At 39.0% G+C, this 60,948-nt stretch overlaps 12 protein-coding genes and 1 long non-coding RNA gene across 26 annotated transcripts in view; 6 read left to right on the top strand and 7 right to left on the bottom strand.

The window, feature by feature from the left end:
* Positions 1–4,074: 4,074 nt before the first annotated feature.
* LOC135943306 (zinc finger protein 706-like) lies at positions 4,075–5,773 on the bottom strand. Its single transcript, XM_065489776.1, has 3 exons — positions 5,613–5,773; positions 4,886–5,036; positions 4,075–4,579 (listed from the first exon to the last, which is right to left on the bottom strand). The coding sequence occupies exons 2-3, from the start codon at positions 5,027–5,029 to the stop codon at positions 4,490–4,492; spliced, it is 234 nt and encodes a 77-aa protein (XP_065345848.1). The 5' UTR covers positions 5,030–5,036; positions 5,613–5,773; the 3' UTR covers positions 4,075–4,489.
* LOC135943284 (glyoxalase domain-containing protein 4) lies at positions 5,167–8,115 on the top strand. Of its 3 annotated transcripts, none has more exons than XM_065489747.1 (8): positions 5,167–5,321; positions 6,309–6,419; positions 6,478–6,527; positions 6,586–6,692; positions 6,755–6,913; positions 6,969–7,124; positions 7,180–7,355; positions 7,867–8,115. In XM_065489747.1, exons 1-8 carry the CDS (start codon positions 5,181–5,183, stop codon positions 7,972–7,974), a joined length of 1,008 nt encoding a protein of 335 aa, XP_065345819.1. In that variant the 5' UTR covers positions 5,167–5,180; the 3' UTR covers positions 7,975–8,115. The 3 variants fall into 3 exon arrangements, with proteins under 3 accessions (XP_065345819.1, XP_065345828.1, XP_065345837.1); XM_065489756.1 differs by lacking the exon at positions 5,167–5,321 and adding an exon at positions 5,967–6,087; XM_065489765.1 differs by lacking the exon at positions 5,167–5,321 and adding an exon at positions 5,983–6,054.
* Positions 8,116–8,141: 26 nt separating this feature from the next.
* LOC135943274 (nuclear cap-binding protein subunit 3-like) lies at positions 8,142–12,047 on the bottom strand. Its single transcript, XM_065489738.1, has 7 exons — positions 11,784–12,047; positions 11,330–11,511; positions 10,907–11,276; positions 10,150–10,336; positions 9,937–10,089; positions 8,698–9,207; positions 8,142–8,504 (listed from the first exon to the last, which is right to left on the bottom strand). The coding sequence occupies exons 1-7, from the start codon at positions 12,012–12,014 to the stop codon at positions 8,206–8,208; spliced, it is 1,932 nt and encodes a 643-aa protein (XP_065345810.1). The 5' UTR covers positions 12,015–12,047; the 3' UTR covers positions 8,142–8,205.
* Positions 12,048–12,447: 400 nt separating this feature from the next.
* On the bottom strand, positions 12,448–17,736 carry Nup107 (nuclear pore complex protein Nup107). 2 transcript variants are annotated; one of them, XM_065476009.1, is made up of 8 exons: positions 17,595–17,736; positions 16,838–17,204; positions 16,387–16,778; positions 15,458–16,114; positions 14,381–14,700; positions 13,805–14,085; positions 13,575–13,751; positions 12,448–12,841 (listed from the first exon to the last, which is right to left on the bottom strand). In XM_065476009.1, the coding sequence occupies exons 2-8, from the start codon at positions 17,201–17,203 to the stop codon at positions 12,491–12,493; spliced, it is 2,544 nt and encodes an 847-aa protein (XP_065332081.1). In that variant the 5' UTR covers position 17,204; positions 17,595–17,736; the 3' UTR covers positions 12,448–12,490. The 2 variants fall into 2 exon arrangements, with proteins under 2 accessions (XP_065332081.1, XP_065332080.1); XM_065476008.1 differs by lacking the exon at positions 17,595–17,736 and adding an exon at positions 17,277–17,305.
* Positions 17,690–23,960, top strand: LOC135934342 (gastrulation defective protein 1 homolog). Of its 4 annotated transcripts, none has more exons than XM_065476012.1 (12): positions 17,690–17,797; positions 18,075–18,407; positions 18,478–18,692; positions 18,748–18,944; positions 18,998–19,228; positions 21,821–21,998; positions 22,053–22,237; positions 22,308–22,446; positions 22,501–22,647; positions 23,383–23,533; positions 23,593–23,761; positions 23,817–23,960. In XM_065476012.1, exons 2-12 carry the CDS (start codon positions 18,098–18,100, stop codon positions 23,899–23,901), a joined length of 2,007 nt encoding a protein of 668 aa, XP_065332084.1. In that variant the 5' UTR covers positions 17,690–17,797; positions 18,075–18,097; the 3' UTR covers positions 23,902–23,960. The 4 variants fall into 4 exon arrangements, with proteins under 4 accessions (XP_065332084.1, XP_065332085.1, XP_065332082.1 ...); XM_065476013.1 differs by having other exon boundaries at positions 17,769–17,797; positions 18,078–18,407; XM_065476010.1 differs by lacking the exon at positions 17,690–17,797 and adding an exon at positions 17,804–17,886.
* Positions 20,041–21,686, bottom strand: LOC135934347 (uncharacterized). Its single transcript, XR_010574108.1, has 2 exons — positions 20,611–21,686; positions 20,041–20,187 (listed from the first exon to the last, which is right to left on the bottom strand). It is a non-coding gene; the product is annotated as an uncharacterized LOC135934347 (long non-coding RNA).
* Positions 23,961–24,429: 469 nt separating the features above from the next.
* LOC135934345 (divergent protein kinase domain 2A) lies at positions 24,430–26,971 on the top strand. Its single transcript, XM_065476016.1, has 4 exons — positions 24,430–24,590; positions 24,952–25,569; positions 25,824–26,124; positions 26,370–26,971. The coding sequence occupies exons 2-4, from the start codon at positions 24,964–24,966 to the stop codon at positions 26,666–26,668; spliced, it is 1,206 nt and encodes a 401-aa protein (XP_065332088.1). The 5' UTR covers positions 24,430–24,590; positions 24,952–24,963; the 3' UTR covers positions 26,669–26,971.
* Positions 26,972–27,687: 716 nt separating this feature from the next.
* On the top strand, positions 27,688–29,419 carry Arr1 (arrestin 1). The gene is made up of 7 exons (XM_065476017.1): positions 27,688–27,831; positions 27,951–28,138; positions 28,187–28,365; positions 28,415–28,708; positions 28,768–28,911; positions 28,974–29,100; positions 29,157–29,419. Exons 1-7 carry the CDS (start codon positions 27,723–27,725, stop codon positions 29,250–29,252), a joined length of 1,137 nt encoding a protein of 378 aa, XP_065332089.1. The 5' UTR covers positions 27,688–27,722; the 3' UTR covers positions 29,253–29,419.
* Positions 29,420–29,558: 139 nt separating this feature from the next.
* On the bottom strand, positions 29,559–34,669 carry dock (SH2/SH3 adaptor protein dock). Of its 2 annotated transcripts, XM_065476015.1 has the most exons (7): positions 34,509–34,669; positions 34,013–34,066; positions 33,693–33,897; positions 33,287–33,542; positions 32,525–32,779; positions 32,067–32,324; positions 29,559–31,639 (listed from the first exon to the last, which is right to left on the bottom strand). In XM_065476015.1, exons 3-7 carry the CDS (start codon positions 33,881–33,883, stop codon positions 31,415–31,417), a joined length of 1,185 nt encoding a protein of 394 aa, XP_065332087.1. In that variant the 5' UTR covers positions 33,884–33,897; positions 34,013–34,066; positions 34,509–34,669; the 3' UTR covers positions 29,559–31,414. The 2 variants fall into 2 exon arrangements, with proteins under 2 accessions (XP_065332087.1, XP_065332086.1); XM_065476014.1 differs by lacking the exon at positions 34,013–34,066 and having other exon boundaries at positions 34,509–34,666.
* Positions 34,670–35,358: 689 nt separating this feature from the next.
* On the bottom strand, positions 35,359–38,891 carry eIF3f1 (eukaryotic translation initiation factor 3 subunit f1). The gene is made up of 6 exons (XM_065497579.1): positions 38,755–38,891; positions 36,890–36,960; positions 36,585–36,802; positions 35,853–35,944; positions 35,549–35,802; positions 35,359–35,489 (listed from the first exon to the last, which is right to left on the bottom strand). Exons 1-6 carry the CDS (start codon positions 38,861–38,863, stop codon positions 35,403–35,405), a joined length of 831 nt encoding a protein of 276 aa, XP_065353651.1. The 5' UTR covers positions 38,864–38,891; the 3' UTR covers positions 35,359–35,402.
* A 621-nt stretch (positions 38,892–39,512) lies between these two features.
* LOC135934161 (nuclear factor related to kappa-B-binding protein) lies at positions 39,513–49,894 on the top strand. 2 transcript variants are annotated; one of them, XM_065475721.1, is made up of 18 exons: positions 39,513–39,659; positions 40,078–40,348; positions 40,400–40,835; positions 41,498–41,703; positions 41,754–41,906; positions 42,289–42,815; positions 43,076–43,302; positions 43,884–44,155; positions 44,210–44,384; positions 44,908–45,138; positions 45,194–45,662; positions 46,598–46,769; positions 46,822–47,041; positions 47,332–47,622; positions 47,690–47,811; positions 48,465–48,590; positions 48,643–48,871; positions 49,370–49,894. In XM_065475721.1, exons 2-18 carry the CDS (start codon positions 40,079–40,081, stop codon positions 49,480–49,482), a joined length of 4,239 nt encoding a protein of 1,412 aa, XP_065331793.1. In that variant the 5' UTR covers positions 39,513–39,659; position 40,078; the 3' UTR covers positions 49,483–49,894. The 2 variants fall into 2 exon arrangements, with proteins under 2 accessions (XP_065331793.1, XP_065331786.1); XM_065475714.1 differs by having other exon boundaries at positions 43,881–44,155.
* A 35-nt stretch (positions 49,895–49,929) lies between these two features.
* On the bottom strand, positions 49,930–56,724 carry LOC135934178 (zinc finger FYVE domain-containing protein 1-like). Its single transcript, XM_065475730.1, has 7 exons — positions 56,488–56,724; positions 55,385–55,828; positions 54,290–54,444; positions 52,993–53,409; positions 51,967–52,326; positions 51,242–51,468; positions 49,930–50,273 (listed from the first exon to the last, which is right to left on the bottom strand). The coding sequence occupies exons 1-7, from the start codon at positions 56,722–56,724 to the stop codon at positions 50,050–50,052; spliced, it is 2,064 nt and encodes a 687-aa protein (XP_065331802.1). The 3' UTR covers positions 49,930–50,049.
* A 1,900-nt stretch (positions 56,725–58,624) lies between these two features.
* Positions 58,625–60,948, top strand: part of Cep164 (centrosomal protein 164) — an 8,238-nt gene continuing 5,914 nt past the window's right edge. For 3 of the 6 annotated variants that reach the window (XM_065483493.1, XM_065483502.1, XM_065483458.1), the window contains exons 1-8: positions 58,625–58,776; positions 59,082–59,187; positions 59,246–59,357; positions 59,408–59,654; positions 59,706–59,922; positions 59,973–60,146; positions 60,614–60,702; positions 60,755–60,948. The exon at positions 60,755–60,948 is cut by the window's right edge and continues 1,009 nt beyond it. In XM_065483493.1, the coding sequence (XP_065339565.1) occupies positions 59,115–59,187; positions 59,246–59,357; positions 59,408–59,654; positions 59,706–59,922; positions 59,973–60,146; positions 60,614–60,702; positions 60,755–60,948 (1,106 nt within the window). In that variant the 5' untranslated portion in view covers positions 58,625–58,776; positions 59,082–59,114. The other 3 variants (XM_065483484.1, XM_065483475.1, XM_065483468.1) reach the window with 3 other exon arrangements.

The following is a 60,948-nucleotide window of genomic DNA, read 5'->3' as shown; positions in this document are numbered from 1 at the left end:
GTACTCCCAGCAAGCAAACAAACAGGCATGGAAGGCTAACAAATTGAAAAATTGTAAAATTGTGAACTGAAACTTTATGTTAAGCCACCAATATGAAATTGTGATTGCCTCTCTGTGTTTATTATTTTCGATATAAATCCGTTGTACACTTTTGTTGTGAATAAATCATTTATTCAATCTAATGATACGTTATGTCATACTCTTATCGGAAAATGTTTTTAATAGCTCTACGCGGCGGGAAAAGACTCAACACAACCGATATCTATTTATAAAAGTTTCTACACGTAATATACATGTACCAGATTTGCCTGATATAGAAAAGAAAATTGTGAATAAATTAAGATTGGCTTCGCAGTTCTTGCGTAATTAAAATGTTGCACCGAGCGCGCGTATTAACAAAATCGGTCTTTAGACAAAGTTGATTATTTCCTGAGTGGCTGTGCGCTCGACCGCATACGCACTTTTTGCTTTGTGTCTCGCGAGTTTAATTTATGCGTGATTAATCAAGCGCAGCTCACATTTACAACTTTTACTTCTTGTTCTCCGAGCTTTGGAACACATTCCTCCGCGCGGTGAAGAAATTTCCTTCGCGGATTTTTCTGCTGCTGCACACGCCGGCCTCGACAATGACTTTTTCAAACGAGTGTACCACGTAAAAACTGTCGGGGAGGAAAAGGAGAATAATTTATGGAGGCGATTTTCTCGACACATATTTTGCAACTCTAGCGTATCATTTTTGCTTTATACCATCGCAGCTAATTGTGGAAATTGTCATCGCACGTGATTTATAGAAAAATGTGCGTTTCAGGCATGCGGGATGGGATGACTTTTCTAATTGCAATTCCGTGATTATAGTCACAGCCTTAATTTGTTGCTTTCTGTACGAACAATGTTTTCCTCGTCAGTTTCGCTCTGGTACACTGAATATGTTTATCGAATAAGAGGGAAGTAAATTCTTCCTGTGCGTTTGTGTATGCACTGCATATTTGGAAAAAAAATATGTTGTTGGAATCAATTTGCGAGCAATGTGATGGAATTTTGTAATTAAAAAAGAGATAGAAAAGTGCTTTAAAAAATGTTACAGAAATTATAAGAACGGGAATATTTCTTTTTGCTAATTAATTACAGTTAAACCTTTTCTTCCAGATTTTTGTTTCATCAGAGAGCGGAATTTATAACTAAGAATTTAATCAGATTAAAATTGTAGAGCTATAAGAAGCAAAGCTTTAATCAGCGCAATCCGTATCGAATGCAGTGCAATTTTCGAGATAACCGATAAACGGAAAATGAACAAAACGTGTAAGCTGATCGATTGTAGGTCAGATTAAATATTAGGCCAGTGCGAGGAAATTCGCACTCATGGCGTGAGAAATTTCAATGATCGCAGTAGATTATATACAGGCCGACTTGTTTGCACAGAGCATGGTTCTTTGGCCGTGTACAATTCGCGATTAATCCGCGTTGACTCAAATGCTCCGCAAGGACCCCAATGAAAGAGTAAAAATGTGGGAAACGGGTCCAAGGGCGTTAAAATTGCTTTTCAACAAAATACTAATTGGCTTTTGCACACTTACAGTACTTTTTCAAAATGTTTGTCAAAGATAAAATTCACGTTTTATAATATACACCTGTTATAAGTTAATTTTATAGTTATTAATTTTGAAATTCTAGATACATTCACATGTTTCAATTTAAATTGTTAAATTTTAGGAGGAATAGATCCGCATATTTTCAAGAGGCTGTACAATTTGAAAAAATACATTTTATCATAGACAAATTTAGAAAAATGTAAAAAAAATATATAATTTACTCGGGAACTCAAATTTATTTTTTTTGATAACTTCCTATCATCATTTCATAGCTTCCTGAAGTGAGGCATGCGCAGCAGTATAACGTATAACATAAAATACTTTTCCGTAAGCACAAAGCAAAGATCCACGCCCGGCGCGCGTGCATTATTAATATTCTACTCCATATGCGCGGAGAAGAAATCCGTGATGCTGAGTTTTTGGCAAGGCCGAGGTCAGAGCAAATTTTGGTCCGGTCAGAAGATCTATTTGATGGTCCAGCGCGTGAAATAATTTTTTTGTTCTCTCCGCCACGCCCGACCTGAAAAATAATGGCGTGGCGTCGAGTGGCAATAAACAAAAATATTTTTCCCACATAAAATAAAGCTAAGCTTGCGAAATAGAATTTATATATGCGCTTGCGATCTAGATCATTCTCTTTTGCTGTCAAATGGGTGGCATGAGCGTAAAAGTAAAGCTGAAAGAAAAAGTGACTTAACTGTTGCCTGCGCATGACAAAAAATAGTTTATATGTTATTTAAAATATTTTTACTCTTTGTTAATGATACAATATTACGTAATTGTCATAACTGTTTAAATAATTAGTAATTTGTATCAAACATGTGTGGCACATTAAATCAAAAGGTTTTAAAGTTTTGTCCACCAAGTAGTTCAATTTATTTTATTTTGAATTTTATCAAGGTTCTAAACTAATACAAATCATCGCAGAATTAAGCACAGGCTATATGTTTCATTGTTATATGACGTTGATAACCGCGCACAGAGAAATGGAGTTGGTCACGTAATTATTTTAATTGGGCGGACAAAGGTGAAGTTTTTACAACAAAAGGGTTGCAAGAGGAATCAATCAGTCATAACGGGAGCAAGGCCAATCACGACTCAGCCTCCGCCACTAGATCAATTATTATTATTATGGCTCCGTCCTATTCGACTTGATGCCATAAAATCGTGCAATTTTACGGATCTTTTGTTTCCTTCTAACTTTTTGTTGCTGAAGTAAAATACAACTACGTGATTGATGAAATTATTTACTCTAAAATCGATTGTTCATCATCCTTAAATTCGGATGATAGTTATTTATTTCAAGTAAATAATTATTTTTATAATTTTAGTTTTGTTTTAGACACATAATTTTGACTAATATTAAAGCCCTATTTCATTTTTTTTAATGAATTCCTGCGTAGAACGATTATTCATGAAGTGCTCAAGCAAAATGATAATATTGCCCGTTTTTAAGAAAATTAACTGGCTAGATAGGCAACATCCTGACACAAATGTCGAGCGAGATGCATAATTTTAATAGCTTGCTTGTTGAAGATATTTCCAACTGCTTTATAGGGACAAATTACTGGCGTTTCAATAAATGACTTCGGTGCAAGGAGGCAAAAAGATGTCCACATTGGGCCCAAGCTCCTCTGCAGCCAATCGGGCCCCATGTTATCCACTCGGCGGTGTTATTAGGACACGGTGAGCTCATAGCCCACGGTATGACTGTGCTGTAAGTAGAGGTTCTAAAACAAAGATTGATCCTCTTTTAATAAAAAATTTAATTCTCCTTGTAACAATTTTTAAATTTTATTTTATTTTAAAATTAGGTAAATAACACAAGGGGTAGGTTTTATATTTAGCCTCTATGAGAGCTAGATCAAAGATCTCAACAGATTCAGAAAGGTTGTGAAATTTGAAATTTCAACAGTATTCTAGAAACAAATTCCTTGCCCCTATCTCCCTGAATAGCCGTTTTAAAGATTGACGAGAATTTACTAGCAAGTTATGCGATATGCGGTCAGAAAAAAATTTAAAAGCCAAAATAAAGCTTAAAATTTTATGAAACTTATATCTAGAGTAAAAATTAAAACTATTAATATTTAAAAGACGCGATTTTCCAAGAACTCTTTTCCGTTGGAAGACTGGAAAAAAGCCCAAATATTTGCAAATATTCGAAATTCGTATATCATTCGATTTGTCTCGCTGAGCAATTGTTTCCTAAAATATTTTAGATTTCCTTTACTGCCTCTAAATATCCTAAATCCTATTTGAAAATTAAATTAGACTACAGCTGTTTTCCATGCCAAGTTGAGGGAGGAAACCATTAATTTTAGGTAGTAAAATGCATTAATTGAAAAAAATTCAAGCATGATTGAACTCTTTAGGAAAACATTTCTGACAAAGGAGGATTTATAAATGATGAATGTATGGGTTAATTTAAATAAAATAATCTGATTTTCTGGTAACCAGACCACTCTGAATAAAATACATTTTCATATAAAAATAAAGAAAATGAATTGAACATTCCTTTATTTATTGGATGGTTCCCGTCGCTTCAAAACAAAAATAAAATTAAAAGTACACGACAAAAACGGTCGAAAATCACCACGTTGTGCAAGTCCAAATTCACATTCTGGCAGGAACGTGCGTTGCAGGAGAAACATTCAAAACGGCAAAATATTAACGGTTGCAAATAGATCAATCTCGACCAAATAATCAACACTGGCTTCTCGGACAAAGTTTGAGCACATATCTTAATAATAGTTGGTCAATACTGCGGGGGAAACGATGGCTAGCGGCAAAAATTTCTCTTCTTATTGGCAATGAATCGGTCTTAGTTAGGCTCCTGCACCCAGCTCCTTTTTCTCCTCCTGCTCCGCCCCTCGGCGATGAACACACAATCGAACGTGATTCTAGACATCCTTCAGCTCAGCGGGCAAATCGTTTTTAGGGTGTTTGTTCTCAAAGTGTTGCTTGTAGGTCTTCGGGTCGGGCATTTGCGACTGAAAATGGACAGACGTTAAAAGGTTTGGTTTTAAATAATCTATGACGTTTGATTCTCCGATAGATATGCACATTTTTGAGATATTAATTCACTTTCACGATCATTTTATTTAAAATGAAATTTTATTAAACAAAATGGGACATTTTATCACAGAGTTAGGGTATATTTATACAATACATAGTCTTATAAAAAACATTTCTCAAAGGCATATTATAATTTTGACCCACTTTTGCTTTTAATAATTTTTATTATTCCAACAGACGCCTTCACACTGTCAGTGCGGCTTATGTGGACAGTAATTTACCTTGCAGATAGCACAAGCGAAAACTAGAGCTTTGGCAGCCGCTTTCTGCTGGTCTGAAGCGCTGTGTCCCTGTTGCTTCTTCATTTTGGCCTGCTTTTCTTGCGCCTTCGCCTGCGACTGGATCTTTTGGTGACCTCGTGCCATCTTTCAACTGTAATCAGAATTAATAATATAAGTGACTTTGATTGAAACAAAGACATTGCGATAATGACAGCAGTGGGACTTTTGCTATCGCTTAAAGAGATAATTTTTTTTCTTTATCAAACTAGATGCGAACTTCAAAGAAAAATTCCGAATGCAATGCCTGCAGTGGAAAGCAATGACTGATGGGGAACAATGCAAAAAACGGAGATGCAGCTGTCTGCTGGTCTTCTGCTTTCACAAATCAGCAAAGCATGAAGCGAAAAAATTGGCGGAAAAAACTCACGCCGAGTCTGTATGTAACATTATGTTTCCTATCTTTTTCCTAGTCAAAGTAGTAAATATAAATCTAAAATTTGTGTATGGGCATGTACGCACTGCTTGTTAATAAACAGGATTTATAATAATCTTTTACAAATAAAGCGAAAGGAATTTTAAGCATGACAATAATATGTATCCAACAGATGCAGATGCCTAAATTCAAAAGAGGTTCGACAAAGCCGATTAGCTCCCATTTCCGTCAGAATCGAAATACCACACCTTTGAATCACGATCGTGATTTTGGTTGATGACTTTTTACACTCACCTAGCTGGACTCCGATTCGCAATAAGCTGAAAAAACAGGGGAAAGTCGCAAAATGCGGCGCTTTTTGAGGAAGGTGTACACAAGTCGTGTGTTTTCCGTGCAATGCAATCCGAATACGAAACGAAATCAAGCACTGTTGCTGCCAACCTACTTCGAAAAAATTGACGAAAATTGTTTTTTTTTTCAGGGTCTTCATTCCATAAGTATCAGTTATTTTGAAAAATATTTTAAAATTTTCAATATTTTAGAAAAAAATCCACATGATTGTTGGATGGATTAATTTTTTTGAAAAAAGTTTATCTTGGAATGGAGGCAACACTGCTTTGAAACAATCACGCCCCCTGTAACAATTTTTAAAAGGCGAGCACTACACCAGGCACTCGCCAGCACCGTCCTCTCGTCAAAGACTGTCGAAAGTGTTACTTTGTAGCGTCATCAGCAGGTACCTGTTGGAGCCGAGCCTTAAAGCGTTGTTGTAATTAATTTTAAAACAATTTAAAGCACAACTTTTAGGTGTCATTAACAGGGATTATCCATTGATTTAAAAAAAATAAGTTTTTCATATATACATATCTACGCACACATTTTGAATTAATTTTTCCTAAACATTTTTCTTCTACGATTTTACAGATATTACGTAAATTTTTGTTCTGCTCTTGTAATTTACACGAGCATATTTATATTTCCTTTCTGTAGGAGAGTAAGAAAATCAAGATGAACATCAACGGTAGAGCCTTACACTTTGTTTTCAAAATCGGTGAGCGTAAAAACACCCTGAAATTTTTCCGAGAGGTGTTAGGAATGAAGGTAATATTATATAATTAAGATTAAATAATAACAACCAATCTTTTTCTTCGCTTGTCAGGTACTTAGGCATGAGGAGTTTTCTGAAGGCTGTGAGGCCGCTTGCAATGGGTAATTTGCTGAAAAATTATATTTTCAAAAATCCAATTATTTAAATATTAAATTGTAGAAACTATGATACGCGCTGGAGCAAAACTATGATCGGCTATGGCTCAGAAGACACACACTTTGTCATTGAGCTGACTTACAACTACGGAATTACTCAATACGAGAAAGGTAAAATTAAGTCCAACTATATAGCATCTCAAATTAAATTAAGAAATAATAATACTTTGAAGGAAATGACTTTATCGGCATCGTTGTCAAGTCTCGTGAAGCAATCGAGAGAGCTAAGGCGTTGGAGTGGCCCATCAGGAAGGACGAGAAGCATTTTGTCACTGAAGCTCCCGGCGGCTACCAGTTCTTTTTAATTGACGAGCCCCAACCCTCCAATGGCGGTACTGGACGTCTAAATGAGAAAGCAATTAATTTGAGTTTTTGGTGAATTTCCAGATCCAGTGCAGTCCGTCTTAGTTGCTAGTTCGAATTTGCAACGGAGCGTCGACTTCTGGCACGGAACGCTGGGACTGCAACTGCACAGCAAGGAGGAAAAGGCGGCAGTCGTGTCATTTGGAGATGGCCAAGCTAAGCTCGAGATCAGGGATATAGGTAGCATGCGACGTGAAGCTGGGTTAGCGTCATGTGAACCACTTTGTACCAACAGGAGGCCCTGTCGAGCGCGCTAAGGCCTACGGCAGAATTGCTTTTTCTTGCCCCTCCGACCAACAGCCGATGATCAGCGAGAAAATAACAGAGACCAAGAACACGATTCTCACTCCGCTGATTTCTCTACCCACCCCAGGGAAGGCCACTGTTCGAGTCATCATTCTCGCTGACCCTGTGAGCATTGCTAAGATTTTAGTTTTAATATGCCGAAAGGTAAATTCCACAAATATCCGTAAGAACAGGTGAAATTAAAACATGAGTTTTGATTTTAATAGATTTTTAAAGAAAATGTTTATTTACAAAAAATAAAAAATAAACTTTTTAAGATTATAGATAATATTTAAATGTAACCTGTCCTTGCAAGGATTTAATTTTTTATTAAATATTCAGTTAGTGTTTAAATGGGGAAAACATAAATTGCGGTTTTTATGGTTGACGTGGTTAAATTGAAAAGAAGTGTTTTGATTTTGCTACTTAAAATGTGAAGCATAGGTTTGTATGTTGCACAAAAACAGTTAGCAACTTTATTTTTTCAAGATGCTTCAAGAGCTAGTTGATGGCCAACAATGTTTTACTAGCTAAGTGTTTTCCTAATGATAAGACAAGTGTCGGCAGGTGTACCTTATCAAGAAATTCTAGTCATCCATTGTGGACCATTCATAATAATTTAACAATGCACTTTCAGGACGGACACGAGATTTGCTTTGTCAATGATGAAAGCTATCGCAAACTCTCCGAGTTCGACCCACAAGCGGCCTCACTTTTGGAGAAAGCGATGAAGAAAGATGCGTAAAGAGTGAACCTGACTCAGAGGACCCATTAACCACTTGACCAGCGATGCCATTAATTTGTAAACAAACGTTGTTCTCGGCAATTTTTGATAAAAAAGCTGTTGATATTGATTACCAATAAAGTGGATATTATAATTGTATAAGCTACTATTTAAAAATTTAAAAAAGGTTATTTAAAAATATGCGAATTTATTTTTACATTTGGACCGATGCTCTACTCTGAATACCTTAAACTACTTCTTCTTGCTCTGCCGTTCATCTTCTTCAGAGTCAGAGTCACTAGAACTGCTGCTGCCAGAAGAGGATGATGAGCCGGACGTACTGCTGCTACTGCTACTGCTGCTCTCACTGTCAGATCCGCTGCTGCTTGGGTTCTTCTCCTTGAAATTCTCATTTTTGATCTCGATTCTGATCTCTTCCTTCTTGTACGGAGGCGTCACCGACCTCCTGCGTCTGCTGTTCCGACGTGGCTCTCTGTACGAATCTCTCTTTGGCTCTGGCTTTACTATTTTTGAACGCAAATCTTGTCCGCCTGAAAAATGAAATTACTTGAGATAAATCCATGGCACTTGAGCCTAAACAGGAGACTGGGTGATCAATTTTAAAAATAGACCAAATAAAGGAGAACTAAAATTGGAAATAAATCGTGTTTCAGGGTTTTGTAATTCGGTGCAGTAGTATTTTTTGTCGATTTTTCCTTTTTCCTCGATTCAAGATAATCTTACCTGATTTTCTGACTTCAATTGCACCTCTCAAATCGCCCTTAACCGCTGAAATGGTCGACTGGACAGCGTGCCGCACAGGTGGCTCGTCCTCTTCGGAATCGGCTCGCTTGGGAGAGTAGTCTCTTCTCCTCTCAGGCCTAGCGGGAGCCTGCAGACGCGACCAAACTGAGCCTTGATTTGAGTGGGACAGACGAGACCGCAAGTCTTCAAATTTGGGCTTTTCCGCAATCTGCGTACGAGTTCTGTGTGGAATCTTCACACTCCTCGCGGCCATCTTTCGTCGCTTGTTGATTTTCTTTTCCTCTTCGTCCGCATGCATTCTCATCTGCGGCCGCTTTAGCTTCTTTGTCCACAGCATTTCTTCCTCGGACGAGGATTCTGAAAGCAGCTCACTGTCCGAAGAGTGAATGGTTGGCGGCGGCGCAGGTGGGTTGCTCCGGTTTGACTTTAGGATCATCCTCACATCTGCGATTTTCTCTAGCAGACCATGATCGTCCAAATTTGAGCGTTCTGAAAAATAATTTGTAGATAAGGAAATCGGTTATTTATTTCAAGGGAAGGAATTTAGATAATTTTTCAGATTGATATAGGCGAAGAGTTTAACCTTCTCAATATTATAATTAGATATATTCACACAATAATTAACATGTGATGCTCACGAGAAGAGCGCACCTGGTATCCAGAAGAATTAATTTTTTCCATTATACGATCTTATTATCTAGAACCTCATCTACTCAGCACATCCCATGGACTATGAGCTCACCGGATCCCAATATCATCGCCAAGCGAATAACATGGGACCCAAGTGGCCGCCTCCCCATACTGAGATATTTTAATTGAAACGCCAGATATTTGTCCCTAAAGTTAAATGGAAAAGGTTCGTAAAGCAGCAAGTGGCGAGTCGGTGACGGTGCGCCTCCAAGCCCGGTGAGCTGTTCGAGCTTTGATAATATTAAGGAGGCGTGGATCTAGAGAACCTTACATTACAGGAACTAATCCTTTGGCTAATTGTTATCAAACACTGAAAGTGGGACTTTGCTTTTGATTTGGCGTGCAAAAGGATTCCTCGACATTCCTGCACAGCAAAGCGCAGCTGAGTTCCTCCCTAAACAGCCGGTTGGTGGCAACGCGCGTGTGCTGTTGTGCGTCACAGCGCCGCAACGCAGCCAGCCCAACTCTCAGGTGGATGGCGTGATGCTCATTTTATCCATATAATTTAACAGATAAAGAAACCCTTACCTCTAGGTCCTCTTGGCCTGATGTCAACAGTGCTCCAATCTTGAGCCAAATTGCCCCATGGATTCTTACTTGTATTTTCGACCATCTTTGGGAGAGAGCTCTTCCTCTCTTGGCGTTTCCTTTTTCTGTTCTGCGAGATGAACCCTTTCATTCCTAACAAAAATTAATTTCAGATAAATCCACTTTCTATTTTCATGTGAATGTCCGCCGCACCTCCGTAGTTTGGATTACCATGCACTCTGTAGTATTCACTGTGGCTTTCTGCACCTGGAGGCTTCTTATCTCCAACCTTGGCAAAACGTAGAAGCAAACCTTTAGAGTTGCGTTTCTTTCCTCCGTATCTCCAGTATCCGGGAGGGATGGGAACTTCAATAGTAGATGCCGGTACTAAACCCAAATGCTGAAATTTAAATGGATGAACTTTATTAAAACATTTTAAACTAACGCACTGCAATTAATTTTGTCATCATGTACAGAACTTTGTCAGTTAATATGCTTAAAAATTCATAAATCCAAATTAACTTATGCTTTAAATAAAATTAAACATTAAAAAACTAATACAATAAATTTAGTATTTCAGGCAATTTGAGTGTTTCACACTAAAGATTGTAGCATCAAGAATAAAATATTATGCAATAAAACGTCTTCTTTAAGCCATTAAAAGGATTCAAAGTAACATACACAATATTTTGGTACCCGTATTTAGGTGAGCATACGCAAAATATGGCAAACTCAGGATTGCAACAACTACGCACAATTTGGAAAAATATTACATTGTACTTGTAAAATCAGTTTTTAAACAATTTTTGAGGAGATTATCCAATTTATATTTAAATATGATATCTAAATTTACCATCTCAAAAACAATAAAATATCGCTTAACATAGTTTTAAATTAAACTATTTGATAAAAATGACAAGGAATAACATATATATGGAAAGTGAAGAAAATGCACTATTGAACCATATACCTCAGGTGCTCTGTTCTCCTGATCATGCGATTCCTTTGCATCTGGAACCCCCTCCATAATTTCCTCAACAATTGTAGTGTCATCGGTTTCCTCCTCAACCACGACAATCTCTTCATACTTGTCGCTCCGACGCTCCGTCAGACCGATGATCGGCTTTGATAGTCCAATTAACGCCCTTGCAGCGTCGATCGTATCCTGCCAGACTACGTTGCAAGACACGTCGCTGATCCACTCCAGAGTGGCGGGATTGTAGTGGCGGAAAAAGCTGAAGACTTCATCTGTGTTCATCTCCTGCACGCCACGAATGTGAATGGCAGTTAGTCGGTAGCCTTGTTTCTCGTAAGAACTTTCTGCTTCAGACATGTTTAAGCTGGAAAAGGAATTTTTGATTAAGGTTTCAAGCCAAAAATAACAAAAAAGTACCTTTTGTAGAGCTCCTGCAGCACTGTTTCATCTACAGCGTTTGCTGGGACGATTTCAGGGATTTTTATGTCACCTTCCTCAAGACCAAAACGCTTGGCTCTCTTTTCTAGCAGCATCTTTCCTTCCTCGCTGCCTAAATCAATGCCTGCTTTGAAGTTGTTTTCATAGATTCTTCCTGGACCCTGACGAAAAAAAGGAGCATTAAAATTAAAAATTATCATTGTAAATATATATTATTTTGCGAGGAATTCAGTTCACCCAGAATGCAAGTTTAAAATTTCGCATGCGCGATTTTAAAGAATCATATTTATCGTATGTATCTACATAATAAATATAAATTGAAATCAAATATTTCATGTCAATTTTAAAAGACGGGAGCCAATTCCCTTTCAAATATCACTCTACAATTAAAAATTGGCAAATAATAAAAGGGAGTTTAAAACATTAAACACACCTTGTTCCTCGTATTAATTCCTTCGAGAGGGTAGTCCCCAGCGTCGTTGATTTCTCCGCATTCTGGATCGTCAATTTCACCATCTTCGAGGTCACCAGACATGTTTAAAGAGTCTTTGAGAACGTCTTCTTGAACGCAGACGTCGTCAACCTCCATTATTTCGTCGGCCGAGTCAATTTCTGCTCCAATGTGGCCGGTCGGCATTGGAACAAGTTCAGTGGGTTTCGCCATGTTTGTTGATAGCTGCAAAACGCTGTCTGTCTGCCGGCTGGCCGAATGCGTCACGCAAGGGTGTGCGAGGGTGAGCACAGATTCTGGCGGGACTTTTTAAATATGCTTGTGACTGGCCACTGCGCTGCATGAACATGAACTTTCAGATTCATGAGCAAAAACGAAAAATAATTGTAATATCATGCTGCGATTTTTTCCTTATTTTTTATGTGGATAGTTTAAGATTTTATTTTTAAAATAATATGGATTTAGGTATGTCAGCGAAAAGGCTTTATTAATTTTTGAAATAATTTAAAATAGCTGAAACTAATGGAATACGTAATTTTTATCCCAGTGAACAGTTAATTTCTATTTGAAACCTTTTTGAAACAAAATTAAAGTAACGCAAAGTTAAAAATATTTTAAAAATAAAAAGTAAATTTACCATTTCAAATATTGTTTATTAAAGATATAGAACATAATGTGTATTCCGAATTCTAACTCGATGCTTCGTGACCAAATGAGTCATAATTCATTTTCAACAACTCAACTGATGATTCACAGATCTTCTGCAGAAGCTCTTTCAAGTCTTTTTTGTTGAAGAATTTGTACAGTTCGTATTGTTCTGAGGCAATTATGTTGGCCAAATCCATGCTACCCTTCGGATTTCCAGACTTGAGACAAATGTCGTGTACAAGAAATGCAGACTGCGGTATTACAATACGGATCAGGGCATCAATTTCTACATTTCTCGCGTTCACTTCCGCGCAGGGCTCCAATTGGCCCATTTCTTTCAGCCAAATGCCATCAGGGAACGTGAGAATGTTTATGAACCTTTTGTGGCAGACCTGGAATTAGAATACAAAAAAAGGTTTTATAACATGGACAAAGATTTATTATATTTAGTTAACAGTTATTGGTAGGCAAAGGTAATTTAATTTTAACCCTTGAAGGAAAGAATCCTAAACCATTTTTTGTCCTGGGATAGTTGAAAAACGGTGAATATTTTGTGTTTGAGTCTTACACTTTGATGATAAACTATCCAAAATTGTCAATTATTAATATTAATTTGGCGCCTTTGGTGGTATTCATTGATGTAAATGTGGTTGACAAAAATATATTATTTAAGGAGAAAAAATGGGATAGCAAAAATGATGAAATTTTAGACGATATCTGTAATAAAATTATAAAATTTGAGTGCCGTTGTGGATTTAGCCTCCGCGTTAGCCGTCGAGCGCTGGACAAAGAGAGCGGGTCATTACATTGAGACATCACATCATCAGTGTTTTAAGGCTGCTGATGGTCAATTAAGGAAGGTGTAATAAACACTAACATTCACTTTTAAAATTGACGCATTCATATCTTTTCCACCCTGGGCAGAGATGACATTACAATATACTGGCCGATCTTTGCTCAGAGCTTCACGGATAACGCCGATGCCGATTCCAACAATTCTACCAATACTGCTTTCACAATATTTAGCTTGACATGTTTTTTTATGAGATTAATGTTCCTTTTTAGAAATTTATTCATTTTTGATCAAAAAGATTACAAAACTACTGAGAAAAAAATTGCACCAACCTCAGCCATGTGACACAAATTTTTCTTCCAACTCTCGTGGGCAGACTTGTAGTACTTAAGCTGCTCCTCAAAAAGCAACTTCTGCTGGAAAGTCGCTTCTTTTGGCACTGATTCAGGAGAAATCGGCTTCTTCTTGTGCAAATAGTGCATCCACTCTCCAAAATCTCGATGTGCGTCCTGTAGTTACAAAACAAAATGAAATGAAATGAGCAAATTCAGAAACAAATTACCAAGTAGTGCTGGAAGGACAAGTACTCCCTCATGGCAGCGCTGTGACGTGGCATTGTGTCCTCATCGTCATTCAGCAACTGTCCCTGCTGGACGATGTGGTGCAGCGTGTCCTGCGGGATTTTTGCGTAGGTCATCCGTGCCAGGTCGAGCTCACCTTTGGCCACAAACTGTCGGACGAGTGCGTTTGCGTGCCACAGCGCCTCGCCACTTTGCGTCGGGCAAACGACTAGCCAGTCCAGCGCTTGGATCTTGGCGTAGTACTCATCCTTGGGGTTCAGGGCTGCAGAAGAACATGTCATTTATAAATTAAGTGTGGCACCAACACAACATGTGAAATCTAATTATGCTGGTGAAATTGTATATTTAGACGATTTTAGACTGTTTTGTGGTGGTTCAAACGGCTAAAATAGTTATGCATGTTTGTTCAATGCTCGTTTAAATATTCTATGACAATTTTAAAGTCAGAAAAAATATTCAATGTGCCTAAAATTCACAGTCCTTGATTACCAAGAGTAACTTAAAAATCTAAACAACAATTTCTTTCAGAATTGTTAAGAATAATTATTTCTAAGTACCTGTGATGGGAACGGGTCGTTCCCTGATGGAAATGACGACCTGACGGGCGGCCTTTTCCACGTCAAGCTGCGCGTTGTTGGCCAGGATGAGGCAGTGCGCCTTCAGGTCGGGGTCTGTGATGCTCTCTAGGTATACAGCCAACGCCTCCACCTGCTCCTTTTGCGGAAGTTGCGAAATGTACGAGATGATAATCTCGGGCTTCTTCGTGCTGATCACGTACTTTGAGTAGATTTTCAGCACTTCCGCCGCGTGTTGGGCGCACGACTCGTTTTCCTCTTTGCCGAGCTGCTTCAGGATCAGCACCAAGTGAGCGGAAAATCTGCAACGTTACATTGAATAATGGAGAATTTTTTTCGGCATCTCGACACTGAGATTTATCAACCTCAAGAACATTAAAAAAGCGAAACATTTAACAAGGTTGTTGGCATTGATAACGAGGGCTGTCATACTTTGATGATCAACTATTTCTTCTGAGCATCCAATTGTGGCGGAATAACCATCAAATAAGTATTAGAATCTAACTCCACTAAAACTGTCAAAAATGTCTTGGATCAACTAATATTGCTTAGTTGATCTAATTTTTGTGTTCTATTACTGAAATCAGGTCTATTGTGCTCTAGAGGTTAGCATTCTAGTTGAGATTAACAAACCAAGTTATTATGTTTTAAGTCAAAAATACTATTTCCACCAGTTTGAGTTTATTGCAAATATTTAGACATTAAATTCTTTGATACAAAACAAAATCAAGCATTTTCTATTTAGACTTACAGATATCCAATCCCTTTAAAATTTTAAGGAACGTAAAAATACATTTAAAATATAAAAAATCGGCTTGGAAATTATCTACAATAATTATCAGTTTTGAAGCAACCGATGATTCTGTGACCATAGTATTTACTCTCCTACCATTTTTTTAATTTTTTAAATTAAATTTGACATAAGATACCAGTCTGACTCAAGCAAGCAAATTATTTAGTAATTAATATATATATATATATATATATATATATATATATATATATATATATATATATATATATATATATAAATCAAACAAGTAACTAAAGAAATTATACCTGAGGAGCAAAGGTGATTTTTGGAACTTGAGGTCAGCGTGCTGGCGCGCCCAGGCGGCAAGCGTGGCATAGAGGGTGACCATGTCATCAAGAATGAGCGCCCTCTGTACAGTGGGAAAGTCTTCGGCGTGCTCGGCCCTGATCTTAGGCAAAGGGCTGGAGGCGAGGGCCGCGAAGATCTGCGTCAGGCTCATCTTGTTGGCCCAGTAGCTGTTTGGCATCTCGACATATTGCTTGTTGACGCGCTCGCGGATCTCCTCCTCGATGCGCACATCAATCATCGCCCTGAGGTGCGCCCACAGCCAGTCGGCCCAGGTGACCATGCTCGGCAGCATCTGCTGCAGGTGGCCGCACAGAGCCGCGTATGTGGTCCTTGTGGCCTGCGGCAGCCTGTTGTCCTCGGACATGCGCCACGCGGCCACCTTCCAGATGTCGCGGTTCGGGTTACCCTCGATCGGCAACAGCACGCCATTCTCACTCTCCTTGGTTAGGTTTGGGTTGTGGTACAGCCGCCAACCTTCCAGGGTGGCCGCCCGCCACTGCTGGCCGCAGTGCATGCACAGCTGCTGTGCCAGGTCCAGCTGACCGCACCGGATGTGTGACAGAATTTGCGAGAGAAGCAGCCTTTCGTCTTCCAAGTCCAGACTGTGGATGTGTCTGCAAAATTTCACCAAGGAATTTTTTATTGAGAAACAAGGTTGAATTAAATTCACAATTAGCTAATATAGCTGAACCACTTCTGGCACAAAAACGAGTGTGCTTTAATCCAATCTCAGGTGAATTGATTAATATCTAAAAAATTACTTTAGATTAGAGTTTCTGGTGACTGAACTCCTGTGCATCAACTACTAAAAGGCCCACTATTGTTCTACTTGAATTCGCTCAACTCCTCTCCCCCATTTGATAAGCATAGATAATGTATTAATTACTTTTGCTGTCGCAATGGAGCGTCTGGATCAATTTCCGTGACAAGCGCAACTCCAGATGTGTAAGCCAGATTGTCTTTTTGCTGAATTTGGTAAACTGTGTTTTCCCAGCAGACAGTTTTGTCAGAAAAGTGCTGCGCCTGCAGCTTCTGCGACTGCTCCTTCTTATCTGCTTCTGCCTGCTCAAGCCAATCAACCACTAACTGACACTGCCTGGTGACGCTATCCCTGTTGAAGACGTCTAGCATAACTTCTTTCTCACTCAGCATCAACTCCATGGGCATTTCCTCGTCGTATTCATAGTTCAATCGGTCTCCATATAGAGTCTCCACTAGGTGCCAAGTGTTCTTCTCCTCAATCAGCCAATTTTCCAGAACCTTGTTGTTCTTTGCAGACTGCAAATTTATAAAATTAATCCACATTTCAACATTTCTTTCCTCTATCAATTATATACCTGGGAGAGTGTTTTACAGATTTCGTGGAACTCCTTGACGGCATCGAAAGCTGACTGGCCGTCGTTGTAGGTTTCAAAAACGTTGTAAAATGCCTGCACCAAAGACTCTGTTGGCTCGACACATTCAGACGCGTTTGACTGGTTGTAGAACTTTGAGGCCTCTCCTTGTAGAATAGAAACGTCCATCAATGAATTTTCATTGATTGATGCTGTTGTATCCAGAGTGGAAGCATTTCTCAAGTTTTGGCGTCTGATTGTGGGCGATTGGAGCATCTGGATCGTGTCGTCTGGAAATGAGTCATCTAGGTCCAGCGAAAGCACTCCTCGATGCAGCGATTTCCTACGTAATTGGTCCATTCCACTCATCCTATGTTACGTACAAGAGAAATGTTTGAAATTCTTTTAGTAATAAATTTATTGTTTAATAGTAGATACATACATATGCTTTTTCATTATATCATCTGCAATTATGTATGTATCTACACTCCTCGCTCACAACTATATTTCTCGGTACAATGTGTTATTTAAAAGAAAAAACGATGAATGTAATTGAGCAAGAAGTGTACAAAAAGGGTATCATAGTTCTGTCATAAAAAAAATTCAAACACAACCGGTGTCAGGTGAAAAAAGAGCAAACTTTTGGAGCATATACATATACGTAATTGCAATTGACAAACGCCATTATTTCCAACAGACTTGTAAAACGCATTAGAATTATTTACATAAATTACGAGTCTATGAGAATTAAACTACATACCTGCAAATTTGACTTCCGTCGGTCGATTTTTCCTTTTCAAGAAAAAAATCTCCCTAAGAGAAGATTTTTATTGATAGTTTCACGTGCGAAAACAAACCGCTAATGCCGCGCGGCGCCAACAACAAGACCATCCCTCCTTGTTAGTTTTTATATTCTCCGCCAGCGTCAGTGTGCGAAGGAAGGGGGCGTGGTTAAAGGTTAAGGTATGTAAACAAACAAATAAATCATTCAAAAATATAAAGGCAAAGTTGATGGTAATATTGTCAATCTGCATGAAATCATAACCAGTACGGTGAGTTCTACATACATATTTTTTATGGCAGAACAGATATTAGACTTATTTGATATCTATCATACTACATTTTAACAGTTTAACATGATTTAAATATATAATGTAACAGTGGGTTTGAGTTCGGCTCGTCACCTCAATTTTAAACTGAATGAGGAGTTTTTAATGATTTCATACATCGTGGATTTCAGCAGTGTCACTCACCTCTTTAAAAATGGATAAGAAAGGAAAGGGAATCCAGTTTGGAAAGATTAAATTCAGCATCGGGCCCAGTCCAGCAGCAGCAGCGCCTGCAGAAGTTGCTACCTCGTCTACGGCACAGGATGACCTATCAGAAACTGGGGGCTTTGGCAAATTTTCAGCTTCCCAGCAGGCAAGCAGCTCGGCACAGGCGGCACAGGAAGAATTGGATGGAATGGAAAAAGTCATGGGTTTCAGTGGCTTTGGAAAAAAAGCAAAGCAATTCAACCTGGAGGAAATGGTTGCGCAGGCCAAAAAGAAGGTCCAAGATAAACACTCTGTTGGTATGGATTGCAATTTAATGCATTAAAATTGTGTGAAGTTTTTGAAATTGAATATAATTTAATTTTATAGCTGAAAAACTGGCTCCTCTGAAATTGGACGAGGAAAAGAATGAGAGCGACGATGACGATTTTATCGGACCTCCAATTCCTAAAGAATTGGCTGCAGCAGTTACTAAAGTTCCGAAAAATGAAGAGGATGACAGCGATGACGATGTCGTAATAGGTCCTCTACCTCCTAAAAAAGACTCAGATGATGAAGATAGTGAGTCTGAAGACGAGGAGTCGGTGGGTATCTTTCATTTTTTAAATCCCTTCCCCTACATTGATTTGATTTTATTAGGAAAGTCAGGCAAGCAAAGTTCCTGCATCCCACGAAGTCCACATGGTGCATGGATCAAAAGCTGTCTTGGCCCTTGCTGTTGATCCGGCTGGAGCTAGAATGGCCACAGGCTCAATCGACTACGAAGTCAAATTCTGGGATTTCCAGGGCATGGACTCAACGTGTCAAAGCTTCCGCACGCTCACCCCTTGTGAAAAGTAATTATTCCAATTTTGCTTGTTTTTTTTTATTAATACTATTACAAATGCAGCCATCCAATAAAAAATGTGCAGTACTCGATGACCGGCGACCTGGTTCTCATTATTTCGGGTAGTTCCCAAGCTAAAATTTTGGACAGAGATGGCTTTGAAAAAGCAGAATATGTCAAAGGAGACATGTACATCACTGACATGGCTAATACTAAGGGTCACGTAGCCTCCCTGACCTGTGGTGCTTGGCACCCAAGGATCAGAGAAGAATTCATGACCGCTGCTGAAGACAGGTAACTGATCAATTTTGACAGTGACTGTTTCTATGATTGGATACATGTTTTTCATGCTTTTTTTTTAATTAAAAACTGAACGGATTTTTCAAGTGACATTGGTAGCCACTGATTTAGCCATCGTGGGAAAGAAATAAAATTTGGAATATACTCATAATCTGATTAAAAATAGAATTCCAGCATTGACATATATTATTCTTAATTAAGCAGACTTGATTTAGATATTTAAAAGTTGAGACTTAATTTTTTTCGACATGTTTTGGCTCCAACTGGCAGCCTATTCACTAACATTCAAAATTAAAATTTCATTATTAAAAACACCCGCATAAAAAAATATCGCCTGAGAATGTTCTAAGAATAAACCGACTTCGCCCAGGATTAATCTAAAAAATTAATTATATATGAACTTATGATACGGTTTTTCGTGATACTGGATTAATCTGTAGATTAATTTAAGAGAATATCCTTAGAATGTTCCAGGATTATTCTGCCGGGGTTTGTTTCAAAAAGCTCTAAAGAATGATCCTAGAACATTCTCAGAATATACTTATGGATTAATCTTTGGATTGATCTGGGATTAATATTTAGCGTATCAAATCTTAACTTTGTATTATTCTTTGAGGACAATCTTAGAATGTTCTTAGGTTATTCTAATATCATTTTAAGGTTAACATAGATTGTGACAAAAATTATCCCTAAATTATTCTTAAAATTACCCTCAGATTGTTCCTAGAATATTTCAAAATCTGTTATTACTATTACTGCGATATAATTGGGAATTATTTAAATAATTACAAACTTATTCAGTTAAATTTTTAAAATTTATTTGTTTTTAATCATATCAGGTACAAAATTTTCTCTCATTCGATGCCAGCACCGCCAATCTTGAAGCCCAAACTGCAGAACTTAAACGATTGTATCTTTTCCCGTCGTGCAAAATAGCTGCGGATGGCTTGAAGCTAAAAAAAGGGAGCGACTCGTAGAAAAAAATAAATAAAAGCTTTTTTCAATTAGCTGTGCTTGGAAAATGGAAGGTAGAAGTATGTCAAGTTCATGCATAATATTTTTCCATTTGCCATGCGAAGCCAATTGAATCAGAATGTGTAATAAATATTCTCGTAAGCGTACAAAAAATGCGACCGCGATTTACATGGAAAAATTATATTTTTCATCACCGATTTACAGTTTCCGCCACCCAAACTTAATTACGGGGTTCTAATTAAGAACATTAAGGACTGGAGAGGATCCCATATCAAAATATTGGTGGCGAAAACCGTACAAGTAGCGGCGAAAAGTGTAATTTTACCATAAAACCGTTGGATTTCAAAGTTGCGCGATCTGTTCTAATTTCTTTGGACGCTAATATATAAAATGGGACTTACCCTGTTAACCGCAAGATCCAGGCCATCCGTCCGAGTCCGCGGGACGTCCGTGTTGTCCCATACTGGCGGCGTCCGGCGTCCTGCGTCCGTTAATAACTTTGATTTGAACGGCGGTTGACCGTTGACGCGTTAGACAAAGAGAGCGAGGCAGGATTTTGTAAGTCTCTTGCTGCTGCTGCTCGCCAGTCCTGCTGCCACCGGCCGTCGCCCCTCCCCCGCTCCACAACAGAGGCAGGCAGCAGGCATTCCATGCAAGTGCGTGCATGCATGTGCAGCCGCCGCTACCACGCGCACACTAAAATCGCCCTTTTAACCCTTTTTTGGTCTTCTGACCTTAATTTACAAATTTGCCCGTTTGTCGGTAGCATTAATTAAGACTCCTTGTGTTAAGAAATTAATTTATTCAATCGAATTTATGATTTTTTACCTTTTTTAATCTGGGCAGCTTCTTTGAAAAAAGGCATCATAATTTTGTATTAGATAATGCGAAAAAGGTTTAGGTTTTAATATTAAAATTTAATTATCGACTTAATTAAAAAATATTTCCCAGAAAAATATTTTTGTGATATTATTTAACAATATGGCAGTTAATTTTCTTGATTAAATTATGTTTCATATTTAATTTTGTGTTTTTAATTGTAAGAAAAATATCTAAGTTCTTCTCTTTTAGGGTTTTTTAAAGAATATTCTAGGAACATTAAAAAAATATTTTGAATTAATCTCAGAATGATCCATGGAATAATCTGGGGATATTCTATTAACTATATTCAAATTTCCCCTTTGGGATTATTCTAGGGATGTTCTTGTAGATTAATCTCTAGATTGACTTTAGAACATTCTAAGGTTAATCTGAATTAATTCCAGGAAAATTCTATAAATTAATTTTTTAGATTAATCTCAGAATGATCTAAAGAATAATCTGAGGATATTTTTTTAGATTAATCTCTAGATTGATCTTAAACATTCATAGATTAATCTCAATTAATACAGGATTAATCCTGGATCATTTTTTTGGATTAATTTTTTCGGGTAAATTTTGATTAATCTAAGATTATTCCGGATATTCCTGGGTTATATTTTTTTATGCGGGCAGTGCAAGAACTTATTATCAAAATTTTTGCCTAAATTGTGGTAATTTTTAATCTCTCAAATATTGTAAGTAATAAAATCAATATTGAAAGTTTTATCGTAAAATATGATTTATTCCCAGCACCCTTCGACTGTGGGACATGTGGAACAAGAAAACGCAAATCAACGTGATCAAATGCCGGTCGCAGACTGGACTGAAAACCAATCCAACATGTTGTGCATACAGCCGTGATGGAAATCTGGTGGCCTGCGTTTGTTTTGATGGCTCGATCCTCATGTGGGACCACAGAAAAGCTTTTGTAAGATTTAATTATGGCTTGGATTTAAAATAAACGTTACTTATTTAATTGCAGGTCAACACTGCCAAGGTGGTTAGAAAGGCGCACGAAAGCCAGACTGAAACATCGTGCATCACTTTCTCGTATGGAGAACAGATGCTCGCTACCAGAGGTGGTGACGAAACCCTCAAGCTCTGGGATTTGAGGGCCTTCAAAAAGCCTGTGCATGTAGCGGAAAATCTGTTTTCTAGATATTCAACGTAAGTGTTCAAGAGAAAATGCTTTTCGCTATGGTGTTTATGAAACTAAATATTATCTTTTGTCTCACAGGACAGAATGCTCATTTAGTCCAAACGACTCAATGGTTATGACTGGCGTATCCATGCGGAAAGGAGAAACTGAGGGCAAACTCATGTTCTATGATAAAAACACTTTTGAAAAAGTACATGAGCTGGTTGTCACAAATTCGGTGAGGCCCTTACTGTCACTTATTTACTTCCGTTATTGTTTTTTTTTATTTCAGCATGTGGTTCGATCTGTGTGGCACCAAAAGTTGAACCAGCTGCTGGTCAGCTGCGGCAATGGCATTATCAAGGCATATTACGATGACAAGAAAAGCTTCAGGGGCGCCATGCTCTGCGCAAATAAGACAAGAAGGAAAGTTAGAGAGGTATGCCGAAAGAAATTTCTTAAATATTACTATAAAACAGGGTTGGCAATATTGTGTTTTCCACGTCTTCTTTTTTATTTAAACTCTACTTCTATTTGTAGAAAAAAAGACTGACAGAAATTCCTGTTTTTCCTGTTGTCCCCCTATGGATAGATAATAAATGCATTTTTTCTACAATTTACGGCAAAATTCTGAAAAAGTGTAGGCTAGACATGATAATGACTTGTTAATTTACGGTTAAATTTTAAAGGGATGCTTTTAAAATTAATTTGAAGTTCCTCTTTAGGTACTTTTAATAGGCTTGAATAAATAAATCTTGATTAGGGAGGCTCTGGACGCGAACACCGTTTTTCACAACATTTATTGATTTAAAAATTACAACGTGAGCAAAATGAAAATATAAACTGTAGAAAAAAAATTGTGGCGTATTTTTGTAACTGTGCCGTTTATTTAATTTTCAGGCCTCTCATGCAGGGCACATGATGCTAAATTTAAATTTGATGGGCCGCGTTTTCTTAGGGTTTTTGTCAAAAGAAAAGATTCCATAGTTTCTTAGTATAAAATACAATATTTTTAAATAAACCAATTGTAAAAAAGTGAATTTTCTTAATTTAATGTCGCTAAAAATGCGTAGAAAAAGTTGTCATTTCCGTAAATAAAAAACGCGTCTCTTTTGTCACCTTTCTTGTCAAATCCTGCTTTACAAAAGTTTCTCAAAGTTCTTCAATCTTTCAGGCGCACACAGCGGTTGGCCAACAAATCATTACTCCCCACGCGCTGCCCTTGTTCCGCAAGGACAGACCCAAGTCGCTCAAGAAGCAAATGGAAAAAGCGAGACAGGACCCAGTCAAGTCTCGAAGACCGGAGTTGCCGCTTATTGCCAAGGGTAATAATATTGATTTAATCTTGCAACGCTTGATAAATATCCATGGACCCATCTGACAGGCCAAGGCGGGAGAGTGGCCACCGGCGGAGGTACTCTTAGCTCGTATGTCATCAGGAACTTGGGAATCAGCAAGAGGGTTGAGGATGACCAAGACCCGAGGGAAGCCATTCTTCGTTTTGCTAAAGAGGCTGAAGAAAATCCTTACTGGATTGCGCCTGCCTACAAAAAGTAAAAATATGTCTGCCATTTTTCTTGGTGGTTTTAATTAATATACTTGTTGTAGAACGCAGCCGAATCCCATTTTCCAAACGCAAGAAGAAGAGGAAGGAGACGATGAGGAACCATCAAGCAAAAAGCCAAAAGTGTAGAAAACTTTCGAAAAAAAATCAAATTTTAAGAGAAAAAAAACAGTTTCATTGACACACACAGTATTTAAGTAAATCCTTATTTTTTATTAATTTAAAAAAGTCATTTCAAACAGCAGAGTTTAGTTGTAAATCCAAAAATTCAGCTAAACAAGCCAAATAACTCAATAAAAGTTAGATATCTCATTGTAATAGCCACGTAATTTTAGACGTTGACTGGCTGATCCGGCTGCAGCCGAATATTGGACTAACATTGGTGGTTGCTGAGCGCTTAGGCCGGTGGCTGGCACAGCTTATAAAAATTAAAAGCATTATCAATATTGTAAAATGAAAATCCTCTGATCTGAATAATTTTTTTCAAAATTAATAAAAAAATCCAAGCCAGAGTAATAAAAAAACTAATAATTATAAATTTATTCAAGGTACACTGATTTGATATTAGCAGCACTAGACCTTTAACTAAACTATTTAAAACTATAACAGTCCAATTGGAGGGGTTCGAGCAGGTCCATAGAGAAGGGACGTCTTGATCGAGGGGGCGTGCCAATATCAGCACAAACCAAAACATTTCAAAGAGAATAAATTATGTTCCAACTAAAGCTGAAATTTACAAAGACAACGATGGAGTTGGAAACTAAAAATATTATCAATAAGAGCTGTGAAAATTGTGATCAACTTCTGCCAAAATCAAGGTACGTGAATTGAAAATTTGTATAGTATTAATATGTAGTGCTATAACAATTTATTCTAGTGGAAGTTCTTCTTAACTGAACAAAATTTAATAATTTTACCATAAAAATCCAGCCTTTTTTAAAGAAAATATCACAAGTTTTGGAATGCACACAATAATGACTTCTATATATTATATAACGTTTTTAACGTTACCTCGAAATTAGACCGACTTGCAGTTGTTGCTCACTTATTTACTCGTCTCGTTTATTTGATTGAGATGTTGTGTTTTCGTATTGCCGAGAGCTGTAAGATTTTATCTGTATTTTTTAATTGTAATGACAACTTTTCGGTCAATGATTGTACCGTTTCCCCCTTTTTCAGATATCTCTAGTCATGGTTAGCGTAATTTACACGTACATTCCTCCGCACGTGCGACGGGCGAAATTCATCTTCCGGCTCTTCTTCATCACTGCGCTGGGTCTGGTGCTTGTTTGCGCCCTGGTGATGAAACACACCTCCATCGGCGACCTGACAGAGGAGGAAAAATGTCCGGCGTGCTACGGCACCAATCTGTGTCCGGCAATCAAGTCAGGCTCAATCCACCTGTACCCGTTCATCTCTTGGTTCAACGCAAAAAATGTTTACTTTGGACACACGAGCGCTGGACAGAAGCTAACGTTTAAAAAGCTTGGGCACGACTGGGAGCTGGAGGAACTGGACGCCTACGTTTGCAGGCTAGTTGGTCAGAACAGCAAAAATAATTGCAGACTGAGCGAGCTAGCCTGGCGCCTCGACGACGTGCACACAGCCATCTTCAACACCGTCTTGTCCAATTTGTCTCTACGGAGCGGAATTTCCTTCTGTCCAGTCGCCGACACGAAACAAATCGATGATCTGGTTGATCGGGTTGTCAAGCACTCCAAGGAAACCGCCTACAAGACCTTGCTAATCAACGTGCTCACTATGTTTATTCTAAACCCTGAGCCTGTCATCCTGCAGGTAATAATTTTCCCAGTTCTGATATAAATAAAAAATGGACTTCTACCTTATAAATAACATTTTTTACTATTTTTATAAATTGTTGTCTGCTGCTATAAAGTACAACAATAAAAAATAATTATTTAAATAAAATTTAAATGGTATCGTGCTGCTAGCTAGGCCGGACTTGTAATTATTTTATTAAACAAATAATAATAATAAAAAGAACACTGGGCTAGGAAAATTCAAAGCTAGAAAAATAATTGGTATTACAGGCGTTTCGGGCTGAAGATGGCTGGCCATTTCCAAAATATTTGGGCTCCTGCGGGCGGGTGACGGCCCAAGAGTTCATCGGCTCAACGCTGGCGTACTACACAAACTCCGAGTGGCGCACAAGAGCAAAGTTAGCCCTGCAGCTTTTGAAAATAGCGCAGAGAATGACGTTTCACGATCCACGTTTTTCCCTCTATATGACTGACGTCACTCCAGAAAACCTAGCCGTCGATTCTCACGGAAACCTGAAGGTCGTTGACCTCGGAAATATCATCATTGTCGACAAAAATCCACCATTGAGTGGTTTGTATACTAAAAATCGTTCATACCAGCTAATTTTCTATTACAACTAAATGCCATCAATCATTTTTCTCAAAAATTAACCTTTTAAAGATTTCAATCTGAGTTGTTTATCTGACAATGAGACCAAGTAGTATATTCTGATCCCCTTTTTCGAGCCTTATTTTTCTCATTTTATTGGTTAACCAGAGATGTCTTCATTTGATAAAATCATATATAAGCTTTTCACGATTTCGAAATTTTCGCAGTGCGGCCCGAAGGCTGGAAGGAGAAGCACACAAGTGACATTCTGGAAGAGTGCGAAACTTGCTTCTCATATTCGCAAGAGGACATTTGTGGCCACCGAACGAGCGACCATAATTACTACGCAGTGTGCCAGTTTTTTGAGCACACCGCTTGGCTGAGGTACGCACCAGAGAACGTGCTGCGGGCGTATCCTCAGCTGCCTGAGCTTTTGAGGGAGTGCGCCGAGCCGCAGCGCGAGCAGGGCCGTTACATCGCGGTCCGCAAGCTCATTGCCGTCCTTGCCAACGTGACTCTGGGTTGAACGAATAATCGAATTTTCGTTGCCTTACAGAAAGCAACATATGTGGCATGCGGCCTGAGAAGCCCTGCAAGTCGCCGTTGACACCCTTGAACTGTTTCCTATTATTCCGGACAGGAAACCATTTACGAATACCAGGACAATGATGTGTTCGCCAAACGAATTTATTGAACGTGAATGCATTTTCCACTAGTGATCTCTTTCTCCTCGGGTCTTGCAGGCTGCATGAGCCAATTCATTATGACCATTATTTAATTGAAAGATTTCCTTGGAGATAAAACTGACTATTAAAATCTGGAATCATTATGACTTTTTTCTTTATTTTTTTCCACCATGTTGACACATTTCAACATACAAATGCGTGGTCCCTAAGACTACTGAAGCCCAAAAAACTCTGGTGACCTTGTGAGAGTCACACGCGTGCTTTTACGTAATCCTTTTTGTTGCATACCTAGAACTAAGCGCATGTCTGCCCACGCTCAGAGAGTTGCGCATCAAAAGGCAACACAAGAATTTGATTTGAATTACCATGGTTCACAAAATATTTTCACATTATGTTACATTACAGCAAAACAAAAGACTCCCAAGAAAAAATTGATTATCCCTAAAGGTCGTTGATAACATTTTTGAATAAAAATTAAGAGGCTAAAACGAATAAGCGCCTGCGGCTATCAGTAAACCTAACATGAACTGTAATTAAAATCATCTTTGTTAAATTTGACTTATTACGTTTATTTAATATCAGTTAACATCAATCATAAGTTTTCTTGGAAAAATTAAACAAATTCTGTAATTTTGCAACACGCATAATCATAGTAAAACTGAGCATGCGACAGGAGTCATCAATGAGCGGCTTTTTCTTTCATACGCATTCTAGAATGCCCATTGATTTGCATGCAGACATTGTTGCATTACTCTCCCTTCGATTTAATCCAATCACCCCCACTGTGGAGGGTTGTCGCGCGACTAAATGGATGAAAGAGCCCCGCAAAGTGCTGTGGGCAGCGTACTTAAGCAAATTTCGACCTGTTGGATGCCGCAGTCGACTTGAAACATCATGGTGTTCAACTTCAAAGTTTTCAAGAAGTGCTCTCCCAACGGCAAAATCACCGTCTACCTCGGAAAGAGGGATTTCGTCGATCACGTCAGTGGTGTCGAACCGATAGGCAAGCGCATTTACAAATCTTCAAGACAGTGCCCATATTGATCAGTGCCCAATATCAATTAATTGAAAATGTAGCCCTGTTGGATCAGACAATCTTGAGAACAAAATGTCCCATTTCAGATGGTGTTGTGCTACTCGACTCAGAATATCTAAACGGTAGGAAGGTTTACGGCCAGGTTGTGTGCTCCTTCCGTTATGGACGCGAGGAGGATGAGGTTATGGGCCTCAACTTCCAAAAAGATCTGTTTTTCGCCAACGAACAGATCTACCCGGCAACGAAGAAGGATGAAAACCTGACCAAGCTGCAGGTAAGATCTGAGTAACTAAAAAGGACAACTGCCAAGAACAAATTACAGGAACGACTGATCAAGAAGCTGGGCTCCAACGCCTTCCCCTTCACCTTCCAGCTGCCGACCACTGCTCCAGGGTCGATCACCCTGCAGCCCGGCGCCGAAGATGCCGGCCAGCCTTGCGGAGTCAACTACTACGTTAAGATTTTCACTGGAGAAAGCGACACTGACCGCAGCCACAAGAGGTAAGTGAACACTTAAAATTGTTGGTCTGGCTATAAATTCACCCCTCAGGAGCACCGTGGCTCTTGGCATCCGAAAAATCCAGTACGCGCCATCCAAGATGGGCCGTCAGCCGTGCACTGTGGTGCGCAAAGACTTTATGCTGAGCCCTGGAGAGCTCGAACTAGAGGTCACGCTGGATAAGCAGCTGTATCACCATGACGAGAAGATCGCCGTCAACATCTGCATCCGCAACCACAGCAACAAGCTGGTCAAGAAGATTAAGGCCATGGTCCAGCAGGGAGTCGACATTTCCGTCTTCCAGAACGGACAGTTCCGCTCCACTGTTGCTGAAATGGAAACAGCGTACGTTTGTTCACAATGTCATCTGAAATTTCTTTCAATGACCTAATTATTGCCGACAGTGAGGGCTGTCCCGTGCAGCCTGGATCGTCCCTGTCCAAGGTGATCTACCTGAAGCCGACCCTGAGCTCCAACAAGGACCGCCGCGGCATCGCCCTAGACGGCCAGCTGAAGCATGAGTCCACCAACTTGGCTTCGACCACCCTGTAAGCGCCTCGCAATGACACACAAAAAATAATCACTGATCCGATTTTCCCCCCAAAAACAGGCTTCCTTCACAGGACACCGATGCGTTCGGCATTGTCGTCTCCTACACTGTCAAGGTCAAGCTGTATCTTGGAGCCCTGAGCGGAGAACTAGCTGCTGAGCTGCCGTTCGTTCTCATGCACCCAAAGGTAGATTATTTTCGGTTTCAAATAAAACACATCCGTCATTTCCATTTTCCACCCAGCCCACTGGCAAATCCGTGTGTCGTGCTGACAGCACTGCCGACGTAGAAACTTTCCACCAAGAGTCGGTCGACTGCCCAGAGACCATTCCAGAGTAAAGGAAACCACAAAAAAATCGAAAACCGGCTGTTGTTGCTGCTGCTGCCCCTGCTGCCCTGTGTATTCCGATAACTCAACCAATATGCAAACTTGAGCAGAATATTCTTCTATAACTAATTGTGTCACTCGTGGATTGGAGAGGTTGTAATAAAATCGTTGCAACGAAGGCAACATAACCTGTTTTGCATCAACAACTTACCCTCTTTGGCTTCGAAGCCATATAGTTGTGGTTTGGCTGGCAAAATAAAAACAATCGGCTTTCACGGTTCAGCAATTATTGCTGCTGGGAAATGACAGACTCGGTATTCCTTATAGAAGAGTATTTTTATACATGAAAGCTATAATAAATAATATAATCGTACACAGTTTTCAAGTTGAAAAGAAATGAGGATGTCGTATTTAAGGTTTAATACATACAATAGAACACTTTTACTCTCACAATTTAATCCATTTGATCTAACACGAAAGTTTGTGGTGATGGGAAATGCTTGTTGTATATAAATCACAAAAAATTAATCAATCATATATGACGTTAATTTCAATCATACACATCATGCAAAATCGAGACTTAAGCGCTAAAATAATGACAATTTTCGTGATGCACTTTGGAAGTAACTTGTTAACAATCGTATATATGTAAAATGTTAAAATTAAAAAGAAAACTCCTAGCACGAAACATGTAATTTTTGCCGCTGGCGAAACTGCAGTTTTTGGCTGTGCGTGTTGATGCAACACTTGGACCATTTCCTCAGTTTCGTTTCACATGGCAGCAGCTGTGTTTATATTTTATTCATTAATCCAGGGCTCTTAAATTTTGTCCTCTGTCATGTCCCCTAAAATCACCCAAAATGATAATAATATATTGATTGAGACTCTGTGCGAGTGACGAACGAACATCAAAATTTTCAAAAACGGGAAGATCGTTTCGTTTCATCATAAAAACCAGGGGACGAGTTGTGAGAATTGGATCGCATCTAGCTAGTACAATGTAATAATTATGGAGAGTACGATATGGCAAGCAGCTATACGGTGAAAATCAATCGTGTCAAAATCCAAGGTATTTACAAGATTCGAATTTAATCTGTTATATAAAAGTCGGGCTTGGAAAACACATTCAGTCCTTAAGCCATTCTTTGTTTACTTTTAATTCTCTTTGAGCATTTTGATCGCCTTCAGCCCTTTTAATTCAAATAAAAGTGACGCACTATGGAATGATGCCTTGCCATTTTCACCTCAACCTGTTTCCATTCCCTATTGATATTATTTTTGTCTCTCGTACACTTCGCATGGCATCGCATTATTAGCCGACGCAGCTGGATCACTTGGAAAATTTGCGCGCAGTCAAAACAACAGCTTCGACCAAAACAGTAAAATCAGACTAGAACGAGACAAATCGTGAATGACTGCTGCCGCGTACAATGACTACACCTTCGATCGCTTTACATTATTTTTTCTCGGCTGCCGAGCAAATACCTTCAGAACGTGTGGCACCATTTTAATCTGTAATATGTATGCACGCGGAATTCTTAATGTAAAACTTTTTAAGTATAAAAACTAACATTATAGACAGCATTAACGATTACTTTGTAAAATTGATTTGTACATGCATTGCTTTGCTTAACCAATCATAGGACAAATATCGCAGTCGAATATCGTTTCATTGTTCAGATGACCGGAAGGGAAATGCACAAGTATGAAATGCAATGAAAACATTGGTGTCCTCAAGAGATGGTGTTAATTTACAAAAATTAAATCATCAATCTGATATGAAAATTTAATCAATAAACTCAATTTTAAGCCCCTCATAGCCAATCCCTTTCAGTTGACCACCGGGAACAACATTCATGCTAAAAATATCAACTGACATGGACCAGAAAATTTATTGAAACCAATTGAAATGACAGTAAAATGTCCAATTTACCATCCCTAAGTTTCCACAATTAGTTAATGATCAAGTAGCGTAAATCAAATCAGCGTGGCCACCCATATTCTGAAGGTATTTTTTCGCATTGATGTTTTCTATGCTGGTCCGAACTGTTTTGAGGTAGGGGACAGTGCAGAACTGCGACGGTGCCGCTTTCACAGCTCAAAACACATTCCTTTTGCTACCGAAGACAGGAGAGTAGAAAAAAAACGAGTCACTTAGCTTAGCAAACTAGGATTAGCTGGGTGGCGGGCCTCCGTTTGGCGCTCTTGGAAGAGGCCTCACTAGATACAGCTTTTCGCCTTGCTTGTTGGTGTAGATAGGAGCTCGCTGGTAATGATCCACAAGCTGGTCTAGCGTGTGGAATTTGCGTTGCCCTATGCAGTACAGCGCTCCCTCAACGTGCACCCGGAAATGCTTGTTTCGTCCAGGAGCTTTCAGCGACACCGAGTAATCGCCCAGCTGTAAGCATAAGGATCTTTTAGACATCTCTTACAAATTGCAACAAAGTGACCAAATAATAGACAAAATTCACATGCAGGAAAATTTTCAAAACACAAAATGACTGATATTCTCTGCAACGAAGATAAACAAAAAACTGAGAAGAAAAAACTAAATCCCACGTTTTATAATTGTACAGCTGGTTGTTTTGCCACCGCAACAAAACAAAAATTTAAAAATCAATGGTTTAACAAAATAAAATAAAAACAGCAGTCTTTATTTCTTGTGTAGGAGAAAAAATACACCCAGATCAACTTTTTTTAATATTTTCTAAGATATTAGCAAATTCCAATGGTTAAAAGGCCCTTTAGAGGGATCTTAAATTAGAAGATAATTTGTGCAAGTAACATGCTATTACCTGTCATCAACCAAATTTTAGTTTACTTACATTCGTTTCAGAGTCTCGGATGAGAAAATCGCCGTCTTGGCCGGCTTCGTTTAGAATGGTGTCACAGTGTGCTCGAGTGATAGGCCCATAGTACCAGGGTTTGCCCACTAAATGGGGCCTGTCGACGTGTGCGAGAGACGCCTGGCTGACGGCTCGCAGGCTTCCGTTTGTGGGTCGCTCCAAAGAACGGCCGCCTCGGTACGGCTCCGCAAGGTACTCGGACAGCTCCTGCAGGTAGTTTCTCGGAACCAGCCCCACCTAAATAAGTCAATTTTTATGAAAAAATACGCCTGGTATCTATACACTTTTCTGAGAAACACTCAATTAAAAAATAGCAAAAATGTTAAACCAAAAGGAAAAAGAACAGAGCTGTTATTTAAGCTATTTGACTTTTCATTATAATGTCAACTACAGTTATATTGTAGGAAAACCATTTGGTTTGGATTGGGCTAGCACACCTGTCCTGCAGCACTGCGAGCTTTGTACCACTCGGGGTCAGATCTTGGTCGGTCTAGGATCTCCAGTCTGTCGCCCTTTTCAAAGCTCAGCTCCTGGTCGTTTTGCGAGCTAAAAGAGTAGAGGGCCACCATGATGTCCAGCACGTTCTCGGCCATGGCGTACGTGTGCAGCGTGTCTGTATCGCCAGTTGGCCTTTCCAATGAGTGAGACGACGAGCAGTCATCGGGCTGAGTGTAATTGCTAGGGAACCAGCCCTGAGAAGAGAATCAAAAGCAAAAAACAATCAGTGAAACGCCGAAAAGTAGAACAATGAACTTTGCTCAAAATACACAAGGACAAAATGTTGTTTGTTGATATCCATATTTGGATATTGAACGACAGCAAAGCCATTGAAAAGTATTAAAATTATCATTCATGATTTCATGAATTCTTCATTGTTCTCAAAGTCCATTGAAATACCAAATTTAGTGTAACAATCAAAGGCTTTAATTGTGCAGGTCTCTGTTACCTAATATTGCATTGATTTGTATTGCTGTGTAAATTGCAAAAATATTAAGTTTATTGTAATCCGACCACTTTTAGAGAAATTATGGCTGTTTGGAGTTCCTCAAAATTTTGACTATCTAACTATGGAGAAGTGGATGTAGCAAACCATAAACAGCGGGATGAATTCCTCCGGCAAAATGTCATTTTTTTATCAAACACTATTAAATGGCAGCAAAAAACACCATAATTATCAGATTTAAAGAAAATTTTCAAACCTGTTGGCCGTTAGCATTTTGTCCGCGCCACCATCCATCGTTGCTCTTCTCTAGCACCAACACCCTGGAGCCCTTGGTCAAGGGGAGTTCATCTGCTTGCTGCGCCTGGTAGTTGTAGCGCACTAAGGCCCAACCGAGGGCTTCTCCAGGGTCCACGGGCTGGGTTATCTGCTGGGTCGAGCGCCGACCCACCACTGGTGAGTTGGGAAGAGTTCGGGCCGCTGTGGTTCCCGACTTTTTCACCTTCTTCTTGATGCTGAAATTGGTGGTGAGCAAGATAAAGAATCAAATACAAATAAAAAAAATAGACATAGCAATAAAAGATTTTCCCACTGATCCCTCATATTTTAAGTGTGCTTATTGTTAGCTTACAAAGATTAGTCCGGACTGTGGAAGTTTGCCTTACCTATCGAAGAGCGACGGTTTGTCCCTTTTGACATAATTTGACGGCACGTATCCAGACAAGCCTCTGGTGTTTTGGACTCGCCACCAGTGCTTTGAGTCGTCTAGCAGCAAATACCGTTCATTCTTGCGAAGGGGCAGCTCTTGGGCACCCTGAGCAGAGTAGTCGTACTTGGCAACCACATACATCGCCATTTCATCTTGTTGTGCTGCAACAGTCGCCGATAATGTACATTAAGAAGCTAGAAAAGGAAAAGCGAGTGGTGGTACGAAAAACTATCTTGGGGCGGGGCGCAAAATCATAATGAATGAAATAATAAATACCTCATATTACTATGCAAACAACCAAATAGGTGAATCATGCCACTCATAAAACAGCTGAAAACAAAGGAAGCAAAATTAGAAGTGGACGCAAAAATGGTCCAAACACAACTCATACGTAAAAAATTCCAATCAAAATTTACAAAACAAACAAATTAAAAACACTGAAAATTTAATATAACAAGTAAGTGCAAATCGAAATTTAATGTGACTTCGTTGAATGGGCGTATGATATAATTTCCCAAGAAAACCCTGAGATTTGAAGTCAAGTTTAAAAGAATATAAACAACGTGAGCCCCACAGTTGATCACTCGAAAGAGAGCTGAGAATGCTCTTTCTGCTAATTAAGCTCGCCGAAAGAGTTAATTACAATGCATCATCTGCAATACAGTGCGAAAGAGAAAAGTGTCGGTGAAATTTCGCCCTAAGTGTCAGCATCAACCTGCTAACACAGCGACCGCAACAAGTGAGATAACCATGCCGAAAAGCTTTCACTTACATGACTTCTGAATTGACATTTTGGCGAGGAAATTTAGGGTTTCACGGATAACTAAAAAGACAAGAAACTGTGCCTGGGCAATTAAAAAATATGCAGGGAGGAAGCAACAAAAGACGTAGCCATTTTGATCTCTCCTTTAAATTCCCCCTCTACTTCTCCGTCTAGACAGAGTGGAGGGGGTTTACTAACTCGCACCGCACATCCATCGTTTTATGTCGGCTCCGTCCGTTTCATTGAAAAGGGCGCTGTCCCTCCACAATATATCAAATTTAGGGGACTATCAAATTTAAAAAAAAAACACTCAGTAAGAATTTAACCAAGAAATGCCATGGAAAATAAATTTGTAAAATGCAATCTTTTTTATATATTGATATTGGAATTCAGGGTATAAGATATAATCAAACTTCCCGAACTAAAATTAAAATTTAAAATTCTCGTTGCCTTAATAAATATCATGAAAATTATAACCTGCATAAATATTATCTAAAAGCAATATTACATCATTTTAAAATGATATAAAGAATAGATAACGTTTGTTGTACACTATATTTGTGTTTAATAAAACTATTGATTGATTATTTTAAAATATGATCTGGTTGCCTAACAATAGGATTCCACTCTATATGAGGAGCGTACGAATATATTATAATAATCACATAATGTATGGTAATTATCATAATTTGTATTTATGCACTCAATCCACATCAATAACCATGGCGATCATATTGAGGCGAGATTAAAATTTGTAACACTAAATGCCCAAAATATTAATGAAGAGCAATCAATATTCAGAACAACATAGTGCAATGTTCATTAGCTTCCTTGATTGGTTCCTTGAGAATTGAAAGAGTTTGTTTTAGCCACTTATTCCAAAGTTTATTTCACTGCCTAAGTTTAAAGAGTTGTCAACAAAGTGAGTTTTTCGTTCAGCTGAATCTGCGTTTTGGTAAGCTGCGAGAGGCAAATCACCATCAAAAGGTCCTAAATATAACCAAGAAAAAATGCATTAATATGGAAACTAATCATTAGATAGGCAGTACCTTAATGTTGGAGTTCAGCATGTTTTCAAATTCTTCTGGCGTCATCTTGGGTACAGAGTTGACCATGTCAAGAAGAGCTCGACCCACTGCGTTGTCTTGAGGGGAGATGTTGCGTCCAGCCAGAATTTCATTCACATAATCCAGCACGGTGTCAAGCATGGACAAGACATTACCAGTGGCTTCAGACACCTGAGCCAGCTCATGAACTGGCTCGACTGATTTCTTGATTCCAATGGTCTTTGAGCTGAGTTGCACTGCACAATAAAAAATTATTTGATTTAATTTCAAGGTTGTTTCATCTTACGTCCAACTCTTTCAGGCTCGTAGCATGTGATTTCGACCGGCACCGTGGTGAACATGCTGCCGTTGTTACCACTGGGCGTTCCAATTGGAACTCTTCAAAAACAACATTAAATATTTATTAATTTATAATACTGACTTATATATCAATAAATGCCTAGCCATGAATGCTGTTTCATTTGCAACTTATAAATTTAATAAAGGAGATTTTAAATAATATAATTAAGCTAATACATCTAATTTATATAGAATATAGAAAAGGCAAATTGCAGGAGAGGGGAAAAGTGGGAAACGAGAGCGAGATGTTCCACAAGGACAGAATTAAACAAATTTGACTGATGAGTGTTAAGTTGGCTGAACTAAACTTTGGGAAAAAATGGGTAATCACTCCAAGATATTTAAATAATATTATTACGCAGCTTGGATTCTGAAATTTTGAAGTTGAGCAAAACTGTGGAGGAGTTGGCTCAGCAGCATATTTATGAATTTGAAAGTGATTTTTCCAAATGTGTGAGAGAGCCAAGTTGACATTTCATAAATGTCAAATTTGTTTAATATTTCTACTATCTGTAGTTTTATTGTTATATGGCACATCTCTTTTTTGCCCTACATCTAAAATTTTGTAAGAAATTAAACAGTTCAACTTGGAAAATTTCATTAAACATTATTTTTAAAATAATCCCCAGTTGTAATGAAAAGAAGTTCCGTTGCTTTATTTGATTTAAACAACATTCACCTGATATAAGCCTTGATACCCATGGAAGTGCCCTGCAGGGTCGTGTCCAGGGTAAGGTGGATGGCATTCGGGCACTCAATGGTGTAATAGTCGTGGATCAAAGACGAGTGCCTGGTGACTTCATTGCCAGTTGCCCACCAACCAACCACATTTTCCTGAGTATTCACGCGAGCATTGAGGTCTCGAAGCTCCGCAGCGTAGACAAGTTCAGCTTCCACCTGACATTAAGAATCACACAGTGTTAGGGTTCCTCAAAAATTTGATAGCGTTGGCAGTATTTTTTCCGAATATTTTATGACACTAACCTCATTGTCATGTTCTCTGTGGGGAACACAGAAGCAGTTGGAAACTTCTACAACACCCTTTTCCACTGATCCTGTTGAATTTAATATTGAGTAATGAGAAACGGCTAGTAAGAGATACAAATGTAATTGAATATCTATATGTACAATATTATGCAACAATTCACAAATCAATTTGGTGCATTGCTTATATAGGATGAAGAGTCCAAAGAGGAATGATAGTGAATTTCCCCGCCAAATCCTTTAACACGCGTACACATTGGGTCCTAAAAATCATGTACAGTTAAAAAAATACATAGGCAGCACTGTAAATTTTCGACAAAATCGGCCTCAAACTTAGCATTGTTTTAAATGGAGAATTTTCAACGGAATTGTGTAATCGCGATTTTCTCTAAAATTTCGCATTTCCCCAATAAAAGACTCTGGCTGTCCGATAGATCTCGATGAGAGGATTCCAAATCATGTGAGAAAACATAGTTTAGCACTGTAAATTTCGGAGAAAATTGGCTAAAACAATTTGATCGGTCAGCGCCCAGATCGGTCAGAGGGGGGCGTTTCACGCCGTCGCTTCTCGTTGCATTACAGAAGGTGGCCGGCGCGCAACTCAATTATCATTTTAATTACGTTATCATTATCAGAAAAATTTGAAATTTTCGCACATGGTAACTAATGAATCTGTCCTTGAAAATTAATAAAAAATTTATTTATTATACGCAGTCTCTGATAGCCATAAGGGTCCGAATTTGCCTCTGAAAATCATTGAAATTATTAAAATGAAAAATTTTTTTCTGAGATGATTCTTGAATAAATTAAATTAATTTTGGGTATTTTGATTTTCCCCCAAAAAAATTAAACGTTCTTTAACGGCCAGCTGAAGTTTTCAGACGATTTTTTTTAAAAAAAAAATGTTAAATTTGAGAAAATTTTGCTGAGTGGGGGTGTCAGGGTTTTACCTGACGATATTACGATCAATATTATTTGTAACGAAGCAATCAAAGTAAAATATTCGGGCGCCCTAAGGGGAGCGTGGAGGGAGAGTCTCAGGTTATACCCTTTCCGTAGTTATGGCTAAGATAATAAAGCTCAGGACTCGTGAGGAATCGGCTCTGCTGACAGTGGGGAAAAACTGGAAATTTAATCAGCTTTCAGAATTTAGGCAGTATTTAACGCTACTATGAACAGGTGAATTTTAATGAAGCCAAACACAGACCCCTTTTGAAAATCTGCAATTTTTGAAAAAATAAAAAATTTCTTTCAAGACTCAAAAGCACTATTTTTTATTTTCTCACTATTAAATTTTCATAAATTTTCTCACCCTAGAAGCAATTCATTTCCTATGCTAAAAAAGAGGGCGTAACCGGTAACACTTAAAAATTTGGATTTTGGGGCACTTATGGTCAGAAGTTCATGGAAAAAATAGGTCGGTTAGGGTTAACTTCAGATGAAATTTCATTTTTTAAAATAAAAAATCACTATCATTCCACTTTAATTCGATAATGATCTAAAGATTCAATTTTGCAACATTTATTTCTGGATATTTAGGAAAATTGCTAACATTATAGGTGTGTGCCGTTAACTCCAGACACTATCATAATCAAATTTAGGTGCGAGTGTCTAGTATATTTTTATTTTTACAAAATAATTATCTTCAATTTTCTCTTTAATTCATTTCGCTTTGTAGCTCAGTCACACTCATGACCGCTTTAAATTCAAATACCAGAGCAAAATTATGCAAAAATTATGATTTATAAACTTTAGCGGCTTGTGCTATGATTTCTAAATGAGCCAGATGCGAGTAATAAACAAGGCCAAATATCGACCTTTTTCTGTGTCAGTCACGGTTATTCCATGCAATTCTTAAGCATTACCTAGCAACGTGCCAATAACCCTTAAGGAATCGGCATTTCGACGCTCGTACGAGTCGACAATCTGAAATAAAACCACGGGATGAACTTTAACAACAACGTTGAACGCCATCGTGGTCGGACTACTTCACTCCAGCCCCTGCTCACTCATATGGCGCGAAAATGCGCCAGCTAAGAAGTTCTGCAGCCACACACAGGTGGCAGGTCGATAGCTTTTTAAGCCAATCAGAGGCCGTCTCGGAGTTTGTTGCCGGTTACGCCCACGGGCAGAGGGAGGCGAAGAGGGGCGTATATGCGGAGTTTTTCGTGGGCGTAACAGGCAACAAACTCCGAGACGGCCTCTGATTGGCTTAAAAAGCTATCGACCTGCCACCTGTGTGTGGCTGCAGAACTTCTTAGCTGGCGCATTTTCGCGCCATATGAGTGAGCAGGGGCTGCTTCACTCCAACTCCAAGTCATCAAATCAGTGGGGCTGGTTTGGGGCGGGGCCGTAAGATGATTTTCAACATAAACAAGAAACGATGATTGGAACGCGGAACACGAAATGCATGATACCTCTGAGCACAGTGTTGCCGCTCTTCTGCCGGTTCAAAATATTTTTTAATTTTTAAAAAAATAGAATAAACTTATAAATTCTTAAAATTTCTGCCATTGTATTCATGGAGATGATTTGAGTTGGGGTTGTAACAAAACTGGAATCGAAATGAAAATTATCTTATAATGTTTGGTAAATATTTTTACTGGCATGCATCGCTGCTAACTTTTTCTTCGTTCCACCAAGATGGTTCTTGTTCCGACCGCCATGTCGGTCTTTGTTAACAGCCGTCTAAATATCTGCATTGCAGGCTCTCATGAACGAGGCTGGCAGACCTTCAAACCGGGAAAAGCGTAAATTTCTATCCAGAAAGGTATTAAAATCTAAGAAATTAGCACCAAACCACCTTACTTCCATGGTTGTGTCATGCTGTCGAGCCGGCCATATCTACCAAAACATTGGAGTCCCCCCAAATTAAATACAACAAAAATCGGCGCCAGGACTTACATCTTAATTTCTCTCAATTTTTTTACAAACCTGGGAAATATCCTTTACCTTCCCCGATTATTTCCGCAGGTAGTGAGATCGCGATTGATCTTGCATAGGTGCACTTAGTGCAGCGTGCATTTTTGATGGGTACGTTGTTTTGAACCAATTTGACAATTTCAACTCGCAAGTCTCAAACATAAATAAACGAAAACACGTTGACCTCTCCATAGAAGAATTTTTTTCTATCCCCAGCAGTTTCGTAAATATTTTCTGATGTATACTTGTTATTTTCTTTGTGCCAGGATGGATCCAAATTATATTTCTGAGGAGGAAGAGGATGACGAAGAAGAAGACGACGAAAAATCGTCTGACGAGTCTTCGTTCGAATCGGAAAGTGACAGCCAGTCCCAGCCATTCCCGACAACATTGGAGCCAACTCAAGAATTTTGCTACCAGTCCACTAGACTTGAGCTGCCGCAGGGTCTGTGCGAGAGTCCGGAAGTATTCAATGAGTTCTTCTCCTTGGACATGTGGAACAACTATCTCACTTCTGAGCAGAGGACTCTGCTTATGGTATAATAGTTAGAAAAAAATTATCAAATCTGACGGTTCAATAATTTGCAGAAATACTTACCTAATTTTGAAGAGAACAGCAGTGCAGAAAGAGTCATTACCCTTCGAAGACTTTTCACTGGCGCGAATTTTTGTTTTGGAAACCCTCTTCACAAGTTTTTCGCCCTGCTTAAGGATGGTAACTTCACCTCCAAGACTGAGAGGCTTAAGACTCTGAGGAAACGAGTACAGGCACAAGAATGCAAGCTTTTGCAGCAGAGAAACATGCACGCGATCCTTAGGAGCTTGTTGTCCTCAAAGAAGCATAATCCCTCCCTCGCACTTGTCTTTCCCTCAAGTGAAGTGGCGCCTCGACTCAGCCGGCTCGCTCTGGCTGCAAAGCCTACTCCGGCTGAAGAACGCACCAAGCGCAGATACTTCAACGAACTAAACAAGATCCGCTGTTCCATCGGTGAATTCGGACAAAGTGATGACGAAATATACACCGGTATATGCATATGCTTCAACCTCTCTCAACGCCCTAAAAATGAAAATCTAAGAATTCAACGTTTGGTTTTTAGTGAAACCAATGAATTTGTTTAGCCTTTCCTGTTGGGAACACAATACAGGGAAGGAAATTTTTTGATTCAAAAATTTAAGCGTTATTTGGAAATTTTGCAAAAGCTGGTCATAATTTCAAAGTTGATTTTAATATACATTTTCGCTTAATTGAGATAAAATGTGTTCTGTTCAATGAGACAAATCGATCGGTCATTTTTGATGTTACAAAAAATTTCCTCCAAGGTTTTTTCCAGGCTTAGCTTTAAATGGTTAACCTTAGGGTAAAAATATTGCTGCTCCTTCAATGGATATATAAATAAAATAATATTGATAAAACTGGTAATTGTACTTCCTCGTTGTCAGGGGCGTGAATTTATTTTTAGTTTCGTTTTGGCTTTAAATCAGGATTTCAATTTTATGAAAAATCATAATAGATTACTTCAGAGTCTAAAAATATAGTTGACACCAGTTGGGAAATATTACGCTCTTGGCAACAAGGATATACACTGTCCAGTTTTTGTTTTAACATTGGATCACCCCTCAAGTGGTTCCTTTAATGATAATTATTTGAAAACTGGAAACTAATGTGGTTGAATTTTGTGTTGACAGAAGGCCCTCCAGTTGGGCCTAGCAAGAAGCACAAAAAACAGTTTTCGAGTGCCGAAACTTCTCTAAGACAGGAAATGCCTGTCGTCATGTCTTCCCACGGTGATCTCAGACCCACCTGTCTTGAAACCAAAAATCCGCTGGATTTCAACGAAAAGTATTACAAGAAGGTTATTTCCAATTACAGAAAACGCAAGCGGAAAGAAGGGGTTAGTATTGATTTCCTAGAAAGTTATTTTTTTAATCATGGTTTGCGCAGACCTTCACCGAGATGAACGGAATGCAACGTCAAAGGACGCAGCCAGCGACGAAAAGCCCTTCAAAGCCCCCGCCTAAGAGGAGAAAGATAAAAGTTGAGCCAGTTCCGTCTCCTGCATTCTCCCCCAAGGTTGTCAACGGCTCTATTTATGAGGTACGACTCTTTAATTTGATCAATTCATGTAGTATCCATCACGTGTATAAAAACCAAGCTGTTGGATCGCATAGTTAAGCGCATGCTTTGCGTGCACGTTGCAACGTGAGAGTTTGTGCGCTAATGTTATTCGTTCGCGATTTTATTGGTCAGCTAAAATTGATAAAAAGATTTTTTTTTAAATCTCGGGTATCTTTCCTAAATTTCTAAGATCGTGGAATCAAATTAATTCTAACACTTCACGTTGTTCACTACTGTAACTGAGTTACCCTCTGTGTGGCCATGAACTCCTTTGATGGTTTTTAAACCAAAAGAGAGGACAGACAAATATGAGCTCCTTGATGATTTGCAAAATTATATTGCAATTTTGTTTAATTTCCAGGAACGGAATACAAAAATAAAGTCTGAACCAGTGTATGGAAACGGCCAAAACATTAGTGCCAAACCGACTGCGAACGCTAAGGTTCTGAACAGACGCCGGAGCAGTGCCAAGCCGATCGCTGTTCCCACTTCCGCGCCTGCCGAAGTCGCCACTTCAATTCTTACCCCAGATGCGATCAAGAAGGAGAAGGAAAGAGTGGTTCCGCTGCCAGAGCCGCTAAGCACGACACTGAACCAAAGCAACAACTGCGTGATGCCCGCTGCCAGGATGGCGGCACCAGTAACGCCAGCGATGCCAGTCATTCCAACCCTACCGGACATTGCCCCTCTGCCCCCTACTGCGATACCTGAAGACGTTCAAACCTCCATCGACAATAATCAGATACTCCCAAACATCACCTTCACACCGCAGGAGATGGAGGCGCTGGAGCTGATCAACATGGCTGAATTCGAAGACATCGTCGCACAAATCACAGCGGCTCCCCTGTCGACCACCCCTCCTGTGATGAACCCCTCCACTTCTTCCAAGTACGTGTTTTTACTTTGCAGTTTTTTCAAATTTGACTACGAAAAAATACATTTTACGCCAAACAAGTCAGAGAATATAAAAAATTGCAATAGCATTATTTATTATTGAATTAAAATTTTCGCCATTTAACATAACATATTTATGATAGACTGCACATGGGTATGTATATAGAATAATGCGTCAAACTGCGAATATACCTTTTTTAATAACTTTGCGTTATGCTTTGAAATGACTAACCTTTCATGTTTTCCTTGCCTAGGCCAGAATACGAGTTGAATCAAGAAATGCACGTGTGCTTCTTCACCTTGGTACGGGACATTATTTGCTCGACCCAGGACCAGCGAATGGGACTACCATCGCTGACTAGCAAACTGCAGGCATGGCAAGAGAGTCCAATTTCACCCCTCAACGACTGGTTTGGCCTGTCAGAGAACTGGGTTAATCACCTCCAGTCTGCGATCAACTTTTTGTCAGGAGATTTTCCTGGTAAGTTGCAAGCAAAGTGTATTTTATTTTGGTTATTTCATCCCACTAGTTCAAGGACACATTTTCCTGTATTGCAATATTTTTTTATTAAAAATCTTGTCTTCTTCCTGTTTCATAATATCTGGATTTTTCACTGTTTCATTCAACTTTTATATATATCCATTTTACTAAATTGCTACTCACCGCCTCCCGTGGCTAAGACTTAAATGGAAAATTTGTCACGGTAATGAAATTTTAAAAATCAATATTTTGATTAATTTTGGGCCAAATTTGTAATATCAAAAACTAACTAACAACGCGCTAAAAATTAATCTAGAAAGCATTGACTTGAGATTACTAGAAAATATACACGATTTTGAACAAATTGCAATTATAGCCAAAACTTCATTCATAAAGTTAAAAATTTCAGATATTGAAATAGTAAATTTGAGATCCCAGGAGTTTAGGTAGCAAAAGTGTTTTTTGTCCTCGTCATGTTAAGTTTTTCTTTCGTTTAGCAAAAACCATGATAAAAGTCATAAATTATCAAATTCTTTGCTGAAATGAAATAAATAAATTTGTGGTCTATGATTGCTCAGCAGAGACTCAGCCTGACGACTTTGTCCCCTACTTGGAGTACAAACCGCACATGCAAGCGTACCAGTGGATAGGCGCTGGCCGAGACTCTGATCACAATTTGGCTACGCTTTGCACGCACTGGCTGGAACGGCGAAATGATGTCCCTGCCAACATCTGCCAAGAGAAGGAGAGCACTGACGAGCCAAGCCTACTGCAACCACCGCCGCCTCGGTGTCCCACCAGCTGGCAGGTGCAGCCGGCAGCTGGCGCAGCCCGGGAACTATTCCACCTTCAAGTAAGGTTAAATAAATGTGAAAGAAATTCATTACAACTATGTGTTTGCCTGCAGGAAAAAGAGCGATATGATAATCCAAACAAGGCCTACACATACAGATTGCACGGATTTGAATCCGTTGTGGGACCGCTCAGAGGAGCCAGCGCGACCAACTCGTCGCTCTCTAAACCCAGAGGGCACACGCTGTTGGTTTCTGACCGCCCCAATTGTGTTACACTTCTCGCTTTAGGTAAGGATAAGTTTTTTAAATGCTTGCGATCAGTAATAACATTCTCAGATAAAAATATTCCCAAGATAGATTGTATAGCCAGTATAATAGAAATAATAGTAACAAAATTAATCTGGTACTTTTTAATGCGATTTTGGATGCTGGATCTTATTTTATGATTCTGCATTAATTTTTTAATAGATTCAATTCTGGTCATAAAATCATGGAAAACTTTTGAAAATATACTTTCCTATTTAACACCTTAAAAATGCTACCGTTCCAGTCTTTATTCCAATAATTTCGCTGTGATACAACAACAATTTAAGCTTAATTTATATTATAAGACTAATTATTTGATTTTTTCTTCTATAATTATTTTCAAAATTGGAAAATTTACATTTGTTCGGTGGAATAGGAAGCTAGGAGGAAACGATATATATGGTAACTGAGTGTGGTGCCACAAAATGTCAAACAATTTAGATTATGTTCCAGTCTCTCGTCCTACATTTTATCCAGTTTTTAACTAATTGTTGACATCTTTTAGTGCGGGATGCTCTTGCAAGACTGCCCAATGGCGAGGGGACGCGAAGTGATATTTGCATTCTGCTGAGGGACTCGCACTACATTTCCCCTGGCGCCGAGGAGAATTACTTGCAAGCAGTCGTCGGGGGAGCGCTTGACAGACTTCACAACGAGCCTGACAAGTGCATCAAGTACGATCCAAAGAGAAAAATATGGGTATACCTTCACAGAAATCGAACTGAAGAGGATTTTGGTAAGGGTATCATTCTTTATTTGTGTGATATCTCGCCTGACTAGTGTTTTTGCAGAGAAAATATATCAGCAGAACCAGTGCATGCCTCAGAAGAATAAGAGGGCCGCCCCGAGAAAGAGTGTCCGGGCACCGCGGACGCCTAAAGCTAAAGAACCAGCACTTGGTGGCTACACTATTGTGCATGAACCTGAGAAGTCGGCAGAGGAAATGGACAAGGTGCTGGCTGAGGTGGTCAGCTCGCTCTCCTCGGACATGCCGGCCACGCATTTCCAGCAGCCACAAGCTGCGCCGGCCGTGACGCCAAAGACGCAGCTTCAAATCAAGGCCAAGGCTGCGACCCCTGCTCCTCCCAGACAGTTCGCAGTCGCGGCTGGTGGTACATTCCAAAATGTGCAGATCGCGACAAGCACAGGTCTGCAGACCATACAAATCTCAGCACCAAACAAAGGAGGTGGAACCTCTCTGCTGACTACCTCCGCTGCTAAAGTCTGCAAGGCCGCCGCTAAGAAGCCCACGCCTGCATCGTAAGTTCCCTTTATTTTGATCTTTATAAACTCTTCAAACACAAACTAGCACTCCATTTGAAACACTGTTCAGGAACGTTGTAGTGTTGAAATATAAAAATATCGAACGGCTAAGCTTTAAATGATTTTAAATAACTCGATCTTGTACTGTATAGCGGCTGTTTTGGCCCTTCCGGCCTTGGATCAGTAGTACTTAACCTTCAAAACAAAATTCTTACTTCATTACTAGACGCAGAGAATTATGAATCAGTGATTGCCAAAAACGTCCGAATTAACTAATTGCTGAGCAACATTATAAAGAATAAGCATAAGCAAGTGACGAAATCGTGTCAACCCTGTCACTCGCCCTCCCTGTGATTTAACTTTCCCCCACAGAAATTCGCAAGCTTAATATTAATATATTATGTCATCCTGAGAAATGAAAATCTAATTTCAAATAGTGAATTACTTCTCTTTTTAAAATGAGAATTTGAGAAGGAAAAATTCCCTTGTACCGTGCATGGTTGCAAATAATGCTATCCTATTCAAAAAGGATTTTAGGCAAAAAGCCGTAAGACATATATCTTCCCATACGAGAAATATATTTTAAGAACAGAAGAAAGAAATAAATCCGTTATGAAATTATTATAGTTTATTTATGAAATTTAAAATTATTAAAAGGATGAACTGCAGGTATTTTCTCAGGATGGATATTGAAATGTTAAGAGGATAAAATTTGATTGTGTTATTCGCCGTACGATTTCATTATTAAATTTATTTAAAAAGGTTCAGAAATGGCTTTCTCCCATTCTTTATCATTTTGCCACTTTAAAATCAGTTTTAAATTTATATCACCCTGTATGATTTTCTATCCTATTTGTCATCGAAAAGTCAAAATTTATTTGAAATCGCAAGCTATCATTCACCAAATCAACCGTGTCTCACTGTGATTTAAGGTCTCCACAAACGTTGCTGACAAAGAGAACAGTGGTGCCGACCCAGACGCCAGTCACAGGGAACAGGCTCAGCGGGACAATCCCCACAAGCTCATCTGCCACCGGAAACACCGCAATGCTGAGCAAGACAAGCTTAGAGCCGACCAAACAAACTGCACCAGCTCCGTTGCAGGTGCCGTTTATGAGGTTAAATGTAATGAATGTTGTTAACTGAATCGTTCCAGGTGCATCAGAAGCAAGTGGAGACGGCCAAAGTGATCTCTAAGAAGGCAGTGGTCGGCGTCACTCCGTCGCAGATGAAACTGCTCAACAGCGGCTTGTCCAAAGCGCAACAGCAGAACTTGCTGCAGCAGATTGCCAGGCCTCAGTTGCAGCAACAGCAGCAGTCACAGATTGTTGCAGCCAAAACGTTGCCGCAGAACATCAAAGTCCTATCCAACACAGGTTTGACTCTTGCCAATTTGTGTCACGTATGACATCATTGTTGGACTGAGTTTGACATACACGTCGTTTGATTTTCTATTTCATTCTAATGTAATTTGTTTGACCAGTTTTCAGTGTTCAGAAAAGGTTGGCTTTTTTTAGTAAACTAGTAACAACCAATTCAAACCAGATTTTGTTACAACCCAGGGTTGTAGAAATACTTTTTTATCCTTAAAAGCAAAAAATAATTTCTTTAGTCTGAGGGACGTTAAATAATTAATTCAAGTAATTAATTAATTATGTGGCTGTAGTGAAAGGTGCCCCGCTGATGGGCTCTCCACGACCTCAGGCAGTTTTCATCAAGCAGTCATCACTGGCTGCCGCTGGAGCAGCGCAGTCAGGTCAGCCTGGCGCCACTATGCCCACCCTGATCATGAACAAGAGCGGCGGCTTCCAAGTAACCTCAGCGGCGGCACTCAAGACCGGTGAGTCAGGTGTCAAGCCACTGGTAACCAAGTTGGTGGCCACCAACTCTCAGGGCCAGCTCATTTCTCTCGAGAGCCTCGGCGGGCAAAAGCAACTCGTTGCCTCCACTTCAGCTGGTAATAAATAAGCCACAACAAATCGATTTTTGAAAATTAATTTTGTTCTTGGAATTATTTGTTCTAGGCGCAACGACAGGAAAGTCGCCACAGTTTCTGCACGTTGCTGCTGGCTCAGGAGGTGTGCCCCAGCTAGCTGTTGTATCATCTGGAAGCGTCGTTCGACCTCGATTGGCCCAACCTCAACAGGTAGTTTGTTTCTTTTGCAATAAAACTAAGCAAGGACATAATTTAATGTATTCACAAGCTTAAATTCTTTGAAATTATACTAGTCAAGGCAGGTATATTTAAAACAAAGGGTAATAGGCACGTCAAACAAAACAGTTAAGGCACCATTTTGAATTTCACATTACATTATAGGGTTGGATGAGAGATTTTTTATGCCAAAATTTCGGACCAAAATAGGATGTAATTTCAGATAAATTCAATATTAAAGTTTCCACATTTTTCATTTTTCGAAAATACTTTATTTTAGAAAATCTGCGATAATTTGAGTCCTAAGAAAGATACACAGACTCGGTTTTGCTGCGACTGCTTTGGTGCGAGTCGTATAGTGCAGTGGGGGAGAAGGTGCAGTAAGAGTGCACTGCTTGTCGCACACCTTTGTACTGCCACCTGGCGAAGCGTATTTAATGCAAACTAGTTATTAGGAAAGAAGGCGCCACAACTGTCTAAAAATATAATACTAGAACAATGCCCAATGAAACTAATTTTTTCCAAATAGTACCAGACAGTATTTTTCTAAAGACGAGCCCAGAAACAATACCAGGACGAGACAATTATAGAAAAAAAAACACGATTTTGGCTTTATCCTCTAATAAATTATACGTGGTATGTTTCAGGTGAAGGCTGGTGGCATCAGGTTGCTGAGCCCGTCAGCGATCCAAGGTGGAACCTCTGGCTACAACATTGCGTCAATTGGCGGTCAGCAGGTGATTTTGGCCAGCAAACCGCAAACGCCGGGACAGGTGAATTGGCTGCTTGCTTCACATGCCCAGTTACTCACTACTTGCCTTTCAGAATCTCTTTTTGACCAGTGGCAGCGGCTCGAATCAGACTGTGGTGTTGGCTTCACCGAGCGGCCTGCGACCCCAAGGCCTTGTCCTGCAGCAGGGTGGGGCGCAGCAAATTGTGCTGCCGGCCAACCTTCAAGGGGGTAACTTGAACATCAAGTCGCTGCAGAATGTTCAGGGAATTCGCGTCATTCCAATTGCTCAGGCGGCAGCCTCAAACGCCAATCTTGCCAAAGGTGAGTCTAATCATGAATGCTCTGCTTCTCAAACCAAATCGATTTATATGTATCATTTTTGTCTTGAAAGTTAATGTAATTCGTTAATAGATCATGATGCTTTCAGGCTGTTTTAAACTTACTGAACTGTCTGAAAAAAAAATCTAGATCAATAAGAGCTTCATTTTCATATTGTCTTTTGTTTTACTAGAAAAAATTAATTAAAAAAAAAATCATGGTGCGTATATGAAAAAAATGGAAATTTTATCGGCTTTCAGATTAGATTATATATTTTTTTTATTAAAACATTAAAAAACTACGAAACCCATAATCATCTCTTGAGGGAAAATTCTTTATTCTTTGAACTATATTTAAGCTTTAAATCAATAAGTTATTTTAAGTTTTAAATCGAAAATAAGTACATTTTTTCGGAATCCCAGACACATATTTACGTGACTCATTGTGGTTAATAATTCTTATCAGTTAATTATTGCTAAACGGATGTCAATCTTTTTCTAGGGCGACAGCAGGTTTTCGCCAGGATCATCTCGCCAACAAACCGTGCAGCGTTGCAAGCCAACTTGGCCAAGAGTGTGGAAGGGACCAAAGGTGTGGACGGAGCCGCTGAGTAAAGACTCGCGACTCCTGTAATCAACTTCTCGGTGTTGCATATTGCAATGTGAAATAAAAATGGTGAACATGTGTTGGTTGTTGGCTTTTTTAAATAAATATGGTATGCCCTTAAACTGTCACGGCTTAATAATTTTACGTGATCAAATAGTGGTGGTTACTCCCTGGGCTGGTGGAATGAATGCACATTTCCAGAATCACAAAGCTGGCAACCAACCAATGTTCCTAGACCACAATTAATGGATGTTCCATACGTTTCGATTATATTTGTGGATGATGAAGTATAAACTAGAAAATATTTATTATTTTAACAAAGCGATTCTTGTAAATAACAGGTGTTACAATTAAAATCGAATTAAAAGTGTATTCTATTTTGCTTTTATATGGAAGAATAAAGAAAGCAATTCAACAACAGTGATTGTTTTAAAGCATCAATCAAAAGAGACATGTTCGTTTTAAAAAACTTAGTTTATTTTTTTTTCTGTAAAAAACTACACGACAATAGCTAAGTTAATGTATGATGAATTTGTACAATATGTCCTAAAAAGCAAAAAACTAGCTAGGAAAACTCAGTCTTTGAAGCACAAGTCACAAACTCTGACTTGAGTGTTCCATCCTCGGTAGGGCACCGGTTTCTTGTTGCTTGAGCACGCATTACACACGCCTTTGCCGCAGTCCCTGCAATGGTGTGTCTTCTCTTTCGGCGTTGGTAGGTCCTTACTGCACACATTGCACTTTTTTATATCTGCATCTGGTTCCCAGTAGTCTGGCTGTGCGGAATTTTTTATGAGATCTAATTTGGTGAGGACAAAAATTGCATTAGTTAATTTCAGTGCCTGATTGCTCGGTTTTAATTTTTAATTAAATCATTTAAATGAAACGACAAAATGTCCCGGGTCGGATGACAAAATTGGCACAAAGCGAAGCAAATTCAACGAAATTTGCACTAGGATCTAGAAGATTTGCTTCATGCATTTTTTTAAACATTATTATTATTAAACATATTTTACGGTTAAATTTTGACCGAGACATCCAGTATTTCAACTCCCTGTGATGCAATTACAAAACTTCATACAACTAAGCATGCTTCCTCAGGGCTTAAAAGTAATTTGCATAATTTGATTTATTCACAAATAAATCTACAATACTACCACATGCCTTTTTCTCAAAATTATGACACCATATATACATGGATTATTTGCAAAATTCCAGCGTTATGAAAGAGTTTTTCTTTTATCAAGGGTTTCTCGAGAAGAATTAGACGGTGTGCATTTTTATAAATTCTGATTGTTAGAACCCGAGATTTGGACTTGCATTTGCAAAACATGAAAGAAATACGTGTTTTAAAGTGAAATTTCTGCCAAAAATAAAAAAAAAATAAAAACAGAAATTATTACGCATGTAGTTTTACAACTTTAAATCACATTTATGAACATCAGGATTTTGAGCCAATTTCCAAAATTAACAGAACTGATCTTTGACCTAGAACTTTAGGACATCAAGCTCAGCGAGAGGAAACCAAAGCACCATATTTTTTAGATTGCACTACGGGGAGGTGAGATTCTGAGTTTTCCAAAATTGTCCAGTAAAATGAATAATTTGTAGAAAAATATTTATGACAAAGCCTACTAGTACAGACTGATTGAGCGTTGACAAATTGTTGAGGAAAAATAAATTTTTTTTGTGACAGCGTGCGCCTCTCACACCGCAGTATTTTTCAATACAATTATTTAAAACAGAATTAAAATTCAGCGGTGGTACCTTTGGGTATACTCAAGACAGAGCCGAAGCTTGCGATGGTACTGGCCATAAACTCTCCAACCTTCCTTGCGCGGACCTCATCGGGGTTCTCCTTGGAGAAATCGCTGGCACTAAGTTGAATTAAGGAGCAAGGTTTGCAAACCCTGACTGGTTTCACACCCCACCCGCGCTCAGGGACAGGCCTCTCAAAGTTGGAACAATTTTCGCAGAAGCCAAAACCGCATGCTCTGTAAAAAAAAATACAAGAGAAAACGTAAGGTATCTTCTATTCCTTTACCACACATGAAATTTAATGACTCATATAGACCATTGAAAATGTATGAAGATTAAAATTTAAATTGAGACAATAACAGTAATTTAAATTTCCTATTGAGCTAATTAAAATATAAAATGTCAATGGTATTGTATTGACCACTGCAAGAATAACAAAATCTTAAGCAAGCTCTTAAAAATATATTTAAGAACGTCATGTGACTAAATTTTAATTTGCTTTGAAAGAATAAAACCTTATATATCCAAAATCAAATAAAACATCAGTTTAATAGTCTCAAAAATAGTGAAGAAAATGGCTTTTCTTTAATAATGGCGTCTTTTTTTCACTGCACATTCCTTTTCCATCAAACCCCTTGTGAATATTCCTTTTAAATATCAATCTCTATTGGAATAAAATTGACAAAAAGCAATGGCATCTCAAACTCTCCAGACTAGACTTTGGTGCTTCTTACCTGCAGTGGTGCTTAGAGGAATCATTGTCAAAGATTTTGCTACAGGTCGTGCACTTGATAATCTCAGAATTGGACTTCCAGTAGGTGGGAGCGATCATATCTGCTGCCCAGGAGGCGAGTGCCGCCGTCGGTGCCTTGCTCGCCTCGGCAACCACTCCTGAAATGACGGTCACGCCGTCCACGATCCGACGCGCCGTGTTGACACCAGCTGGGACGAAAGCCTTTACGTCCCACACGTGGCATGTCTCAGTCTTCACCGTACCAGCTTCCTCAGGCGATGGGTTGCCATACCAGAATTCGCGGCTGTTATAAATCACTCCGCAACGGTTGCAGTTCAGGACCATTCCGGAGAAGACGGACCTGTTTGCACATCAAATCAAAGTAATGATGAGGAAATTTACTAAAAATCCATTGAATTTGTTCCCTTATTGGTTTTCGACTGAATTTGAATTTTCGGAAGTATCCGCAGGAATTGACAAAAATGCAGTTATAAGAAATTGTTTTGTTGCAGCCCCCACTTGAGCTTTGAGTTACATAGAATTTAGAGCACCATTTTTAACCGTCACAGATTTTTTAGCAAAAAGGACTAACTTTAAAGATAAGTATATATTTTGTTATTTCTCAGTTCAACGGGTTTTTGAACTGCTGCAAAAAGCTTATTCGGATTGGAAAATTGCTTTCGGCAGCCAGACTCGCTAATTACTGATTTACACCTTTCCATCATGCGTAAATGAATTAAACGGGACAAATGTCTATCGTTCGATTAAAAAAAACCTGAAGGGGCAGTAACGCAAGCTTCTCCTTTTCTGGACAATGGGCTTCCTCCAATGAGGCTAGTGAGTCCATATCATTCGTTCACCATGTTATTGGAACACAGAGTTTTCACGAGTTGTTTGCTATCAGGGGGGTAAACCCATTTCTAAAGAAATTAAACTTTCAACTAATAATGCTTGTTTAGCGTTGGATGTGCGAACCCTACCAAAGTCTAAAGAAAAAAACATGTTTTTGTAGCAAAATATTACATACTTTGCTGGACCCATCCAAGAGTTTTGGTCTTCTGTCGAGAAAGCAAGCTCTCTGTGGCCGTTTTTTTCACAAGTAATGCAGCGGTACACCGCGTTTTGGTATTGGTTCTGGTAAATGCATATCTCGGCGCACTTGTGCTCGGCGCTGGCACCGTCCGTGAGGTGGCCCATACTCAGCTCGCATCTCCTCTTGCATGATTGGCACATGGCTTGGCAGCTGAAGAACTCGGCGGGGAACAGGTGGTCCCGCTCGTCCTGGAGTCTGCCGCTGAACTTTTCGTTGAGCGCCCGAAGAGCTTTGAGCACAAACCTAACCTCGCGCTTGGAACGGGCAGCTGTACTGCCCACTTCATTCAACACCATAGTCTTCAAGGAATCAAAGTTGGTCATTCCGCCCTGCGACTGGACGCCAACATACCTGCAATTGTTGATTTTAAATTTATTAATTTTTCAGGGCTGACGAAAGTTAACAGATTTAAGATTTTTGGAACTTTAACTTGTGATTTATGAGCGAATCCCACACCATCCAGTGTTAAATACTAAACCTGCATTTGAAATTTTCATCACCATAACATTTTTTATTTAAATCCAAGGAAAACTGAATGGTTCTACGGTTCTACTCTGTGTGGAAAACTGAATCTCAACCGTCAGCTATTTGAGAAAATTGTATGAGGAAAAATCATTAACAAAATATATTTTATTTGTTTACAATGTAACAAGTTATTATCAAAAAATAACGACAAAAATTCGTATGATTTTCTCATTTGACGTGTATGGCATTACTCATTACTTAAATTAACAAATACTTGTTACAACAATATTCAAAGGTTTTTTATTCGTTTACTTGGTAAAAAAGGCATTTTACGAATGTTGAGCAAACAGAATTAATGTATTTAGCTTTTTTCTGGCCCGAACTGATCCTTACTTTAGATCTGATGTTAAATTTGCTTGTGCCGAGTGTAAAAATAGCAACCGCTTTCCTTCAGTAAATTTCATATAATGTTGCAAAATAGGTATATGGAGAACAGGTGAGAGCCAACAGGGTGCTGCAGTTCGTACTTGATTGACTCTCACTGTTAAAAATATTTCCCACTCATTTTGAATAGCCGCATGTGGCCAGAGAATGACTGGCAAGTAATACTAGAGCCAGAATTTCTGATGGGATTGGCCAAATCACAATATAAATCAGCATTGACTTTAATTGTGTAAGTAATCTCCTCGCATAAATTTTAAATTTTCACTTCCTTACCATACAAGAACAAAATATTTACTTAAAAATCTTTAAAATTTAACCGTACCGCAAAGAACTGAAGGCACTGAGGTCATATCCAGACTGGCCAAAACGAATGCGCAACTGCTCCTCGGCACTTTTCTCTACTCCCATATTCAACGGCGCTGTGTAATGTGTCTGATGAAATATCATCACGACCGGCCCAAGATTGCTAGCAGACATCTGTGAAAAAACAAACATTTGAAGCCTTTGCCTTCCCAGCAATCACTTCAAATCGATGAAAATATTTGCTATACCAACAAATTTTTCTATTTAAAAAGGTCAACGAAATGCATATGTGCTGCCATGGACTATAACGCGATGGCCCGCATCACCCTGGGACGCATGCACAAGGTGACGACCCGTCACACCCCAGGCTGCAGCAACCACCCGCTTGGGCCTAGCTTGGCCAACATGTGTTAATAATCGGGTGGTGAAACTGGTAAGCCGTGGGATGATTTCCCTCCTGCTCTAAAGACTGTTCCGTGGACAGTTCCCTACGTTATGCAAGTCTATGATTTAACTTGAGTTTTCCAGAATGGACCCACTTCAAAAACAGCTTAAACTTTGCGCAAACGGGAACAAATAAAAATTCTCGCGTGCGAATAACAAATTGTTACATATTTTTTTCAAAATTGCCCTCACTTCTACTAGAATTTAACTCACACACGATATTCAACGTTTTCGTTAACAATTTTTTCAAATGTTTCAAGATGATTTTCCATATTTAATATAATAAGAAAAAATAACTAGCTTTCTAAAAAAAAATCCATCCCTGACGAGATTAGACTTGCATATTTTTGGTAATTTGCTAAGAACACGTGGAAAAATGCATAAAGTCCCCAACCAGCAGGAAAACACCATACATATCTTCCTGGTTTGTCCCGAAAAAAAAAAACCGTGGAAAAAACCAGACGAACAAAATTGCAAAATAAGGTGTACTATATAATTATCTGATCAGCCTCATTAAAATTGGAAAATTGCATTACTAAATTTAAACATTAGAACAAATTCATCATAAATTCCTTGGAATGAATTTCCCACCACAAACTGTACACCTTGTCGCATATCACTCAAGTTAACGATTTATTTAATCAAAGGAAACTTGGAAACATCTGCTCACCTGATTTGAAGACTCATCGCTGCTTTCATTGGCAACGCGATCCAAGGAATTGCGAAAATGCTGATTGTAGGCCTTGGAGGCGTTGCCGAGGAATGTGAAGAGGTCGTTGTGCAGCCTCTCGGATTTGGTGCGGTAGATGACGATGTCTGAAACGGCGAGCACCTTGAGCAGCATGCGCGTCCTCTGATTATCCTTGCTGGTGGCGCCCTGTAAGCCTTCTGTGTCCAGACAAATGATCTGATCCTCTTTGTTGAACGCTGCTCTGACGCCAATTGTGCATGGGTCTGGCGCTGGTGACTCAGGGAACATCTCGTTGCCATTGAAGAAAAGCTGATTCAACGTGTGTGACTTTCCGTCTCCGGCGTTCCCAAAAATCGCTACAACCTTGACTTTTGTATCAGCCTTGCAGCCAAGTTGTGATGCAAACTGGTCCGAGGTCGAAACCTTGACAGTTAAAATTATTTATCATAATTGGAGGACTCTTTAAAATAAAAATATTGCTTTAGCCCGATATTCACTACTCTTAATATTTTCAATACTCAAAATAAATTAAAAAATTAGTCGTTATCTTTTTTTGATAAGGAAAAAATATTTTTTCAAAAAAAGTTGTCATAATATTGAAGTTTGATTCAACTTGATATATTTAAGATATTGAGATAAAGTCAAATTAAGTTATACACAGCAGGGGCCAGATTCAAGCGCAGATATGGCGTCCGGTGGAGTATGGCGCGAAAAAAACCAAGTATTCGTCAATATTGTGACATAATTAGCATTACTGGAACTAATTGTCTTTTGGATCGTATAAACAAACTCTTGACACTCTTAAGGGAATCCAAAGAGAGATTTTGTTTCCCACATTCAGATGCCATCTTGGATCTGCGCAGTAGGAATCAATTTTATCGCACATATGGCCCCCGCTGGCTATACAAAAGATCCTAAAATTTGGGAAATTACTCAATATTTTGGTTTTAAAAAAATACTGATTAATCAGAATATTCTTTGGATCAACACCAAAAACTTAATGAACATCAAGTCAGTGATATGACAGGAAAAATTTAAGCCAATTTATAGAAACTATGCCGAGATAAACCAGCCAAAGTTACCTTCAAGTCTTCGGCGCCATCAATAATCACAAAACTTTTATCTGGCGAAACACCTGTCCCGTTCAGAGAAATTTCGTGCGATTGGTCTTCCACACTATCTGCAGACATCCTATTGTTTCCGGGCAGAGTGAGAGGGTCGATGGAGTTAAGGAAGGCAGAGCTGTCATCCAAAGAAGAATGATAAGTGGAGCAAGTGACTGTTGGCACGTTTACTGCTGATACATCCTTGGCTGTCATACTAGATGATGTAAAGAGCCACCGACACCTGTAATCTGTACAATTTAAATCATTCATGAAAATATTTTAAAATTCATACGTGAATTCTTAGCGATGGATGTGTTTGTAAGAAACTACGACGTTGAAACTACAACCGTGACATTCACAATTGCTACTAATTAAACATGAACACACGCGTTATTCGCAAAAGCAAGCAGGTGATACTGATAAATTGCTTATCACCTTATCAACTCTGATTCACTCACTGTTTAGAAGTTGGACTTTTCAGAGTTTTAAAATAATACTTACTATTAATTAAAAATTGTAAGGAACATTTTTCACTAGAATAAAGTATTACTATCTGGCAATAAAACAATTTTTTCTTTCAAAAACTTCCTTCAAGAAAATTGGTATTTCAAGAGATGCTAAGATTTTTTTTACCTTGATGTATTCAAGATGGCTCATCTAACATTTTCTTTCAAAAGTTTCAAAGGAATTTTTTAGGGAGAGGAAAGAGAAGCCAGAAAGTCAAATGCGGGAACAAAGATGCCAAATAATACAATGATCGCTCGGCCCAGCTCAAATAGGTTACAGTGACAAATAAAGAGACAAGTCGGGGATGATTGTGCTGCACCCTCCCGAATTTTCAAACAAGCAGCACACCACTAGCTTAATTGCAGAAATATCCTAGTTAGACTACACAGGTGCCGCATTGGCTTTGCTACACATCTGATAATTCAAGAACTGATTTCTCCAATAGTGCAATACAATCGACTTGACTGTTTAATTCGTCTGCTCTATCAAAGTTGTTATCTTCCTGCTCTCAAATGTTTCATCTTTCCGGCTTAAATCCGCTTCTTTCCAATTTTTCTCCCTTAATGCTCTCTTCGATTCCCTTCGAAATTTTACAGAACTAGACATGTTGGATATTTTCTTCTAACATGCTGTTACTATAATGTATCTACCAAAGTATATTATTAATTATTAGTGAAGTTGTATTGAAAAGAAATAACATTTTTTTTAAATTTCATACCTGCAGGTGTCATTTCATAACCATACTTTGCATAAGATATGTATTTCAAATCTTTGCAATTTGAGGGCTATAATATGGAAAAGTCACAGTTTTCGCCACCCCTATTTTAACATGGGATTCTCATAAGAACTGGCGAGATGTGTTTCCCGGCAGAAACTGTAACTTAACCATAATGTGTTATGATTTTTAACACAGTACGACATACATATGATACAGCACATATAATATTCCCTTAAAGTTACATATAGTTGTGAAATTAATAATCGATAAGAGCCGAGATTGTCATAAATGTTCTTGTTATGTACTGTTGTACATCAGCCGATTCTTTAGAATGATGAAAAAAGTGGATAATAATATTACACTTACATATAACAAAATGTTTACCTATTTCACTTCACCTTTCGATGATAATCAGAAAACTTTAAGGGCTCTGCGACTGAGGAATAATTTTTATCATTCCCCTAAGTAGGGAAGAAGACATAAATGAAGCTATGGCGGCAAATCACAGCTTCCAACGCTTCCGACCAAATTTACCAACCCCGACTCGACGCTTGGTCCCGACAGGTGTACAGTACAAGCTCTAACCCCCTTCAAAGTTACTTACTGTCGAAGTAGAGAGCTCTAAGCCAACAGCTGAGCTGTAGCTGCCGCTCCCACCATGGCACTACCAACAAAACACAAGAGAAAATATAAAAAGTATTATTTAAAGATTCCTGATACCCTCTTAATCCTATAATTTAATGGATACTGATATATTCCTATAAAATTATATTTTTTGTTAGAAAAATCAAGAATTATTGGAAGAATGCAAAAATTAATATTGAAATTAATTTTTGGTAGGTTGGTAGCAAAGGTATTTTCGCTACAGCTGCGCATAAAACAAAAACATTCTGAAAATCTAAGGGGACGGGGACGTCGGCTGGACACGGTCAAAATTTTTTGGGGTGACTCTGGCTGTGTGCCACTTCTGCACCAGACGCACCTCAGTCTGGTTAATCCGGCATTATAATGACACTTCCCTAAAGAGATCTAAGTCATGGGTGGGTTTCTAAACGATAAAAATTACCTGCTTTTTGCGCGTCTGCAAGAAACGAGTGCATCCAGCGCAGCCGACATTGACCTTTAAGCTGCAGCTGCACAATAGAAGCTGCAACATTAGCTGTGTCCTTGCATTTCTATATGCTTGCCTTGCCGAATCATGTTTGGCTCCAATGTAAAGTTATGAGAAGAGGTTGCCTTTAGTTTATTACAAATTCATTACATACATATTACAAATCATATCGCCATCGCTCTATATGTATTGATTGCGCATTTCATTACTGTTCGTTTGCATGACCTTTTCCAGGAGCGTAGAAGTCGTCTACACTGAAGTCCGACAATGGCTGAGAAACCACTGCCGACAGTTTTCTGCGAAGAGGTGTTTGACGAGGACAGCCTCCCCTCCGAAGACGGTATAATAAATAATACATGAGCTTTTAAGATAAACTTACAATTAATTAACAAATTAAGAAATACGGGACTACGCTGTTAAAATTGGAATCCAGCCAGATAAAGAGCCTCACCTTTTACCTCTTGCAAAGGATGGTCTGATGAAAGCGCTGCCCAGTGGTTGGACCCCATGGTGAGAAATTTCTTGTCAACAATAATAAGTTTGATAACTTTTTATTACAGTTTCGATCAGAGGAAAAATGCGTGGTATTATTTTAACTATGAAAACGGTACGTCGCAGTGGGAACATCCATTGGACAGCGTTTACCGAGATCTAGTTAAGAAAACGCGTCAGGAGTCGCTGAGCTCTGGTGCGGATGACCTTTCTACTCTTAGGGACGACCTGAAAAGCTTGGACGACACCCTTAGCGCGGCAAAAGGGTTTAATGCAGCGTCAGGTGCCCTGCTGCGCCGCGCAACAACAAACCTGGTACCAATCAATAAATAATGAAATGAATTAATCTGATCCATTGAATCACAGCAAGCACCTCTGAAAAACATCCCGTCGCAACTGGAGACCATTTTCATGCCTGAGAATAAGAATTTTCTGTCCCCCAACTTCAAGATGACACCAAGACCTCCTCCTAGTCCAACCCCTCTCAGTTCTGACTCGATTGATTTGCCAGCAAATGCACCAAGTGTCCCTGAAACCACCCAGCCAAAAAGCGGTCAGGGATGGACTGAGCTAAAAGTATCTGGTAGGTTCATTTTCGTCCTTTTTAACATGAATTTTACATTCTAAATCTAGGGGGAGGATCAAGCTTCCTCAAGAAAGTTGTCTCCCAACAAGTAATGTCTACTGATACCTCATCTTCAGACGGGACCGAAGATAAAGCAATCACCATTGTGAAATCATCACTGGAGCCAACAAGAGGAATTTTGAGAGACAAATCTCCCCAGAGAATCACAGACGGAGCATTAGGTCAGAATTTCATTTTGTTTGTTGCATGGAATTGCCTGGACATTGGTAGCCTTGAAATATATATGAATAGTGTCACATTTTCTTTAAAATATATTTATTTATTGGTTTACGAGCGTCCCAAAGACAAACGACTCGCAAGGAAACTCTTGGTTTGTTCTGCTCCAATTGTAAGATCATTTTTTTGCCTCAATCGTGTTTATTAATATTTAGAAATTGACCAGTTCGTGTTACTGCCTCTGCACTGGGGTCTAATTGAAACACTAGACATTTGCCCCGTGTAATTAATCCACGCATGCTAGTTAGATGCAAACCAGTAAGTATTGAGTTGGAAAGCTTTCCCAACCCTCCCAAATATGAATGTACTCGTCATTACAATGCAAGAGCAATAATTTGTCTTTAATTTGTCTAATGGTAGAAAGTAGAAATTGAAACAATTCAATAATTTTCATATCAACTGTTGTGATTAGCAGATCAAAAGTCAGATGGAGAAGACGAAAAGAAAAGCGTGCGATTCAACTTAGTGGAAGGGGCAGGGGTGCAAATCAGGGTGTTTGAGGTATCCAGCATATTTAAGCATTAGAACAGATTTAAACAAAATTATTATCCAGGAGGAGGACAGTGAGAGCAAGGAGCTTGAAGTGGAGGATAGGATAGTTTCTGCAGAGGAGACAAAAACGTTGTTTCAAAAGCCTGATTTTGATTTCATGGCGGAACTCGATGATGAGGATGATGAAAATGTCTGGGTGTCTGATGAAGAAGAGAAACTGAAGAAAAAACAATTGGAAGTTGAAAATGAGGAAAC

This window comes from Cloeon dipterum, chromosome 1, assembly GCF_949628265.1.
Source record: "Cloeon dipterum chromosome 1, ieCloDipt1.1, whole genome shotgun sequence".
Lineage (NCBI taxonomy): Eukaryota > Metazoa > Arthropoda > Insecta > Ephemeroptera > Baetidae > Cloeon > Cloeon dipterum.
Note: the sequence above shows the minus strand (reverse complement) of the source record. Positions and strands in the feature narration are given on the sequence as shown.

Excerpts from the sequence above, each read along its gene's own strand:
- Arr1 (XM_065476017.1), top strand. The coding sequence starts at position 27,723 with ATGGTGTTCAACTTCAAAGTTTTCAAGAAGTGCTCTCCCAACGGCAAA. Across the intron at positions 28,366-28,414 it reads ACTGACCGCAGCCACAAGAG|GAGCACCGTGGCTCTTGGCA; the intron begins GTAAGTGAACAC and ends TTCACCCCTCAG. Across the intron at positions 29,101-29,156 it reads TCGTTCTCATGCACCCAAAG|CCCACTGGCAAATCCGTGTG; the intron begins GTAGATTATTTT and ends TTTTCCACCCAG.
- LOC135943306 (XM_065489776.1), bottom strand. The coding sequence starts at position 5,029 with ATGGCACGAGGTCACCAAAAGATCCAGTCGCAGGCGAAGGCGCAAGAA. Across the intron at positions 4,580-4,885 it reads TCGCTTGTGCTATCTGCAAG|TCGCAAATGCCCGACCCGAA; the intron begins GTAAATTACTGT and ends GTCCATTTTCAG.
- Nup107 (XM_065476008.1), bottom strand. Across the intron at positions 16,779-16,837 it reads TCTGTAAAACACTCTCCCAG|TCTGCAAAGAACAACAAGGT; the intron begins GTATATAATTGA and ends ATAAATTTGCAG. Across the intron at positions 14,086-14,380 it reads ACGACCCGTTCCCATCACAG|CCCTGAACCCCAAGGATGAG; the intron begins GTACTTAGAAAT and ends GTTCTTCTGCAG.
- LOC135934178 (XM_065475730.1), bottom strand. The coding sequence starts at position 56,724 with ATGACAGCCAAGGATGTATCAGCAGTAAACGTGCCAACAGTCACTTGC. Across the intron at positions 55,829-56,487 it reads ATGGCGCCGAAGACTTGAAG|GTTTCGACCTCGGACCAGTT; the intron begins GTAACTTTGGCT and ends TTAACTGTCAAG. Across the intron at positions 50,274-51,241 it reads TGTCTTGAGTATACCCAAAG|ATCTCATAAAAAATTCCGCA; the intron begins GTACCACCGCTG and ends TCACCAAATTAG.
- LOC135934342 (XM_065476012.1), top strand. The coding sequence starts at position 18,098 with ATGGATAAGAAAGGAAAGGGAATCCAGTTTGGAAAGATTAAATTCAGC. Across the intron at positions 18,693-18,747 it reads AGTCTGAAGACGAGGAGTCG|GAAAGTCAGGCAAGCAAAGT; the intron begins GTGGGTATCTTT and ends TGATTTTATTAG. Across the intron at positions 19,229-21,820 it reads ATGACCGCTGCTGAAGACAG|CACCCTTCGACTGTGGGACA; the intron begins GTAACTGATCAA and ends ATTTATTCCCAG.
- LOC135934345 (XM_065476016.1), top strand. The coding sequence starts at position 24,964 with ATGGTTAGCGTAATTTACACGTACATTCCTCCGCACGTGCGACGGGCG. Across the intron at positions 25,570-25,823 it reads CTGAGCCTGTCATCCTGCAG|GCGTTTCGGGCTGAAGATGG; the intron begins GTAATAATTTTC and ends TTGGTATTACAG. Across the intron at positions 26,125-26,369 it reads CAAAAATCCACCATTGAGTG|TGCGGCCCGAAGGCTGGAAG; the intron begins GTTTGTATACTA and ends AAATTTTCGCAG.
- LOC135943284 (XM_065489747.1), top strand. The coding sequence starts at position 5,181 with ATGCAATGCCTGCAGTGGAAAGCAATGACTGATGGGGAACAATGCAAA. Across the intron at positions 7,125-7,179 it reads GCTCGAGATCAGGGATATAG|GAGGCCCTGTCGAGCGCGCT; the intron begins GTAGCATGCGAC and ends TTGTACCAACAG. Across the intron at positions 7,356-7,866 it reads TCATCATTCTCGCTGACCCT|GACGGACACGAGATTTGCTT; the intron begins GTGAGCATTGCT and ends ATGCACTTTCAG.
- eIF3f1 (XM_065497579.1), bottom strand. The coding sequence starts at position 38,863 with ATGGCGTTCAACGTTGTTGTTAAAGTTCATCCCGTGGTTTTATTTCAG. Across the intron at positions 35,945-36,584 it reads GGTATCAAGGCTTATATCAG|AGTTCCAATTGGAACGCCCA; the intron begins GTGAATGTTGTT and ends TTGTTTTTGAAG. Across the intron at positions 35,803-35,852 it reads CGAGCCTGAAAGAGTTGGAC|TGCAACTCAGCTCAAAGACC; the intron begins GTAAGATGAAAC and ends TTTATTGTGCAG.
- LOC135943274 (XM_065489738.1), bottom strand. The coding sequence starts at position 12,014 with ATGGCGAAACCCACTGAACTTGTTCCAATGCCGACCGGCCACATTGGA. Across the intron at positions 11,512-11,783 it reads GAATTAATACGAGGAACAAG|GGTCCAGGAAGAATCTATGA; the intron begins GTGTGTTTAATG and ends TTTTTTCGTCAG. Across the intron at positions 10,090-10,149 it reads TGGTAATCCAAACTACGGAG|GAATGAAAGGGTTCATCTCG; the intron begins GTGCGGCGGACA and ends AATTTTTGTTAG.
- dock (XM_065476014.1), bottom strand. Across the intron at positions 33,543-33,692 it reads AAACCGTCGCTCTTCGATAG|CATCAAGAAGAAGGTGAAAA; the intron begins GTAAGGCAAACT and ends CACCAATTTCAG. Across the intron at positions 32,325-32,524 it reads CTCGCAGTGCTGCAGGACAG|GTGGGGCTGGTTCCGAGAAA; the intron begins GTGTGCTAGCCC and ends TGACTTATTTAG.
- LOC135934161 (XM_065475714.1), top strand. The coding sequence starts at position 40,079 with ATGGATCCAAATTATATTTCTGAGGAGGAAGAGGATGACGAAGAAGAA. Across the intron at positions 44,385-44,907 it reads TGTTACACTTCTCGCTTTAG|TGCGGGATGCTCTTGCAAGA; the intron begins GTAAGGATAAGT and ends GACATCTTTTAG. Across the intron at positions 45,139-45,193 it reads TCGAACTGAAGAGGATTTTG|AGAAAATATATCAGCAGAAC; the intron begins GTAAGGGTATCA and ends GTGTTTTTGCAG.